The 71,078-nt window shown below is 40.4% G+C and overlaps 5 protein-coding genes across 5 annotated transcripts in view; 3 read left to right on the plus strand and 2 right to left on the minus strand.

The window, feature by feature from the left end:
* LOC137284601 (chitinase-3-like protein 1) overlaps positions 1-571 on the minus strand; it is a 16,756-nt gene extending 16,185 nt beyond the window's left edge. Inside the window, exon 1 of the mRNA XM_067816483.1 lies at positions 501-571. Coding sequence (XP_067672584.1) covers positions 501-509 — 9 coding nt within the window. The 5' untranslated portion in view covers positions 510-571. The remainder of the gene's footprint in view (positions 1-500) is intronic.
* A 22,466-nt stretch (positions 572-23,037) lies between these two features.
* LOC137284093 (NAD-dependent protein deacetylase sirtuin-1-like) lies at positions 23,038-39,182 on the minus strand. Its single transcript, XM_067815771.1, has 10 exons — positions 39,017-39,182; positions 35,145-35,230; positions 34,327-34,417; positions 28,823-29,067; positions 28,426-28,578; positions 27,235-27,382; positions 26,623-26,702; positions 25,758-25,944; positions 24,342-25,238; positions 23,038-23,770 (listed from the first exon to the last, which is right to left on the minus strand). Exons 1-10 carry the CDS (start codon positions 39,180-39,182, stop codon positions 23,499-23,501), a joined length of 2,325 nt encoding a protein of 774 aa, XP_067671872.1. The 3' UTR covers positions 23,038-23,498.
* Positions 39,183-39,415: 233 nt separating this feature from the next.
* Positions 39,416-49,046, plus strand: LOC137283686 (dnaJ homolog subfamily C member 12-like). The gene is made up of 6 exons (XM_067815336.1): positions 39,416-39,553; positions 40,126-40,204; positions 44,582-44,721; positions 45,848-45,971; positions 47,466-48,268; positions 48,474-49,046. The coding sequence occupies exons 1-5, from the start codon at positions 39,476-39,478 to the stop codon at positions 47,573-47,575; spliced, it is 531 nt and encodes a 176-aa protein (XP_067671437.1). The 5' UTR covers positions 39,416-39,475; the 3' UTR covers positions 47,576-48,268; positions 48,474-49,046.
* A 5,025-nt stretch (positions 49,047-54,071) lies between these two features.
* Positions 54,072-58,564, plus strand: LOC137283428 (tubulin alpha chain-like). Its single transcript, XM_067814902.1, has 3 exons — positions 54,072-54,266; positions 55,861-56,083; positions 56,410-58,564. Exons 1-3 carry the CDS (start codon positions 54,264-54,266, stop codon positions 57,540-57,542), a joined length of 1,359 nt encoding a protein of 452 aa, XP_067671003.1. The 5' UTR covers positions 54,072-54,263; the 3' UTR covers positions 57,543-58,564.
* A 4,039-nt stretch (positions 58,565-62,603) lies between these two features.
* Positions 62,604-69,288, plus strand: LOC137283708 (tubulin alpha-1C chain-like). The gene is made up of 3 exons (XM_067815370.1): positions 62,604-62,726; positions 65,988-66,210; positions 66,611-69,288. The coding sequence occupies exons 1-3, from the start codon at positions 62,724-62,726 to the stop codon at positions 67,741-67,743; spliced, it is 1,359 nt and encodes a 452-aa protein (XP_067671471.1). The 5' UTR covers positions 62,604-62,723; the 3' UTR covers positions 67,744-69,288.
* The last annotated feature ends 1,790 nt before the right edge of the window (positions 69,289-71,078 follow it).

The following is a 71,078-nucleotide window of genomic DNA, read 5'->3' on the forward strand; positions in this document are numbered from 1 at the left end:
ATGATTTTTGGTGCACATGGACATTGCTTCCGTTGGGAACTTTCAGGTTTAACATTGATGTTGTTCTTACACGTGGCTGTCACATAAACTGACAAGACAACATAACGATCCCTGCCATGACATGCGCTCTCTGGCCATTAAAGTGTCAAATCCGACCATGCTAAAACAGGTCTTCAGCGCCCTAACAAAGCTTTCACGAAACTTCTAACTTTATAGCATCATGAAAAAGATTTCAAATCTGAATTGTTTACAGAATAATTCATAAAACTCCTTTGTCTTATAATGTATAAACAAAACAATCAACGTAAATTGCCTTATTGATGACAGATGATAAAATGTTTACAAATTTATGTAAGAATGTATTGTAAAACTGTATATTTGTTGTCATCAAAATGAGTTTATATCTGTAAAATGTAACGACAGAAAATTTCACAATTTCATTGTTTTAAACTGTGTACAAAATTCTTATTTAAATAGTATTTAGACAAAATATCGCTCACCATGTTCATACGCCTTCTGTTCCCTGTCTTTTCCTAGGGTATGACGTCAGAACTTGTCGCGTCTTGAGTTCATCTCGAGCAGCCTCGCGAGGTTTTATATACGCTATCTACCCACAATTCAACGCGTGACTCAATGTTTACTGGGCTGAGTGACGGGTTCCTCTCGGAAGTGAGTCTTGAGAGTCGCTTTGTCATTTCCATCTCTTTTCCTGTCATACGTCACATTCTGATATCGATACGTTAATCTCCATATTTGCTGAATCAGCACGTCAAAGGGATAAGTTTATGCCCCTCATTATAATACATGCAGGGGCCTTTTAAAAATCATGTTTAGACGAGCTGGTAACTCCGAGTTCGGTTATTTCTATGTACATGTACAAAAATAAACACATTTGGCCGAAAGGAACTGTTTCTGTTTCTGTCTGCGTTTTGTTTGTTTTCTTTTCTGTCTATTTGTTAAATTATTTGTTTGTCATCTCTCACAAAAAATTCAGTTGTTTGTTCAGGTATTTGTTCTTTCAATACTGACAAAGAAATCACGTTCATGCAATATTTTCTCCAAAGAATTGCTGGATATTTTGATTTTGAAAATGTTTTGAGTTTTAGGGGCTTCGAACTGATTACGCATAAGCAAAATGCCTTTTACTGAATACCTTTGTTATTTACACGTTTTTTTAATAAACCAGTTGTACGAACACGTGGATGCCTTTAATGATTCGTATGATAGGGCTTTTAACTGAATTTGATTTCTCCTTATGCAAACAGCGGTGTGTTTAATCATGCGTTTACTTCAAGACATGCATGTATATGTTTGTGCTTGACCATAACTCGTGGTTAAATATTGCCAGCTGACCTCCCAAGAATATGCACGGATTCAGTTCCTCAGATCGGTGTTCGATTCCTCAGGAGGCATGACGCATTCATCATCAGTATATAGCTGAAATTCTATGTGTTTGTATTTTACTTGAAGATAAGCAAGAACACAAAGACTTCATAAAACAACCATCACTCATTTGTAAGCGTTGTGATGAATCAGGGGAATGTTAACTAAAAAGGTAGACGAGGAAAGTTATCAAGCGTCACATGGAATTCATACATATAATCCATTTAAGTTGTAATCTAAATAATTATTACATATAATGTACAGAAATAAATAACAAATTAATCTACTGCGCATTTTGTATTTTGTATGCCTGGTGTCCCCCGCCGTGGTGTTGCAGGAATACTGCTAAAACGGTGTAAAACTAAACTCACTACCATATCATTTCATAAGCATTTGTGAAATACTAAGAATGTTTTACAGATTTTACAATATCACCGATGAATACTTGAGTTTTCGTAAATCCTAATATTTTTTGTCATGATACATCAATATCACAATTACAGCATTAAACAAAACAGTTGTATATTACATTTAATACAAAGAGGTTTAAGTATCATTATACTTAATATATGATATTTTCTAAATATAAAACAGATTTTAACACAATATCATGGATGTGTACACCTGGACTTTATAAGTATGTGTCCCCAGACGTGTGGGTTACCACAAGGCCAAGGAAAAAATATCAACAGCTAACGATTTTCTTCACTGTGTTTAATTTCAAATTATGGTCACAGGTAGGGCTGGTACGAGAGCCGGTTTAGCCCATGCATAGGTAAACAGCGGCGTGTAAACAGTAAACAAAGATTCTAAAAGGATGCTTTGACGTCTAAATGTATGTCATTGCCAAACATGCAGGTGAGCCGGGGATGTTAGTTTTGACACAATGAGGTATTTGCATGAAAGACAAGCGACGCTGATGACATTGTAAGTGTATATTGTTGCTGGTTAGGGAAGTATGATCACACATGCATAGCAGTCTTTTGTATAGTTTTTACTGGTGTTGTTTGTAAGCGTTCTCAATGAATGGGGTCAACGCCACTGTAAGAATGTTTCTGTCGATCTTGGATTGATATCATTTGCAAAAACCGACGGCCATGGGTATGGTACTCACAAACGTTCTTCAGCATAAGATCATAAGATCCTTGGGATGCTACATATCTGTAATAAATACATTGCAATTACTTTGTCCACCGTGTTCTGGCAGCAGTGTGGCTCCATGCATGATGGAAACAGTCACATTCAGACAGCATCTAAATATATACAGAAATGAATTTCATACAGTGAACACATAATGGGAATTGAACTCATGACTTCGGTGCGCTTTAACCAACTCTTCCACGACTTGGCCACCCTAACTCCTCTGATTAACATTAGATATCATTTGGACGGTGACACGTACTGAAGGTAACCGACAGCCCCACGACATCACACAAAGCAGAGGATCCCCTTTGATAACTAAGTAAACAGCTTTAACGACGAGGTAAACTCCTCGACGGCGAGTGCCCACTCAAGTGAAATCTCACACTGGAAAACAAGACGTCACAAACACATCAGACAACGAGTGTCAGGTATTTGAAAGAAGACTTGCTACATGATTTTTAAGCGAGTGATTGAGTTTAGTTTTACGCCGCAATATTCCAACTATATAGCTGCGGTCTGTAAATAATCGAGTCTGGACCAGACAATCCAGTGATCAACAACATGAGCATCGATCTGCGCAATTGGGAACCGATGACATTTGTCAACCAAGTCAGCGAGCCTGACCACCCGATCCCGTTAGTCGCCTCTTACGACAAGCATAGTCACCTTTTATAGCAATGTTCCAGTTTGTAAGCACCTTAAAGAAAACCGCGATACCGATGTATACATCGTCTTTGCAAAACGGGTCCTCGTTACAGTAGACTGAAAGGAAGAACCTTCATATCAACGATATAGACATGCATATATGAATTATGGACATGCATATATGAATTATGGACATGCATATATGAATTATGGACATGCATATATGAATTCTCTCATCTCCAATCTTAATCAACAAAGGCCGGGCGTGCGAAAAAGATAGCTAAACGCTGAAAAAAAATGTTTTTCATTTATTTTGTAATTCACATGCGCATACATTTCCCAGTTGCTGGAATATTTAAACTGGAAAAGTTTTATTAATTCATGGGGGATAAAATTCATGACCGTTGGGATGTAAGAAACACAGAAGAAAATACGAACAGCCTAAGGGAAATACCATTTCATATGCTTGGTTGGGAATGAAGCAGCGGTCGGTGGAGAAAATGGCCAGAAAGATTACCGTGTGAGACAGATCATGCTTTTTCATTGAGCGCTTCGAGACACAGACGTTTGTTGTGTGTAAGTAGGAAATCATTTTCAACAAACTGAACATATTTTTCAAAACATTCGTCAGTATGTTTTGCTTGATATTTGTATAAAGGCAAATAACACTGTTTTTAAAACTATTTCTCTTTCTCGCCTGACCCACTCACCCACCCACAACACCGTTATGCCAATTCCCTCTAGCTGGGATCATGTTCTACGATGCCTCCGGTTGTGAATGAGCTACACATTCGGGCGGTGTTGCTTATGTCATCTATTGCGTTGTTGACAAGTCAGTGAGAAGATCAAAAGGATCTTGTGAAAAATTTATGTTCACTGACGTATGCCAGGGAGCGCGCCTTTCGCCAGAATTGTTTACCATTGGGGTAATTTCTTGTTTGAAATATACATATCTAAATATGGTAATAAGTCAACTTTTATAGCACAGTCTCGCTGTTACAGGTTACTGGCTCACTCACTCTGCAAGCAGGGTGGGTTCTGGTGTTTATTCGGTTGACAGTTACATAGACAGATTCTTTCCAACAATTGCATAAAATCGGTGATGTACAGTGAGATTAGGTTGTCTGACAAAACATCCACGTGCATAGTTTGAGGTCGGTTGGATTATTGGATGAAAAGATATTTAGGAAAAAAACGGGTCCACATGCATTTCATGCCAAACTATAGCTGTCTGTGAGATGTAAAAGCACTGCTAAAGACATTACAAGTCAGGTGAATGTGAAAACGTTAATAAAAGTATCACATGCTGGATAATGCAAATCATTGACAGAAGCAGTCCGCTAATGTAAAATCAATAAAAATAGAGGTATGCTCTAGTTACACTAAGTGTAAAAAATGGAGGTCAATGTATTTTGAGTGTATCCACCCACATAAACTGACCGAGTTGTAGTGTTAAAATCATGTTGGACCCCCAATGTAACTCGGGGAGTGATTTATTTGCAAGGTGTTAGAGAGGGTGTGTTGTCTTGGTAGTTTTCTACAAGTCACACTGATTATTCATGTTCTGATTCAAGCATTCATTCGGGAAAGAGAAATGTATGAATCATTGTTTAACTGACCACATCCCGCTTCGCTAGACTGGGGCGCTGCATGGAGGTTCATGAATCAGGACGGAAAATGGGGGGATGCTTTTCTTCACCGTTATGTTTAGTTAAAGTTGCATGAATTATATAATTATATATTCGTGTTTCGTTGGACTGTTTAACGCCGCAATATTTCAACTGTATGGCGGCAGTCTGTAAATAACCGAGTATGAACTAGACAATCCTGTGATCAACAACATGAGCATCGATCTGCGCAATTGGGAACCGATGACATGCGTCAACCAAGTCAGCAAGCCTGACCACCCGATCCCGTAAGTCGCCTCTTACGACAAGCAGTGGTTGCTGAGGATTAATTCTATCCCGGACTTTTACGGGTCATATCACCCGAGGTTCATTCCCGACAAACTGACTAGAGGTTGAAACTTCAGGGTGAATATTGTGTGTTGCTAATATTACCGTTATAACCCGCAATAATTCTGCACAGTTCTCTAACAACAAGTATTTAGGAGCGCCTAATGGGATCGGGTAGTCAGGCCTGGTGACATGGTTACTGCAGATCATACTATCCCCATAAATGAGTGAGTGAGTTCAGTTTTACGCCGCAGTCAGCAATATTCCATCTATATGGAGGCGGTCTGTAATGAATCGAGTCTGGATCAGACAATCCAGTGATCAACAGCATGAGCATCGATCTGCGCAATTGAGAACGATCAACCAAGTCAGCGAGACTGTCCACCCGATCAATGTTGGACGCCTCTTACGACGAGCAGAGTCTCCTTTTGATAGCAAGCATGGGTTGCTGAAGGTCTGGTATACCCCGGACCTGCACTGGTCAATATCACCTTATTTCCATCCCCGGACTAACTGACCAGAGGTTGAAACTTCAGGGTGAATATGGTTTGTTAGTAATATTACCGTTATAACCCGAAATAACTCTGCTTAATTCTTTAACAACAAGTATCCAGAAGCGCCCAACGGGATCGGGTGGTCAGGTCTGGTTGATGTACTCGTATGCCACCCTATCCCCATAACGTATATTGACTCTCATGCTGTGACTCAATGGACTGGCTTGTGGGGATTCGATTATCTGGTAATATCTACAAACCGCCATCATATATACTACTCATCAAAATTTTGACAAACTTTGACAGGCATTCACTATATGTTATGTATATATATGCGGTTACATCGAAGATGAATTTCCCCACTAACTGAGCGGAATCAACTGCAAACGTTATGCACATGAATTGCGCGAGGATCATGTATCAAATTATTGAAAAAGAATGTGTAAATTTCGTGCATGTGAACAGCAGCGTTTTGATGTAAAACGTTTTGTTTAGAATTCACCAATTTTCACCGAGTTTCATCATTTATTGAACTCATGAGAATAATCTTTTCAACGTTCCGAATTTGTTTTACAATCACCAGTTCATGTGTAAATAGCGCCTGTAAATAGTATGGAATATTTTGCAATATTTAGTTCAGAAAGGTTTACTGAAGTAGGTGGCTACGTCTCCACTAGCGAGTCTAAACTTTTGATGAGGAGTGGAATCTTGTGTCAGCCAACAAACAGATTAACACATGGCTGTGTCCATGATTCTCCAAATGTTTTTCATGCTTTAGTCAGGGTTAGTCAGGCTGCCGTCGGTGGTGTCATTTCGACTGTCAGTTAACCCAGAGGTTGACAGCATGAACACCAAACATAGGTCATTTAAAACGAAGCGTCGATTCGGAACGTATAGTTAGCGTTTGCAGTTATGATATTTAGGAATTATTTCTTAAATCTGAGTAAATCCGTTTCTATATTCCCTATCACGAGCAAAATCAATCGATAAGATCAAACTAATTGATCGAAGACATGCAATACTCTTTACTAAAAAAAAGTAATCTTCAAATACAGAAAAATTAAATAGCAAGTTTGGTTTTGCCTCCACAAGATTACTTTCAATAAGCAGAACGGATCCGAATTAATATAATCAACTCAACGTGATAACACTCATTTCTAACGAGGAACTGAATAACTCAATACGACAACCTTTGTGGGTAAATAAAGAATGTGTGAAGAAATAACTAAATATGTAAACGTTTGCGTTGATAAATTTAAAAGATTGAATTCAAACTCTGTTAGTGTTCAAAACCCGACGAAAGCTACACTAATCTAACCCAGAAATGTCTAACCTCTAACTTTCATTACTAACTAAACACAACTGATTGCCTAAGTTAACTTATGAATATCTGACAACTGACTGACTTTCTAATCTAACCTAATCTTAAATTAAACGTCTTGTCTCAAAGATGCTGAAAACCGACAACCAATTCTAACACATGAAATCTGGGAGCCTGTGTTTCGCAAGCAAATCTCGTTATACAGTCAGTGGCCACGCGAAGTCGATGCGTTTCGACGAATGTTAAAAATTCCGTTCACTAACTGAACGAGATGCGTTTGAGTGAACACCCTCGAACACATGCAAAAACACGTATAGGCTACATCTTTAAAGTCCATGTAATGCGGGGTATGTAATATTATACAGCTGCTAAATTGATAATGTACCGTGTTATCTGCCGATCAAACAGCGTATAAGCCCACAAGTATCATCAGAGAAGTTAAACTACATTGAATGTAGAGGGTCTCACAAAGGTGCTTTACGCTTGACGCCTTAAGGAAAACGTGAGTGGCAACTTACAGTGTTTAGTGAGTGAGTGAGTGTGTGTAAGTTTAACGTCACCTTTAGCAATATCCCTGCAATATCACGTCGGAGAACACCAGAAAGGGGCTTCATATGATTGTACCAATGTGGGAAATCGAACCCGGGTCTTCGGCGTGACGAACGCACACTTTAACCACTAGACTACCCCCACCGACCCTCTTAATAGCAAACGAAACACGTATTTTCCGGTGTACACTTTTTTTGCAGTTTTATTTTCATAATTATAAGTAACATATTAACACAGCAAGTATAAAATTCTTCAGGCAAGTAACCCTACCACGAGGGAGTGAATGTTGCTTTATGTCGCATCATCTTTTATTTCAAGTCAGCAGTTACGAGTGAAGGTCGAACTGCTATGCAATGTCATCGTCCTGGTCACGAACCGTACAAGAGAGATCTGTGACATTAGAGACATTAGAATGACATTTCCGAACGACTGAAAGGATGACCATGACATTGCATGGTGATAGAGCAGTGTTGACGAAAGTAGGACAACTTCCATGTCCATAAGTGTTCCTGCCGCCATGTTACTGTTCCTAGTGAATGAATACGTCGGTTGTCTGATAGTCGAGCCGCAACGACGTTGGTTCAGCGACAGGATGCACTCCCTTCCTTCCTCGTTACTTCACAGAATACCGGGGACGTTTCCTCTGTAGGTATGTAGTGAGTATGTCATTGAGTTCAGATGAGGGAGAGATTGCGGGGTAGTAGTAGTAGTAGTAGTAGTAGTAGTAGTAGTAGTAGTAGTAGTAGTAGTAGTAGTAGTAGTAGTAGTAGTAGTAGTAGTTTTCACTGATTAAGATAAAAATAAAGCAGGGAGGGTTCGGGTGATCCTGGCATAGTCAGGCTGTTAAGACTCAGGGCCTTCAACCCAGACGGCGAATGGTGCTTCTCCCAGGAAACGCTGCTTAGTCGAACCCACCATGAACTTTCCGGAGAATATGTAGACGCCCCAACACTGGAGCCCTCTACATTACCCAAAGCGTCGGGTGGTCTATACTCCCGTATGAAACTCTCCTAATTTGCGTCAAGAGATCGGGAGGTACCAAAAAGGGGTACCGAGTACAATGGAGAGCCTGACGGTGCTAACGAGACATTTCAAAGGCCAGGACCGCATATTAACATGCTTTTCCTGAATCTTGCCAATCACTTAAATGGAACGGAGAATTCAATGTGATAGATTAAGTCATTAGCTTCATCAAAAAGGACAAGATCAGGTTTTCGCAGGAATTCTGTGGCTGTATATGGGCCTATTCCAAAGGAGTTTGAAAGCAGCCATGGACATGTTCAAGGTCGCACCATAGATGGACCTTGGGATCAAAGCCACAGGCATGGCGGTGACGGTAATAGAAGCAGCGAATCATGCCATCATGTCTTTTAAGATGTGCTGTTTCAACTAAGTAAGGGCATTCACTAACAAGGTGTTGAACAGTCCCTGTAAATTTATTGCAAAGTCGACATTTTGATATTTTGTCTAAGAATCACAGTTTGGCGATTGCGATTAGGAAGTGACTGGTCATGAGCATCCAAGAGAGAGCCCTCGGTTACTCTAATTATTACTTGACTTAAAGTCAGAACATACACAAAAAACAACACATATATAATAGAAAATGGAAATCCAAACAAAATATTTTATCTTGCAGAATTGCCTGTATAACAACTGTACCGCTGAATGAATGCCTACCTTGTTCTACTATTCAGAGCCATATAGCGGCGTTAAACAATAAACAAACAAACAAACAAAATGTACATTCTTATTTCCTCTTGAGATGGTCCCCAGTGCCTCTCCCACGTGACCGTTGCACCCGCCCACGTCCCCGGTGTCTCATTACAGCTATTCGCGTCAGTAAAAATGAAAGGCTCCATTCAATTATAGCAGTTTCGTGTTCTTAATTAACCACAATCAAATATTAACTACATACCATTGTGTCCATGTGAGATTCTGAAACGTTCACGGGGTTAAGCAACTCTGTTGGAATGTGAATGGCGAAACTCACCTGTGATCAGATATCTGTTGTTGAACATTTTCTTTGTACGTGTATATTGAGGTCGATGGTGCACAAAGATACGAGTTTAATTAACCAAATTACATGCTGAATTAAACATTGTCTGTTCGTATAACAACAGTTTGTTTTTACTTCCGCTAAGTTCAAATTCATTTCGAACTGTAGTGAATTTGTTCTTTGTTGTCAACTGTTGTTGCTGTTAGTTTACTGTTAGTATACTTGAAGATGTTTATGTTAATGTTCTACTGTTGATTTGTTGGTGTTGTTGTCAGTGTTCCTGCTCTTGCTTTATAGATATCACGGTAAAATAACAAAATTACATCCACGTGTGCGGCTATTTATTAACAAGCCGCTTTCATGTTTGTAAGTAATTCTTTGGTCATAAGACGCATAAAAAAACAATGTAGATGATATACACGCAACAAATGGAGAGTGGGATGGTTTTTACCACGAACAATGAATGCTTCACTTATATCGCAACATGGAGTGGGTAGGTGTGGTCTCATGTTTTTACGGCACATCCTATAAGCATTAGCAATATGCCTGCAATATCGCGGCGGGGGAGGGGTGGGGGTGGGGGACACCAGAAACGGCTTCACACATTAAAACCATGTGTGGAATCGAAGCCGGATTTCCTCTCGAAGAACCACAATTTTTGTGACATCTCGGATCAGAGACCACGAAATACATGATAAGGCGGTCTGTAAATGCTTCACGGTAAAATATATGATCGAGAACCAGTGAAATTTCTGGTAAGCTATACAGTGCAGTAGTCTGTGAGTATTATTCCATCTGCCCGTGCCAAGATGTGATATTGTGTTCTTGAAGTAATAATTCATCCATCGTTAAGACAGAGATATTCAAAGAAATATATGTAAACAAACACGTCGGTCACCGTCCGTTTCTCAAAGACATTACGCCGATACCATAACCACTTCATATTGGATATGACGTCACAAAATTTAGTCAGTTGATTAGAATTCACCTGAGACTTTCCATGGATGATAAATGCACAGGGGCTATATTTAATACATAGATATGATAATGGTGTTACTATAAATTGTTGAACAACCCTCGTATTTGTAGCATCTTTTCTGTCTTTACCCATACGTTCAGGAAGTTAAACTTTGAAAGAATTCATATTCACTACTTTTCACATGCACAATTGTGTATGAATATTTATTTAACTGAAGGCGCGTACTGTCGGCATTGGCCGAACCGGATTCAGGTGTTGGAACGTTATCACTGCCCGGGAGCAAAAGGACTTCCTATCATTCCAATAAATTCATCTCGATATCCTGTGTACGACATAAAATATCACTTACGTCAAAATTGTTTACTGCGTGCGGTGAAAGCGACCAAGACGGATTGTATGGTTCATAGCATAGGCGGATACAGCTTCATGACAAAGGGGGTGGGGTGCACACTATTGAGGAAAGGGTGATGGTTGGCTGGGGGGTGGGTGGGGTGGGGGGTGCACACTTCATATTTACCGGTGTTTCAAGAGTCATATAACTAGTTTTCTTGACAATAGTGGGGGAGCATTCCCTCTCTGGATCCGCCCATACGTAGTTTGAGTGTGTTTGGCTGTTGGATGGTGTATCATGTGTCAGGCGGGTTACATCCAACATGTATGTCGCTCAGCACTTTAGATCATGTTTATCTGAACTTAATTCATTGAGTGTTCTTATCATATTTCAATTGTAAACGGACTGAAGTATTGTCCGAACTATATTTCGTCTCCGACACATTTGGTTCAGGACTGGTCCACTGCGAGATGGTTCCACTGGCGAAAGATTGGAAATGATTTTGTATGGGTTTTCACTTTATGGTTTATAACTGATTTTCCGTAGTGCATGCTTGTGAGAGGCGACTAACAGGATAGAGAGGTAACATTAACTGACTGGCATGGTGCATGTCACCGTATCTCAGGTGTTTGGGTGGATGTTCATAACATCAGTGCTGATCTGTTTGGCATTACACAAACAAGGAAGAGTTACGCGATTGACTGTAGCTTGAAGGTAACGATTTCATACACTTATTCCCGGCTAATATGTTGTTGTTGGGTATTACCTTCGCATGTATTCTGGAATAAGACAACCATATGTTGTATTCTAACGCCACCATTAGCGATATTCCAGCTATACGACAGCTTTCTGTACACGCCCAAGTCTGGATCTGACAATCAAGTGACAGATGTCCTGAGCATCGTTCAACTCAGTTGGAATACGATAGCACACATCAACCAAGACAGTGAACCGAGACACCCCGTCCCGTTAAACGCCTTCTACACGAACTGCTCCTTTTTGGACTTGAGCATGTAACTACAGAAGCAAGAAGTTTCCAAGCTTTAAGGCATTATATTTAAGTGGTGTTTTTCTGTCCATTTAATTGCCTTGACACCTTCCCTTGCTTCAGTGTGAATGCTGCTTAATATAAATATTTGAATGTTGCCAAAAGTTGGAAGCAGTGTAACAAAGTCTTTCAGACAAGTAAATAATAATATTTCTTCCACAAGGAAACTCACATGGTTTCTTTAAAGAACTGTCCACTGAACAATGATTACAATGTGTTTTCTGGCTGATCATGTATCAGTGTACCATGAATTTTGGTTAGCTTGGTCCTCTGTCACTACATCCATCCAAACATAGGACGAAAAGGACCTAACCCTTTACGGGCTCCTTTCACAAGCAACCTTTGCTAAGGTCAACTTACCACTGCATTAAGGTTGCCTTAGTGACTTACCATCACCTTAGTGCTTTGTGAGAGGAGGCTGAGTGCACGTTCGTGACTGTGGACTGGTGGTTTGATTCTTTAAGAAAGACAAACAACATCAATGCTATTGTTGAAAGTTTTTATTTGAACACAACACTTGCATAACCATTTGTTATCAAACATGTCAATAAAAAATCCCAACAATACTCAGTATGTTGAGTATAACTCACTCATAAAGGTACATAATGTGAAAAACTAGAAAGATTCAGTTTGAAAATATGAATATCTTGATGATGGGATACATGCTCTATGTACAATGAGTCTTTACAGGCAATAGAAATTATGCCCTATGTATACAAATATTTCATAATTTATTGCTATGTACACAAGTCACAAAGGGCATGTTAACTGTCCCGGGAGATGAACAGTTCACACAGAGGAATCATGGGTTTAATCTGCAAGGGTGACCATTCTCGGTTATAATGGAATACATGTGTTTTGGCACCAACTTCTTGTATAAATGAACAAGTACAGTAAATGTGTTCTAAAAATATGCTGACAACTTGGATACCCAAAGCTGAAAGAAGTTTACCAATGCCTGGTGTGAATACTTCATAGCTGCTTTGTAGAATGTACTGACTTTACAAAATCCACATGATCAGGTAAGCAAACAAACAAACAGTGTTTACAAGTGTTAACCTAAAATACAAATACTTTTAAATTCTGGCAATATTCAAGTAGGCTAAGTAAGAACTGGTTTTACCTGAATTGTACATAACGAATTTCAAGGTGGGGAACTACAGACACTGTTTACCTGAACTGTGCATTACTAATGTGAAGGTAGGGGAAGTCCAGACAGTGTTTACCTAAAATGTACATTACTAAGGTGAAGGTAAGGGAAGTACAGACAGTGTTTACCTGAACTGTACATTACTAATGTGAAGGTAGGGGAAGTCCAGACAGTGTTTACCTAAAATGTACAGAACCAATGTGAAGGTAAGGGAAGTACTGACAGTGTATACCTGAACTGTACATTACAAATGTGAAGGTAAGGGAAGTACAGACAGTGTTTACCTGAACTGTACATTACAAATGTGAAGGTAAGGGAAGTACAGACAGTGTTTACCTGAACTGTACATTACTAATGTGAAGGTAGGAGAAGTACAGACAGTGTTTACCTGAACTGTACATTACTAATGTGAAGGCAGGGGAAGTACAGACAGTGTTTACCTGAACTGTACATTACTAATGTGAAGGTAGAAGTACAGACAGTGTTTACCTGAACTGTACATTACCAATGTGAAGGTAGGAGAAGTACAGACAGTGTTTACCTGAACTGTACATTACTAATGTGAAGGTAAGGGAAGTACAGACAGTGTTTACCTGAACTGTGCATTACTAATGTGAAGGTAGGGGAAATACAGACAGTGTTTACCTGAACTGTACATTACTAATGTGAAGGTAGGGGAAGTACAGACAGTGTTTACCTGAACTGTACATTACTAATGTGAAGGTAGGGGAAGTACAGACAGTGTTTACCTGAACTGTGCATTACTAATGTGAAGGTAGGGAAAGTCCAGACAGTGTTTACCTGAACTGTACATTACTAATGTGAAGGTAGGAGAAGTACAGACAGTGTTTACCTGAACTGTACATTACTAATGTGAAGGTAGGGAAAGTACAGACAGTGTTTACCTGAACTGTACATTACTAATGTGAAGGTAGGGAAAGTCCAGACAGTGTTTACCTGAACTGTACATTACTAATGTGAAGGTAGGGAAAGTCCAGACAGTGTTTACCTGAACTGTACATTACTAATGTGAAGGTAGGGAAAGTCCAGACAGTGTTTACCTGAACTGTACATTACTAATGTGAAGGTAGGAGAAGTACAGACAGTGTTTACCTGAACTGTAAATTACTAATGTGAAGGTAGGGGAAGTACAGACAGTGTTTACCTGAACTGTACATTACTAATGTGAAGGTAGACTAAGGCTTACCTTGCTTAGTAAAGGCTTCTCAGCTGCTCAGTAGAATGAAGTATATACACACTTGAACATGCACATTATCTGAGATGGGTTTGGTAATCAAGTGGATCAGGTAATAAAAAACATTTACCTAGCAGCTGAATAACAGTACAGTTAGGACACGTTTCAGATAATGAAACATTTACCTAGCAGCTCAGTAACAGGACGATGAGGAGACATGTCTCAGATAATGAAACAATTACTGACACATACACTATGACACAATTTGTTGGACATACACTCCCTAATATAGTTTACATGCAGAGGAATACTGCAATGATGTGAATCACCCAGGACATAATAATCTATCAGGTCACTTTGTTATATGCATATCAGAGTTACAAACACATAACTATGTACAAAATTACATCTTCCAGCTTAAATATGACACATCCAAACTCAGGAAATGGACAATGAATAGGTTCAATACTTATAAGCAATAAAAGCAGTAAGTAAATCTGAAATCTTGATGCATTTCTAGATATGGCTAAACACAAATAAGAGAGATATGTGAGTGAATGAGTGAATTTGGTTACACTTTGAACAATTTCAGCTACATCATGGCATCAGGTGAACACCCAAAGTTATCCAGGGCCCCATTTCACAAAGCTCTCATAAGCCTAAGAACTTTTCTTGTAGCATTCGTACCTCTATGTTACAATACTGGAGGAAAGAAAGCTATGAGAAAAGTTACAAGAGCTTTGTGAAACAGCATCCAGATCTGAGACAATTACCACTTCAGTGAAACAACCAGGTATGGTGCTGAAATAGCTGCAGTGAGCAAGTGAGTCTGGTTTTACATTTAGCAATATTCCAGCAATACAACAACAGGGGGACACTAGAAATGGTCTTCACACACTGTACCCATGTCGAAAACTGAACCCTAGTATTCAACATATAAAGAAATGTTTTAATAACTAGGGTACCCCATCGCGATTGAAATACCTGGAAAACATCAAGGAAAACCAGATTCATACAACTGACATTAGGTTCCAGACACATCTAAGGGATGCAACTTAGCAAACTGCGGCACCAAGAGAAAATAGCACACTTCCAGTCATTTCGCTTTTCAGTGATAATAGAGAAGACATGGCCAGTGCTAGCACTGGTCCTATATTTACATGAATCAGATACAAAATCAGCACAACTGTATGAAAAAACAGTTCAGTTCATATGTTCAATATTGGCAATTCTTAAGAAAATCTAATGCCACAAGTGTTTTGGCCCTTGATTTGCATTGTTTGGCTTTTTGAATCAATCTGTGAGGGAGTTTTGACTACATTTAAAACAGTATTTTAAACAAAACAGGACTTGACAATGTGTTGGAATCAAAAAATGAACATACACTTATTGAATATAACAATCAAACATGGCTAAAATATACTGGCAAGATTCCAAGACAATTGGATGACGATCTCAGTCACTATACATCAGTCTCTTAGATGCCATTTGATTAGACAAGTATTACAAAAGGTTATCTTAGCATGAGAGAGAGAGAGAATGAGAGACACTGATAGATTAGTTTTGTGTTGCATAAGCAGTTTTGACCTCAGTTTTGTGACGACCTCAACTGATGTGACAAGAAAGTCAGAAAAATAGCTAGACTCTTGTGTCATCCATATCTTGCATGCTTTCTGAAAATGTCAAAAACAGAATACTTCTGCATGTAGGTATTCCTTCAAATCAGACCTTCAAATCAATACAGTAGACATGAAGTAGTCATCAATACAGTAGACATGAATCATAATAATGGTTATGTTTTGTTTTCTTTGTTTATTGAAAATGCCCACTCAGCAATATCATATAATAGCAGTCTATCAAAAATCAAGTATGAATAAGAAAATCCAATGACTGATATTATAAGCATTGATTCACACAATCGAGATGCGATGAAACATCATAAATCAAAACACTAAGCTTGAGCACCAAGGCTTTGATTTTCTAAGCTCTCTTAGCGGTGAGATCATCATAGGTTAACGTGAATGTATGGCAGTTACAACTGTCTTAGCGCTAACAGAGCTTCGAAAATCTAGGCCCTAATTTCTATTACAATAATGATGCCATAATCACAGTTAATGTTGACACTTTCCAGGATGTAACAGAACATGTAAATAAGTAAACACAAAACAACAAATTCAACAGTAACACTGATCCACCCTATGAACAGGAACATGAGATTGCTCATCCAAAATATTTGATTTATGGTGAAATTATTCATACATCGAAAGAACAAGTTGTTACATTAAAGGATTTAAGCAGATATTCTTACATCACCATGGTTACAAACCATATCTGAAGAATCATTAGTCAGCACTTTGAGGATATATCACATAACATCATCTTAACCTATGAGAAAAGGGAGTGAAGACTGGGAGGTTCATCAAAAAAAGGAGATATAAAACTGAAACAAAGTAATATTGTATTTTGTCTTATCAGGGAGAGTCATGGAAAAAATGTAAATGATTCATAGATGGTCATCCTAAAATGTGAAAAGCATTCTCAAGTGCATCAAAAGCCTCATGGCCAAAATAAAGCATACCACAAGTTCAAAATGGGTCTGAAAAAATCAGACATATATCAGGGAGAACTTTCAAACTTTAACATCAAACAAAATATGTTTCATTCATATTATTACAAGTATTCCCTCTGTCTAAATAAATTATGTAAAACAATTATGAACAACACCGAATCTTACAAAGAGAATACCACAACTGGCAAACAAGGATAAGCTGAGCACCGACCTGACATTGTTGACCCATAATGGCATGTATGACTGCCACCCACTGGCGCTTGCAATAGTGAGCGAAGAGGCCCATGGTTGTTCGAATATTACTGACTTGATACACCAACCACATCATAGTCTTACATGGAAGAATTGTGCAACTGCACACAGAATTAGTTTCATTGTCATGCACTGCACATGCACTAGCCTACATCTGCTTTCCCCTTCTCAAACCAAATGGGTTTGCTCACTGAAATGCACAACCTACTTCTCGTAAATGCATTCAGTTCCACTTGTCCTTGTTTGCCAGTAAGTAAAATTCGCTTTACTTCTTACAGACTAATGACCTGATATGCAGGTGGTGTTGATGAAAACCAGTCACCATAACTGCCATAGGAGAGAGACATGGTCAGATTTGCCCTGAGACTTCATCCATTTCAAATCAGGATGATTCTGTAACTACGGGAAATACAAGGGAGATAACCAGGCTGCCAACAGAGACTCGGAATGATTTAGACACAACAAACATCAATAAGACAGAGAGTACACACAGTGTCAATTTGCATAAAACAAATTTCTATTGTCAGAGGTTAACTTCATTGTAACATGTTTAAAGTCAACAATTAACATGATCAGAATCATAACTGATGAATTACTGGAACAATAGCACATCGAACCTGTATGTGAGTGAAGAAATAAACAAGGGTTTTCAGCAAGGCAATCCAACACTTTAACCACTATGTTACCAAACTGCCAATTACTGAATGATGGCCTTCATTTTACCAAATTTAACAACTGTGATGTATAAAATTTCAGATGTCTACGCCTCCAGGTATATGTTTCACCTGAATGTTTGAAATGTTTGCAAAAAAAACAGAATCCAAATGCTGTGACTGAAAATATGCATTTTCTAATGCACTTATGTTTAAACAATGAATACAGTTTCTTGAAGTTGGAATATTTATTTATGAAATATATTGATTAAACAAGAAAATGAACTGGAGGCAAGTATGTACTGACATGAAGGAATGATTACAAACTTGATTATACAACATGAAGACCAGAGAATAACCAGTCACAAATACAAGTCAAATACACTGAGGGAAACAAATAAAGGAACATAGGAAAATTCAAGCCTTCATTTGATCTTTTCCAGTTTTCATCACAAACTTTGAATACGAGTAGTACTGTGGTAAGAAATCTGAGAAAAAGTAAGGGGACAATGCCATGAAGTGGCGCTCCCTTATTTGTTTCCCTCAGCATAGATTCCATTGGGCATTAAAGGCAATACAGTGGTGTAAAGTGTATGATCACTGAAAATGTAACACCAGGTGTTTATTAAAAGTATAAGCATTTCCTGTGCAATTGGTAATACAATTTACAACGGAGACACTTAGCAATGTCAGCCACAAGTGTCTTCATGAGCAGTGATGTGAAAATGTTCAGGAACAGGCTAGCAGCTCTATACAAAGCTATAAAAAGAACATCTGATAATTTAAGGCTTTCCTATTATCACTGAAGAGTACCTGAGAAGTATGTTTCCGTTTTTTGTTAAGCTTTCTGAAATATGATAACATGGTATATGAAGGCATAGGAACTGATATCTTTCGAATAAAACACATTCCCTAAGATAGAAATAGTTATTAAATACCAGTAGAGGGTGGGAAACAAAGTATAATGTACAGAAGCAATTGATGAGTGAATGAGTGATAACCACCATTATTGAGGTCTGAGACATTTATCACTGACAAACCTAGATACAAAATCATGGATCTCGTTTTTGAACCAAAGATCTTCGTTTCAATGACTGGACCTACCATGCCAAAACATGTCAACAACTTTTGTCAAATCCATCATAAAGTGGCCTTAGTGCTTCAACTGCTGTAAGTCTTATGTTATGGGAGCTATGATAGTCATAGTGCTCCTATCTCTTTGGGGAACGAAGCTCTGGACCTGTTTCAGGAAGTGATCTTAGCAATATGACTATCGTAAGTCAATGTTAAAGTATGGGAACTATGATAGTCATAGTGCTCCAATCACTTTCAGGAAGGAGGCAATGGGCCATGTTTCACGAATTGATCTTAGCGATCTTACTATCGTAAGTCAATGTTAAAGTATGGGAACTATGATAGTCATAGTGCTCCAATCACTTTCTGGAAGGAGGCAATGGGCCATGTTTCACGAATTGATCTTAGCGATCTTACTATCGTAAGTCAATGTTAAAGTATGGGAACTATGATAGTCATAGTGCTCCAATCACTTTCAGGAAGGAGGCAATGGGCCATGTTTCACGAATTGATCTTAGCGATCTTACTATCGTAAGTCAATGTTAAAGTATGGGAACTATGACAGTCAAAGTGCTCCAATCACTTTCAGGAAGGAGGCAATGGGCCATGTTTCACGAAGTGATCTTAGCGATATGACTATCGAAGGTCAATGTTAAAGTATGGGAGCTATGATAGTCCCAGTGCTCCAATCACTTTCAGGAAGGAAGCACAGGGCCATGTTTCACAAAGCGATTTTAGTGCTATTACCATCGTAAATATAAGCATGGGAGCTATGATAGTTGCAGTGATATGATTGTCGGAACTCTATGTTAAAGGATGGAGCTATGAGAGTCATAGTTATATGATCACTTTAATAAATGTGGCTCTGACAACTTGGGCACCAATGTCTTGACACACAATAAAGAGAAAGCAAAATGTACAAAATAGGTGATGATGTACCAATGTGGACAAAACTTGGTGACTTCTTTAATATAAAGAAAACCATACTGGCTTAGATATTCCACACAAATATCTTACTGATGAATATTTACATTTCACATGTATCGATATCCCCTCATCATCTTATGTCACTTTATACAATCTTCCACACATATCAGTGACACCAGAGATGGGCTTCAGCTACATATATCCGGGTAATTAAACCCACGCCTTTGCAGGACAAGCAAACATTAACAATTAAACCACAAGACTACCACAAAACCCTTGACCTGCTGCAGGCATAAGGAACCCCCTAATAAGATGTAGTAGATACCAACATTGCATGGTACGACCATTATATGTAAATGCCACTTAAGATGCTTCTAACAGTTTTACACAATCATATGAGAAGCTATACAATACAATCAATTTGAAATTCCTGATGATGCGCATATGATTATTTGCTGATAACTTGATCATTTAATTCATGTTTATAGTGTATGGGGCATTCTGACATGGATATAAGGTCATGATCCTCCATTGTAGTCTATATACAAAACAAAACTTGTACCTGAAACATACATTTGAAAATAATGAAATATTAAACTATGCATCTCGACCCACGACTGGTAATTGATCATGGACTGATGGAGTGATTGTCTAGGGTTGCTGGAGGTCAAGAGAAATAACAGTGAAAGAAAGGAGGGTTGCCAAAATCTGTCACTACCATATGAGGGTTGTCATTATAAAATATCAGATGCAACGGGTGGGGGGTTCAGTGAGTGTGTCAACAAAGTATGATTCAGCCCGAACACCAGCTGACCATCCACTCCTACCCTGTAATGAATGAGCAGAAACTATCGACAGGGATTGTATTGGCCATTAAATAATTCTGTTAAAAAGTGCACAATGAAATTCATTTATACGGGTTGAAATATCACTGAAACAATAATCAGGGTATGTCAGTACAAATATCTTTCATCACTAAATGGATCATACGAGATACACCTCTACTTTTAATCCAATGGAAGTACAAGCTTTAATAGTCAGTCTTCGTTGCATATTTAGTGTGGAAATACAGTGTGGAAATTCTAGAGTTATATGATTTCAATGTGAAACATCAACGCATATGAACACATACAACAAAAACAACATAATCATTTACATGCAATAATGATGAAAACAAACATATAACTTATGAGGTAGCTAATATATTCTATTCTGTAACAAAGCTGTACTAATAGATTTTAAATTTGTCAACTGGATGAAATAATTCATGAAGGCCGTCTATAATGACGCTTCCCAATGGCTTGGTTTGAAGATTCTTGTTTCTTTACTGCTGGTGACTGAAATAGGACTGGAATTAGACTTATGATAAACATGTAATAGTGACCTCATGAGTGACGTGTGAGACTTAACAAAATAAGGAAAGCAATGTACTGCTTAGTTTGGTATCTTTTAAATCTGACCTGTCGAAGAGCTGGAATTATGCGTTGACTTCAGGAACAAGAGAATAAGTGAGTGAGTGAGTGACTTTTTTACGCCGCTTTTGCAATATTCCACTGACATCATGGCGGGGAACAACAGAAGCTGAGATCCCAAGGACACAAGAAGCAGAGGAACCTTGCAATGGTAAATCCTTTGAGTTAAATCTATGAGGAACCTTACAATGGTAAATCCTTGTGAGTTAAATGTACGAGGAACCATACAATGGCAAATCCTTGTGAGTTAAATGTACCAGGAACCTTACAATGGTAAATCCGTGTGAGCTGAAATTTATAATGACACCAGCATTATTCTGGCCCTACTGTCCCAAGGTTATGTATATCTTGTGCTTCTCCCTTCTTTTGTCAATACCAACATGTGCACAGCTTCAGTCTCAAATGTTACATTTTGGAAGATGTGGGCCAGTACAGAGCAATCAAGACAAAATAAGACATAAGAACCTCTGTAGAAGTCTATCTTGACTAGGTATCTGGATTACCATCTCATAGCTGCCCTATCAAATTGAACCATCATGCTGAAACATTTCTATTGTCAGTCTTAAATCAGTACTATTATGGATGGTCCTGTCACATACAACAAGCCTATTTCTAGATGTTGTAATTAATGTACAATAAAATATAATTCACATTTTGTAATCTTGGTTGTTACTGTTAATTAGTAAAATATAATGAAAATATAAACTCACATACACTGGCAGTGATATTTCAGGGACTAGAGTTAAACTTGATGAATGTCAAAACATAAGAACCAGCTACCCTTTACACATTGAATAATATACTAACATGCAAAAGAAATGCATTTCAAGAAATCTAAACAACATGTTCCTTAATCAAATCCAAACACATGCTGTATATATGTAAATTCATCTAGCAGTTAAACTATAACAAGCTGAATATACAAAGATATTGTGTAAAAATTAACTTAACTTTACATCTATAACAGCAAAATGGCCACTTCATGATAGAGCATACTCATTCCTTGAACATACAGGATTTCCTCAAAAGTCTGTGTCATAATACGAAGAGATGCCAAACCAATCCATTTCATCTGGGGAAACATACATGACATAATATAGGAAGATCTGACACAGCCTAAGTGACTGGGCCTGAACAGTCCTGCTTACATGGATAGTCTCAAATCAACATTGTTTAAAATATTCAACAAGCAAAGGGAGATAACTTGACACAAATTTGTTCCTATGTTTGGTTCCTCACAGACACTCTCTATGCATAAATATATATATACTACCAGTGTCAAAGAAGTTTGTTGGTAAGTACTTGTTTCCATATCAACTAGTCTGCCTTCACAAAATATATACAGGGACAAGCAATTTTTCCTACCACTGAATGTAAAATCATACAATGATCTAACAGGCAATGATACTTATCCTCCGTCATTAGTACACACTTTCACAAAAAGGTAACACAGATGTTACTTGTCCCTCCTGTACTTGTACATAAGTAATCATACACCTGACATGCAATGTGACTTATCCCGAAAGAGTATGTACATATATCATCATACAATGACCTGACATGCAATGCGACTTATCCTGCAAGTGTGTGTACATATGTCATCATACAATGACCTGACATGCAATGCGACTTATCCTGCAAGTGTATGTACATATGTCATCATACAATGACCTGACATGCATTGTGACTTATCCTGCAAGTGTATGTACATATGTCATCATACAATGACCTGACATGCAATGTGACTTATCCTGCAAGTGTATGTACATATGTCATCATACAATGACCTGACAAACATTACATATCCCTCTTGAATTTGTACATACATAACAAATTCTATTTATCCTCTTGCTAAATGTACACACATGATTCATACAATAACAATACAATACAATAATCACATAATGACGACACCATTAGGAGCCTCCCTGGTACATTCAGAATCATATAATGACCTGACAAGCCACATTTCTCATCCCGTTAGTTGGGGGTGCTCCTACCTGAAATCCTGACATGCATACCCTACATGATATCATTGACATCCTCTTATTGTGTAGTTTGATTCATCTTGCTGTGCTGTACACTCACATCTACTATCAACCTACTTACTGATATGCAAATAAACTGAAAATCCCTCTCAAGTCCACAGGCAAGTCCTGTGTGACATTTGATTTATAATTACAACTAATACTAACAACAATAGCTGTAGTAACTAAAAATGTCTCTAAATGTAAATATTTTGGCAGTCTTTTGTGATCTTTGGTTCATGACTCCAATACACAGTGATGAAGAAGCATAACATATCTTGACAATGTGGTTTAGAATGAGAGTAGTATGTGGACACATAACAACAGACTGCCTTCTATGTACAAGCCTCCTTGCCAACATCTGTGATACCAGTTGCCTCGAACAGTTTAATGTCTGTTGTGGTCTCGGCATTCCCCGAGTCGGTGTGTGGGTGGGGCTTGGTGTTCTCCCCTTCCACAGTGTCCTCCCCGCACTGACTGGTGTGCAAGTCACGTGACTCTGACACTAAGGAGTCCTGGTCACTCTCCTCTGACTCTTCTTCAATAGACATGACTTCTGCCCCGTGGAACACATACCGACAGGGTGGCAGGAACAGAAACTGGTCATCTGAAAATACACCAGCTGTATAGGGCTCCCTTCTACAGAGAGATCTTAAAGTGAGCTATGACTTTCACAAGCCTTTACAAGGTTATTCAGTTCTCAAGGTACCACACTATATCACCATATCCATCATGTGGACTCAAACCACAAAAAAGGTTATTCGAGGCCTATTTACCTGGTAATCCCTATTGTGTTCGGTGTTTGTTTGTTGTTTAAAGCTACACTCCATAATATTCCAGCCATATGATGGCAGTTTATACATAATTGAGACTGGAGAAAAAAAGTCCAGTGATTATCATCATGAGCATCAATCTACACAGTTGGGATTCAATGACATGTGTCAACCAAGTAAGGAAGTATGACCATTTGATCCCATTAATCGCCTCTTACTGCATGCATGGGTTGCTGATGATCTATTTGGACAGTCAGACTGACCTGTCTTATTGATTCAGAACCCATCATGATCATATATCATGACATGAGCAGGATGCAACAACTACTTCAAGCTAAGTCTCACTGGCATGACTGTTAGTTCAAACATAATCACATATTTATTTAAAAAGACACTTCTAATTACCTTGCAACCTCTTTGCAACACTTTCTCTCTCATGGATATGCCACATTTTCTGCATCTCTTGGAGTGATGTGTCTAAGGCTCCATACAGCTCTTTTTCCTCCTCAGTCACAGGTGCTTCCTCCCCTGTCACAATATCTATGTGAGCCTTGCTAGGGGAGATAACGTTCCTGCCTGATTCCGTTTGTGTTTGTTCTGTTATTTCACTCTTGTTTTCAGTTGGGACAACTTCTGCATTTGACTCCGTACTAATTTCAATAGTGTTACTTTTAAAAGACACTTCCAGCGTATCTCTTGGAATACTTGAAGAGTCAGATTCAGCGACAGATCTTTGAATATCAGTAACCACTGGTGGTTTAACATCAGCATTAACTAATGATTTCTCATCAGCAGCAAACAATGTTTTTGCTTCCATAAGAGACGATGCTTCCTCAGCAGCAGCTATTAATGTCTTAACATCAGTTACAACCGATGCATCAATGTCTGCAACAACAGAATTAACATCTGCAACAACTGATGGTTTAACATCAGTATCTACACACATTTTAACATCAGACTTAACACTATCAACACCAGCATCCCTTGACAAACATGGACTTGATTGTGGTGGGACTGTGTTTTCAGCAGTCACTGCACTATCTGTGTCTTTGTAATTCATGTTCTGAGTGAGATCCACCCCAGACATGACTGCACTGAGAGAAGGGGGCGTGGCCAGCTCTGTCCGTCGGATCTGTACAAGAGGAGGTGTTTTGTCCGCGAGGTGGGACCAGCCTGACCCTAATCGCTTGCAGAGTTCACTGATGATACAGTCACAGTCTCCCAGCAACTCCACATCAAAGTTCATGTGAGACAAAGGTTCTCTGTTGATCAGGATTTGAGGTACACTGGATGGGAGGGAATCTGAAAAATGTTATCAAGTTAACTAAAATTCTTGAAGAATCATTTTTCAAAACATACTGATTAAGGCAGCTGTGTACCTTATACTTCGTTGCATGGCATTTTCATCATGTAAAGAAAGAAAAGAACACACTTACTGATTTTCTTCATCAACTGTGGCCAAGTTTAGGATCAAATTCCAATCATCAATACATTTTAAGAGACACCAAAGCTGTAGTTTCAAAGATGTTGAGAATTAATATGATAGTGATGAATGTATTGATGGCTCAGTGACCACAACATCAACACAGTTAAGCATCAAACAGTACGGCTAACATTGAGGCTTGAAGTAAATGAGTGAGTGAGTGAGTGAGTGAGTGAGTGAGTGAGTGAGTGAGTGAGTGAGGTTTCAAAGTTTGGCAATCAATATCATGGCAAGATACACCCAAAATGAGCTCCACATATTGTACTCATGTGGGGAAGAGCAAGCTAATGCTTAACCACTAGGCTATTCCACAGCCAAGCTTGAAGGAAGCAACTTACTTGGAATGAGGGCAACAGGCCTGACTTTGAGAGAGGAGCCAATGACAATGAGAAGATCACACTCGTCTTTGTCTTCGGCCATCTGACGATGAAACTCATCGGGCAGACTCTCACCAAAAAATACAATGTCTGGTTTCAATATAGACATAGGGGAGTCTGCAGGACACACTGGACAGCGTGGGATTATCTGTGGAGAAGATTGCAAGTGTTAGGTATCCAAGAAATCTATATTATTTTACTGATATCAGGTGTGTTTTGGTGAAACAGACGTAGGAGTTATGTTTGGCCAAAACAAAATGGACAGTCTTATCAGTTTAAGTAGTTTACTATTACCCATTCTACAAGACAACACAGAAGTAGACTAGACTAGGTATTGTGATTTTAATCAAAAGAGAAACCCTACGTGAATCAATGGAAAATGGGTATCCAATAGGATAAGTCATGTGACTATTCACCTTCTAACACCTCACTGGTTGCATGTGTTATCCAGGGAAATATTAATCAGATTGTAGTGTTTTGAACGTGCACTTCCATGGGGCAGAATTCAGTGCATTACAAAGGTCCTTATTACTCTCCAGCATTGACAAACCAATATTCATAATCAGGGTGAATCTTGAATTCAAACTCACAATCACTGGAGCATGTCTAACTCAGTCAATTGTGGATCCAAACACACATTCGACAAAATGCCTATTAAGTATTAACATGGGGAAAATATTTTCCAGTAAACAGCAATGACACAACGTTTCAAATAAGCCTTATGTAATAAAGGAGGATCCTTTGGTGCAATACTACATTAAGCAAAAGACACCCATATCCTTACAGTGGGCTATAATGTATTTTCAAGCATTTGTTCAACATATACCTGGTTAAAGATGTCTTCTTTTACATCCTCAGCAGTGACTTTGTGTCTGCACACCATACATGTAGCACCAGCAAAAGAACCTGCAGATATGCAGTCAGTGAGTACAGTTTTACACTACACTTTGCAATATTTCAGCAACAATCACCATAAAGTACACGTACACCATAAACAGACTTCATACATTGTACCCATTTTACGCACCTGCCATGATATGCAGTTCCCAAAACTTAAAACGAGTGAGTTTAGTTACATGGAAGTGGCCTGTAAATAATCGAGTCTGCAGTCTGGAAAAGACAATCCAGTGATCAGCATCGATGTACACGATTCGGATACAATGACATGTGTCAACCAAGACAGTGAGTCTGACTACACAATCCCATTAGTTGCCTCTTATGACAAACACGGGTTACTTAAGATCAATTCTATCACGTATCTTCACTGAGTCCTGAGACACCAAGAAAGCTACCGCTGCCATAACGCATCATATGAGTCATGGTTATCGTGGTGATGGTGATTGACTTGCATTTTACGCCACATTGCACAAAACATCAGATTTTAATGCGGTTGTGTCTGGGAGAGTAAAATAGGGAGGATGTTGGTGTAGTTGCTTACCATGACACTGTATGACATTCTTGATGCCAGCCACTTGTTCCAGTGTATCAATGTTCTGTGTGTAGTTTCTCAATAACTTGCCATGCTGCTCTATCAACTGGATAAACTTGTGACATCGAGATGGTTCAAACTGGCCTGGGTAGATTTCCTGCAAATTTAACCTCTCAGGTAGATAAGATAGAAAATTGGAAATTTTAACCAAAAATTGCATATTTTCACGCTTATCTCACATATCTAACACGATGGATTTCCACCTGACCGTCCTCACATCACAGACAAGAATGACAGTACTGGGATATCAGGTTACAATCTGGCCGCTCATCAAACTATGTGATGTTTAACAAAAATGGTAAACGATTTTATAATTACCAATGTGAACATGGGGAATGAGGTGGTGAGTATGGCATCATGTTGTGTTAAAACATATTCCAGAACAGGTCTGGAATGGGTAATTTTGTACAGTGTGTAAAATAGTTTCCAAATTTTGCTAGCCATTGGACATGGTATGCCTGAAAGTTAGTTGCCCATAAAATAATTCACTAGTCCAACATTTGTATGTAGAAATTAAACAAAAGATTACAAAAAAAAACAACAGAACAATTAAGGTATTGTCACATGACACAAGTTTCATCATCACGCTGCTAATATAATGAACATTTTTATAAGGCCATAATTTTCTATGGCTTCACAAGTGGGAGAGAGAGATATTATCACACAGTGACTCCATGAAAATTCACTAGCCAGTCGGGCCAGTGGAGATTTACTGGTCCGACTGCATTACTGCTAGGCACTGGCTATCTGGCCAGCAAATCTCCACACTAGCGGGACAGTGGCTATTTCACACACTACTTGAGTACCTGATAACAGGTCTAGCATAGACGTGCCTAACTAGGGGAGGTAAATGATATCTTTCTTTCAATACCTACATTGCTGCAGATATTACAGAGAAACAGCACATTTCTAATTTCGGTGCCAGATTTGATCATAATATTAATGACATTGTTTTCCTTTTTGTTTCTTGAAGAGGTTGTCATCCATACAGTTGTATGCTTCCTTTCTTGACAGCAATCAAATCACATTAATTAAAAATGACATGACCTCAAACTTTTTGTCAGGAAGAGAATATCAATGATTGTCTTCTGTCATATATGCTTCATAGAACTTCATGCAATCACATCGACCATTACTCACTTTTGCAAATTTGAAGAATGGCCGTGGGTCATTTTGGAAATATCGGATATCAAACATGGCCTGTGGATCTGGAAGGTCTGGGAAGTCAACTGCCAAGCGTGCATAGATACCATTCCGTGATCGGAAATCCGGAATACCGCAGGAAACTGAAACCTAGAACAATCCTTCATCAACATACAAGATAAAGTGAGACCATAAGCTGGATACTAGCTGGACCCATTTGCCACCACCTCAGTTTGTTTTGAGCCAATGGGAGACACATAGGACAGCATCTGCTTCCATTCCTAACTATTATCAGTACAAGATACAGTATTTTGTGTATGATCAATGTTTATCTGCATGTCAACATTCTCCTATACCAGAAACAGATGTTATCCGAAACACCCTACAGACTCACCCCAGCACCAGTGAGAACCATAATCTTCTTGCATGTTCTCATAAGGTCCAGCACATCGTCCAGCGTATTTATGTTGTGCAGTTTCTTGCGTTTAGGCGGCTCTGACATGAGGTTAATGATTATCTGCCACAAGGTGAAGTCATCCAGATCAGGGGAGATAACTGCATCAGCTGTCACCAACTCCCTGAGAATGTCCCGTGGATTCTGGCCGTCAGACATCTGCCGCTGTACCCAGGAGAGTGGACCTGCTTAGAATATGTAATGCAGGAATCAGTTCAGCTCATTATAATCAGACAGCCATTGTACAAACCTACCTTCATAATGCAACAAATGTAGTGCTGGATTTATTGATTAAATAATCAGTCAATCAGCTGATCTAGCTTACATCAGCAATTATATCAGTGGGCTGAGATATCTTATAAAAAAAAAGGACATATAAAATTAAACTTGTGGAAGCATGTTTGCTATTATGTTTGTTAAATCAAGACATAAACTGATGCAGTTCAGTTATTCTGGAACTACAAAACATATTTGTGTCCAAAGTCATCAGGAAGTATCTTCTATCGACGTGTTAGTTGGTTAATATTATAATTGACCCCATGAGTTTTAAGGTGTTGTTTTATGATTGCAATTGATCATTGATCGAGTACTGAGCTCTGATTATTGAACTGCGTTTTTAGCAATATCCAGTACTAGTCACAGGTCCAAGTTCAGGTATGGGAGTCATGATTATGTTAGCACTGAGTTGTTTTGTTTGTTCAGTTTTATGCCGCACTCAGCAATATTCCAGCTATATCAAGGTGGTCTGTAAATAATCGAGTCTGGACCAGACAATCCACTGATCAACAGCACAAGCATCAATCTGTGCAAATGGGAACCGATGACGTGTCAACCAAGTCAGCGAGTCTGACCACCCGATCCCGTTAGTCGCCTCTTACAGCAAGCATAGTCGCCTTTATGGCAAGCATGGGTTGCTGAAGGCCTATTCTACCCCAGGACCTTCACGGGTACTTGGCACTAAGTGCTTTGTATAACAGCACCTGGGCAAGATGCTAAGGTTACTGTAGGGGGAAACTTCAGTGTAAAAATGAGGTGGTGAGCGACCCAGAGGGGATTAAATCATGAAATGATAAAACTCAGCATCAAGGCATATGTCACTAATAGGATTTCTTTCCTTACATGCTAAGACCCTGTCAGTATACCTTAGTAGGGTTTTGGGATTACAACCCCAGTGGACAAACCAAGAAGTTCAAATGAACAAATCTCAGGCAGCAGCCAGCCATGTTATATCAGAGAGATAACATATAATTAAGCACCATCCTTATCCTATGTGTTAACAATAATTATTAAAATCTAAATATTTTAGATATTTAAATACTTACCTTACCATAGGTCTTATGCATATTACCTCAAGCTTCGCTAGTAGAGATCAAACAGACGTTGATTCGCCATTCCCTGAATGGCTACCTCGTATAATCTACGGATGTAGTCACGGAAGTGACGTGATCTCCCTACTCGCGGGAAAGCGAGCCATCCCAAAATTCACTTTTACTGGCAGCAGGAAAGAAAGGTCCGATGAGTCCAAAGTGGGGAGGAGCATCCAGCGTTGGGAGGGAGTCACCGCCCTATGGTAAGGTAAGTATTTAAATATCTAAAATATTTAGATTTTAATAAATTTTTAACTTACCTTACCATAGGTCTTATGCATATGGCTTCGACAGAGAGGACGGTGGTGTGGACTCCGGAGGACCTTCACATCTTCAGCAGACCAAGCACATGCACAGGAGACCCGGGAGACCAATGCCAACGTCACAGGGCAAACCTGGAAACAGGACAAAGGATAACCCAAGGGAACTCCAAAGAGAAACCGACGCACCCAGAGGGTGAGGTTAATCTTAAGACCAAAGGTAAGAACAACACAATTACCTAATGGGCGGAAGGCTGGGTGAGTTGCTGTGCAACCACCAACGGGCCAAAAGACTGAAGCCCCTCCATGTCCTCGACAGCCAAGTCCCTCAGGTAGCGTGAGGCAAAAACGGTGGACGACTTCCAAAAACAACCCTCCATAATCTGTGGCACCGTACAGTTCCTGTGGAGGGCCATAGTGGACGCCAGGGCTCTAATTTCATGGGGGTTGTTCGCCGTCGGATGGGGGAGTTTCTTGGCATCGTACGCCGCCAGGATAGTCACACGAAGCCACAGAGCAATAGTGTTTCTATTAACTTCCCCCTTGCACGATGAAGAAAAAGGGATAAACAGTCTCTTTCGGGAATGTCTCTTCAAGGCAGACCTCTGGATGTAATATCTAAGGGCCCTGACTGGACACAGGAACTCCTCCTCCGTATCATGTCGTCCGAGGATGGTCGATAAAGGCGGGATGGAGAACCGTCTATCTGGTTGCCCGGGAAGCTGATTCTTGGCAATGAAGTCCCACAGCAATCCCAAGTGGACTCGACCATGCTTAGCTTGTTCAAAACGCACTTGTGTGACATCCAGGGCATGAATCTCACTAACTCTAGCTGCCGTAGCTAGGGCAAGTAAGAAGACCGTCTTCCTGGACAACAGCTCGAAGGAAGCATCCTCTAGGGGCTCATATGGGGAGCCTCTCAAGTGTTGCAAAACAACATTCAGATCCCAAGCTGGAGGGCGGAACTTGACCTTCTGGTCCTCCAACTTGAACGCCTTCAGCAGGGCAACCAGTTCTGGAACTTTAGAAATCTGACGATCCGTCTTGACCGCCAAGACGGAGTTCAACGCTGACAAGTAGGTACCCAACGTACTCCCTTTGAGATGCTTGGAATTACGTAGAAACATCAAAAAATTCGCCACGAACTGTGGGGAAGCTGTCATGGGATCCTGTGATCTCTGAGCACAAAAGCTTTCAAATGAGCGCCACTTGTCATCATAGAGGGATCTGGTGGATGTCCGATGAGCTCGGGTTATGGCATTCGCCACATGCAAGGAATAGCCTTTCGCCCTTAATGCCTTCTGTAAATGGTCCAGCCGTGCAGATGGAATCTCAGCGGATCTGGATGGAGTTGTTGGCTGTGCGGATGACGAAGGAGGTGTGGCCAATCTGGAAACTGAACCGGATCTCCGCTGACGAGGCGTCGCAGATCGGGGAACCACGGTCTGGCTGGCCACCAGGGCGCGACCAAAAGCAGTCTCAGGTTCTGTGTCTGCTTGATCTTGCCAATCACTTCTGGGAGAAGAACGGGTGGTGGAAAAGCGTACGCGTCTAGACCCTCCCACGACAGAGATAGAGCGTCGACTGCCCAAGCCTGTGGATCCGGTACGGGAGACACGTAAGTTGGTAGCTGATGGTTGAAGCTGGTGGCGAAGAGGTCCACCAGGGGTCTCCCGTGGCGAAGGCAAATCTGACGAAACACGTCTGGATGAAGCATCCATTCCGTCGGTGAAGGTCTGCCTGGGCGCGACAACGCGTCTGCCAGAATGTTCTTGCAGCCGGGTATGTGTCGAACCCTGATTGTGATCCCGTTGCTGTCTAGCAGATCTGCTAACACGAACATCTGGTCTAGAAGTTGCTTGGACCTGGTCGTGCGATGATTCCGGATAACACAGACGACTGTGGAGTTGTCCGACGCCACCAGGAGCTTGGTGTTGGACAAAATCGGTAGCCAGCGGCGAACTGCTAGAATGACGGCTTGCAATTCCAGGTTGTTGATGTGCCACAACCTTTCGGTGTCGGACCACAGCCCTGAGGTCGTTCGGCCCGCCAGATGGGCGCCCCACCCTAGTAGAGACGCATCCACGAACAACTCGTGGTCGTGACTGGAGTCTTCCAAACAGACGCCGACGCAGACATTCGATTCTACCATCCACCACCGGAGATACTGATGTAGATGTGGAGGTAGAAGAACCCGTGACTTGAGGTCGTTCATCTGGATGAATGGTGACAGAAACCTCTGTAAGGGCCGTAGCATAAGGCGCCCTCTGAGAGTAAGATCCTGTCAAAAGACCCAACAGAGACTGCCACTGTCGGTGCTGGCATAGGCGTAGGCGTTGACGTTGAAATTAGTTCGGGAATCAAGGCAGGCGCTGACATGGGCGCTGGCACAGTAGCTGAGGTCGGCGCTGGCTCTCTAGTAGAAGTGCTGGGCGTCAGGAGAGACCGTAATAGCCTCTGAACTTCTGGGTGCGCTAAGGCGTCCGGACGGGATAAGTCAACAAAGGCGTCCGAGCGAAGTGGCTCTGGAGACGATCGAACCGGCGTCGTAGATGAGCGCTCCAAACCAGACGTCGGCGTTGGTGCTGTAAAGGTAGGCAGCTCCGGGTCGTCCTGTAAAGAACCTAAAGAAGAAGCTGGGGAAGACATTCTCCTCTTCCGCTGAGTAAACCTCTTTCTACGGACAGCTAAAAAGGTCTTGAAATCCGCCACTGAAAGACTAGTACAATGCTGACAGCGGCTGTCAAGGGAACAGGTCTGCGATGCACAATCCGGACACCAGGGGTGGGGATCCTTGGCTGACTTCTGCCCCTTGCAGACAGTACAAAACTGCCGAGTCATACACAGTTAACTGCAACAGATAAAAACATACCCGAAGCGTGAAATAAAACAATAACGCTAGAGGTAGAAACAAAAAACACCCCTACATAAAAAATGCAGCAAAAGCGCACCCCCAACCTAAAGTGGGTACGCCTGTAAGCTCGCGACAGCGACGGCTAGCAACCAACATGGCTACCTGTGAAACATGCCACGTGGGACAAAAAACACATGAAAAACGGCAAAAATCGGGAGGAAATACCATACAAAATAGCAGAACAGATGGAGGAAGTATTCCTGACGGAATAAAGAACCTCCAAGGCCGCCATGACACCTCACAAACGACGCAGGAAAACCCACATCGAAGTGAGAAAAAAAAAAAGAAACATTTACAACACGAGGTAGCAAGGTAAGTGAAGTTAAATTCAATTTAACTAACCACACACCTAGGGAAACAAGACATACCTACCTGTTGAACGACAACTTTATTCAACACAATAGAAAACTCCGAGCGAAACAAACACGTCTGATCAGACGAACGCTAGAAGTAAAAGTGAATTTTGGGATGGCTCGCTTTCCCACGAGTAGGGAGATCACGTCACTTCCGTGACTACATCCGTAGATTATACGAGGTAGCCATTCAGGGAATGGCGAATCAACGTCTGTCTGATCTCTACTAGCGAAGCTTGAGGTAATATGCATAAGACCTATGGTAAGGTAAGTTAAAAATTTAGTTCATACTGATTTAAACCATTGTAAAAATTGCAGCAGAATTGCAGAAACCTGAAATTTTGTAAACCCATAAATAAATTATTTTAAACTAACTTTATATATTATTTCAATGATGACATAAATTCTAACCCAGTAAATACAAACATGCTTGTTATTAGGAGTCTCTAATGTACCTCTTCTCTAACAGCACTTGAACATATCTTCCTCCTAGATAGTCACTTGAATTACATCTCTACAAATGTTACTGTTTTATGACAAACAGTTTTACCTGCAATGGGCTTCCATGCATCTTCACTCATACCAGACAGGTCACTCAAGTTGTCAGAATTGTCAGAATTGTCACCTGTTGTTATATCCACCTGAGATAAAATATCATCTTTCAGAATACACTATACAACTTGACTTTGTATGAGTTTGTAGTTGCAAAGAATACAACAGTTCCAACATGTACTTTTGTATAGTATTGTTCTAGATATCAGTTTTCTCGGACAAGTAAAAATGCTCAAAGGAATCATCCCAGAATACACAAAGAAAAGTAGTTTATGCTGTGTCTTATTCCAACTAAGGATAAACAAAAAACTACAAACATGTTCTTCCACAAATAAACAGAATCACTGAGTGTGAGCATATCATTTTCAGACAATTATGACCTTGACACAAATCTTAACAATGCAAAGATACACGTTCTCAGCATGTCTTTACCTTCCTGTGTTACACATCCAGTACCGTTGGCCTCATGGGCTTTTATACATAATAAAGGATGATGATGATGATATATACAACCACAATGCTACAGAAATGTGATAGATGACAGATTTTTTAAAGATACAATTTAGAGTTAGAATGTGCACAGCTGATACTAGGAACATGATCATGGTTAAATGAACATTGGTTAACCATCTTCACAAAGTTAATCACCCATATCAACTTAACATACATAAAATGATGAATCTCTATCCTGGCACAATAACTTTTCACACTATCCCTCAGTTAATGAACTACAATCCAATATACTTCCAACTACAGACATATTGATGCTTGCAATAACAATGATAACGCACGGAGTGACATTGACAGGAAACATACCTCTTCTGATGAAGAACCATCATTCACTTTCATGGAGTCTGTCTCTGTCATCTCTGATGACACCAAGGCTGACGGATATGGACATGCTACAAAAATTAAGAAGAAAATAGTGACTGAGTGAGTTTAGTTCTACGCCGCACTCAGCAATATTCCAGCTAAATGGCGGCAGTCTGTAAATAATCGAGTCTAGACCAGACAATCCTCTGATCAACAGCATGAGCATCAATCCACGCAATTGGGAACTGATGACATGTGTCAACCAAGTCAGTGAGCCTGACCACCCGATCCCGTTAGTCGCCTCTTTCGACAAGTATTGTCGCCTTTTATAGCAAGCATGGGTTGCTGAAAGCCTATTCTACCCCGGACCCCTACGGATCAAACTACAATTCACCCTCATATTCGGTGAATCAAATGGTAGCACTACAAGTATTCAAATCATTATTCGTTGTCACCAGAACCAAATATTAAAGGTCACATGCAACAAAAAAATCAAACATAATTAAAACACAATTATCACTTATTCATGACATATAATATACACTGCTGCTTGTAAAATAACAAATAAACAAAATTATCAGTGTACAATCGCAATTCAAAAGTGCTTCCGATTGGTTGGTTCATTTACTGATACGCTGAAGGCTCACTGTATGTTCAGAAAGATGATCTGTTTGATGGGCATTTTAGAAGTATGGCGAGTCACAAGGAAGTATGATTCTAGTCATAGATCAATTTATTTTGTTTATGGCATATACTAGCCTGATAGGTGTTAAGTTAAAATTGCATGTGGTCAATGATTGAAGCTGTGTATTGCATATTGTCTTTAGCAGACAGGCAGACAGACATATATGAGTCAATAACCCAAACATTGAGCTTTCTCTGTGACAGAGGCTGCTTACAAGTAGATTATTTACTTGTTTGTGTACACAACCAAGATTAGACTACTGTTCATGACCTCATAATCCAGGCATGCATACTGTTTCAAGCTCCGCAAACCTATTCACAGCACATGCGTTATGGGTGCAGCACAGCACAGCTGTTGAAACCACTTTTTCCCCCAGCGCTGATGGAAATTTAGTGAATTGTTGTAACTCCGATTTCGCAAGGCGGTTTTCATCGCGTTCAACTTCATAGGCTAAACTGGCATTTTTGATGATTTGTTTTGGGAAGAGCATACCGAAAGGTATCAGAATCTGCAAAGTTGTGTTCTACGTTGCATGCGACCCTCAATGAATAATTCTTGAGGAAGGGTGTATTTAGTTGAACGTTATGTACTTTCCCAAAGTGAGATACACGAGAATGGCCTTGCGCTAGCGCAAGTGATGTTAGTTTGCCAAGGCCACACATGGTACTGTCAACTATAACTAGCACATACAAATTTTGGGTGGCATGACATAAATGGTTATTGTTGGGACAACCTAACACTTTTATCATGGGCATTCATATTGTGCATCAATAACTTAAAGGTCACATGCAACAAAAAAATCAAACATAATTAAAACACCTTTATCACATTTTCATGACATATAATATACATTGCTGCTTTTAAAAAACAAATAAACAAAATTATAAGCGTACAATCGCGATTCAAAAGTGCAATATTTTGTACTTGGGCTTACTTCCCCCGAAACGAAGCCCTCGGGAGACCGAACCCAGTCATAGCGGATGGATATGCACTCAAGTGTAACGACGGCTTCCGATTGGCTGTTTCATTTGCTGATATGCTGAGGGTTCATTGTGTGTACAGAAAGATGATCTGTTTGATGGGCATTTTAGAAGTATAGCCAGTCACAGGAAAGTAAGATTCTGTATAGAAACAACTTCTTTATGTGTACCTGATGCGTCGTTTCAGTATGGATTCATATACTGTTGTCAAACAAAATCATATACACTAAAAGAAGTCGTTATCCATGAAGAATGTATATAGAGATGTTGGGTTTGGAAAATACATGTTCTCTGAATTTGCGCTCGATCCAATCAAAAATCATGTCAGAAGAGATGGTAAACTACTGCGTGACTGTAATCTGTCATTCGTCCAAGTACAAAGCAGGACTTGAAACTGACAAGAGTTTGCACCAGTTTCCGTCAGATCCAGTCATCCGAAAAACATGAATGTAGTATGTTTGCAGCCCACAGACATAAAAACATGTCATGTGTATCGCACGTGCCTAATTACATAATGTGGCAGACACGGGGCTCGGGTGCACGAGTCATAAATCAACTTGTTTTCTTTATGTCGTATAGTCTGATAGGTGTTAAGTTCAAATTGCACGTGGTCAATGATTGAAGCTGTGTATTGCATGCTGTCTCTAGCAGACAGGCAGGCAGACACATAGGTGTGAATAAACCAGACACTGAGCTTTCTCTGTGACAGAAACTGCTTACCACAAGTTTTTTTACGTAAGGAGTAGATTATTTACTCGTTTGTGTACACAACCAAGATTAGACTACTGCTCACAACCTCAGACGCTGGGCATGCATACTGTTTCAAGCTCCGCGAACCTATTCACTGCGCATGCGTCACGGGCGCAGCGCAGCACAGCTGTTGAAACCAGTTTTCCCCCCAGCGCTGGGGGGAATTTAGTGAAACGTTTGAACTCCGATTTCGCGGGCTTTTTTTCATCGCGTTTTTTTTCAACTTTATAGGTTGAATTGGCATTTTTTATGATTTGTTTCGGTAAATGCATACCGAAAGGTACCAGAATCTGCAAAGTTGTGTTTTACGTTGCATGTGACCTTTAACTATAATAGAGTATTCATGAATAATTATTCCTATTCATTACCCAGTATTTGTGATAAATATCATATTCACCAAATAGTGCAGTCATTGCAGCCTTAGTACAAACATATGCATACACACATATACATATGCATACATCATTGATCACATGCACACTCAGAGCTTGGGTATGGTGCTGACCATACATTCTTTTTCTCACGACACTCAAAAATATTCCATCTATTCAGTCATTATTCTGCAGTCTTTAAATACAGCCAGGATAGTGTTCTACTGGTGATATGATGAAATCAGACAAAATACATATTGCATCAAGTCACTGTGAAATAATTCTCTGCAAACAGTGTCAACAAATAAATTGGTAACAATGCAATTTACCAATATACTGGCTCAGTCTGCAAGGTGCAGCTCTTGCTTCTTGGATCTTTGAGCTTCTGTCTTAAATGTTACCCTTATCTCTACCTTCACCCTTGGATCAGCTTTCTGAGAAATATCCCTTTAATCATTCTTAGGGTTTGGCATTACTTGCCAATTAAACATCCCCATACAACACTTAATGATAATGATGGGGTAGTGTGTGGGCTTAACTATCTGTGCTAACTTATTAATCAAAGGTTTGCAAAGAAACTTGCTTGTGCACATGGCAATAAACAAGATTTTGGTGTTGATAAGTTGGTAAACAACCACTACTCAGCTGTGATAGCACCTGTTGTCTTAAGGTAATGTAATGTGTTGGCTAATTGGATGAACCAATTTGAGTCTAAACCTAGACACTGTGTTAGATTAATATTAAAAACTGATGCACTGTAAATTGTATCTTCCTCATAATATTGAGATAACTATTTTACTTCGGTACTTGAATTGATATAAAATGTGACCTTCTGATCAAGTTCATGTTCATAGAAGTTTACTTTGAAAATCTGCGGTTTCTCATGTCAACAAAAGAGTACAGACGTTCAAATGCAAAGTGTGCGTTCTCATTCTTGAATAAAGATGAAAAACCACAGCATCTTTCCGAGACAACGCGACTGGGTGTCCAAAACCTCATCATGATGTAACACAAACAATCATGTGTGGTACTTTGTTATGACAGAAATGACCATTTTTTTAACAAGAAAAACCTCAACAGTCATTTTACCTGTACCCCCAATCGGTCCTCCGAGGTCGTCGGGTGTAGTTGTGTCTTTACTTTCACAAGTATCTAACAAGGTTCCACCTTCACCCGGAGGACCTTCACAATCAGTCCCATCAAGCCTAGGACGTTTAAGTGGGATTTCAAATGCTGAATCTTCCTGGTTCGCCATATTGAGTTTGACGCGAAAGTGAACTGCGCTTGCGCTACGAAATCCAATCGAGCAGGGAGTGGCTGTGTTTCCCTCATGAGAACCATTTTAACCATAACGCAGCCAACATGATGATAAAAATAGAAACATTTAGTCCACATGATATTACAAACCCTTATTTTTCACCATGTTAGACTTAAATGGTCATTATTTTCTTACAAAGCCTTGTTAAATTTTATTCCAACTACACAATAACGAGATCTCCCTCCACTTGTAAACAGAACAGTAATAACGCACCTGTTGGGGATTCTGGAATGGAAGAAATATTGAACTTTGAAAGGAAATTAGAAGATGATTATTACCAAATTCTTGGATGCGACGAACTTTCAAACGTAAGATATTCTTGCACTGTAATATTAGTCAAAAGAAATTCGTATTCGTTCAAGAAATTGTTGACTCTAAATCAGTGTTCTGACAGTATCCACCTGGAATTGAAACACTCATCTGCAGATTTGTTAAAGCGTATATCAACCACGCTTGTACATGCAGTGACCTTCACCTCTGATAATACTTTGAAATGAAAGAAAACCAATATGCACAAGTGCTTGAGTACCCGAGGCTGTTAAAAAGATCCCAGTTATAATTGGTCTTCAGCAACCATTCTTGTGGTAAGAGGCGACAAACAGGATCGACTTGCTGACTTGGTTGACAATGACATCGTGTCCAAACTGTGAAATCGATGCACATGTTGTTGAGTTTGGTGGTCTTGACGTGATTATTTACAGACCATGCACTTCCCACATATCAAGGTGGAATATTGCCGAGTGCGTGATCAAACAAACAGACACAAATAATTAAGACATAAGATCAAAAGTTTTTGTAATGGAACAATGTAGAAGTCGATTACATCAGAGACCACTTTTGTTAATATGGTCTGTGGTTAAATGTGTGTTTCTTTCCTCAGACTGAACAGATACTCAAGGAATATAAAGCAAGAGTCCTTGACTGTCATCCAGACAAACATCCAGAAGATTCTAAAGCAGGTTGGTCCATGAAAGAATTAGTGCAGCTATAGAATCCGAACCCTACCTAATAAATAGTATTATAATACACACTGTATATTTTTCAACAAAATGTCATTAGTATCACTTCACTGATCCCTCAGGCTTCCTGAATCCACACACCCATGAAGATCCATGCTTGTCGTTATTAGAGGCAACTAATGGAATCAGGTGGTTAGGCTCACTGACTTGGTTGACACATCATCATATTCAATTTGCGTAGAAAGGTGTGATGTTGATCAATTGACTGTCCGGTGCAGACTTAATTATGTACAGACCATATACATGTACCTGGAAGATTGTGCGTCAATAATCACAGCAAGCAAAATATTCATGGTTGGATCAGGTAATCCAGGTGTCTGAGGTTTGGGAGCCTTTGGTAAGTACATTCATAATGCCATCCTAATTCCCGAATTTGGAGCATAAGGTGAGATATTGAAATTTAATGCTATATTTGTTACAGTCATATTGTGAAATCAGTCATTTCGTGAAATGCCAAAACATTTCAGTCATTTCACATCATTTTGTGTAACAACAATGTAACAACATTAAGTACAGTCATTCAACATTTATCTGAACACTTGTGTTTTTCTTGAAATCATCCGGATAAGCAAATTTACGGATATCTGAACCCACGGACCGTACATACATGTACAAAGAAATGTACTAAGAAACGAAAGTGCACAATCGCACATACCTCTTGAACATTTTATCTCTAAGAAAAGGTTCGTACCCGAACGATTCCAAATGCTATTTAGCGTACGCTTGCTTCCGGGTAATACACACGGCATACATACAAATCATGACAACAGCGAGTAAACAGTCACTGAAAATAGTGTTTTTGGCAATATTCAAGGATGTTGTCTTGCGGAAATATTAGGTAATGTTAAAGGTCACATGCAACCAAAAATTCAAACATAATTAAAACACAATTATCACTTATTCATGACATCTAATATACATTGCTGCTTGTTAAAAAACACATAAACAAAATTATTAGCGTACAATCGCGATTCAAAAGTGCAATATTTTGTACTTGGGCTTACTTCCCTCGAAACGAAGCCCTCAGGAGACGGAACCCAGTCATAGCGGGTGGCTGTGCACTCAAGGGTAACGACGGATTCCTATTGGCTGGTTCATTTGCTGATATGCTGAGGGCTCATTGTGTGTACAGAAAGATGATCTGTTTGATGGGCCTTTTATAAGTATGCCTAGTCACAAGAAAGTAAGATTCTTTATGGATAACAACTTCTTTAACTGTACTTGATGAATCGTTTCAGTATGGATTCATCTACCGTTGTCAAACAAAATCATTTACACTAGAATAAGTTGTTATCCCTAGAGAATGTATATAGAGATGTTGGGTTTTGTAAATACACATTCTCTGAATTTGATTTCGATCAAATCAAAAATCATCTCGGTAGATATGGTGAACTACTGCGTGACTGGAAAGTGTCATTCGTCCAAGTACAAAGCAGGACTTGAAAGAGTTTGCACCAGTTTCTGTCAAATCCAGTCATCCGAAAAAATGGATGTAGTTTGTTTGCAACCCACAGACATAAAAACTTGTCATGTGTACAAGTATCACACCTGCCTAATTACATAATGTGGCAGAGACTGGACTCGGGTTCACGAGTCATAAGTCAGTTTATTTTGTTTATGGCGTACAGCCTTATAGGTGTTAAGTTCAAATTGCACGTGGTCAATGATTGAAGCTGTGTATTGCATGTTGTCTTTAGCAGACAGGCAGACAGGCAGACAGACATATAGGTGTGAATAAACCAGACACTGAGCTTTCTCTGTGACAGAAACTGCTTACCACAATCAACAAGTTTTTTTACGTAACGAGAAGATTATTTACTTGTTTGTGTTCACAACCAAGATTAGACTACTGCTCACGACCTCAGACGCTGGGCATGCATACTGTTTCAAGCTCCGCAAACCTATTCACTGCGCATGCGTTATGGACGCAGTGCAGCACAGCTGTTGAAACCAGTTTTCCCCCCAGCGCTGGCGGAAATTTAGTGAATCGTTTGAACTCCAATTTCGCGGGCTTTTTTTTCATTGCGTTTTTTTTTTCAACTTTATATACTGAATTGGCATGATTTGTTTTGGTAAGTGCACACCTAAAGGTATCAGAATCTGCAAAGTTGTGTTTTACGTTGCATGTGACCTTTAACCATGTCAACAGAAACCCCAAAGCATATATACTGCAGGTCAAATAACTGTGTTATATGCGGATTTTGGTTTGTGGAGAGATCTGTGTCAGTGACCTAAATATTTTGAAAATCCCTCCAATCCCTAAATAGTAACCGTTGTCTGATTGGTTAAATCTATTTAACCATCTCGCCGTTGATTGGAAGGTCATTGGTCGCTCAAAGGTTACCTGACACAACCATCTACTGGGTTTTGTTAGACTCAGTGGTGGAGTGTAACGAAACACACTGAGACTAAGTTTACTTAGACTGGATACACTATGTCTGGACATAAACCATGTTAACCAGCAACATGAATAAGCAAATTCTCTGATACCCATGCTATTGCCCAAAGTACATACTTTTTCAATTATCATTTCATCATTCACAGGCAAAGTGACACACCTCAAAATTAACTCAGTGTCACCTTGATTTCACATTTTATTTGACTGCGACATTTACGCCACAAATAGAAACAAACGACATGAAATGCTGCCAGTCAATGGTTTGACCATGTAAACAAAACATGTCAATAAACAACAAACACTACTTTATGATTTCTATATTTAGTACTAGTAATACTCTTCCTTCATTCCCGGTCAGTCGATCTCACATATGGGACAGGAGTTTTCATGTTGACACAAGTATAATCCCACCTCTCGCTGATTGTCTTAGTAAACACAGTTCAGTTATGGCAGCTACTTTTGATGATTGCTTGTCTATGGGTTGTGACAACTTTGTGTTGGATACCATCACTCAGGTGTTTGAAATGAAAAAAACCAACCACTCCAACAGGTCTTTTGTGAACTTTCCACGAAAATTGCACCCCATGAAAATATAGAATAGGTTACTGATTGTGCAGTATACTAAGAATTGGGGTTCAGAAGCTCGACACATTGGGTAGGTTTCGCTGGTTCGCTTTCCGTGTTAGAAATATAAACTCTGCACAGAGTTAGCAAACACTTCACTTCACGAGCGGGATCATCTCATATTTCATTTGTCTATTTAGTATATTACCTTGATTACTTCCAGATTTATACATATTTAACTTAAATTATCACTGCAATCACTTTGTTCCATCAGAAAAGTATATGGTTACAGTCCTATGCTGAAATACACAGCAAAATAGACAAGCATGTAACCAGGAACGAAAATACATTTCGTTTGCTGGAGATGATCCCTACGGCACATGTGACCTATCAACTTGTTTTGGAGTTATACATTTGACAAAGCTTCGTAGAAAAAAACAGCAACACAAGACAAACACATATCTATTGGATGTGTGCTGGTAATGTACTTCATTCTAGGTTGTTTTGGAGTAATACGCTCCACAAAGCTTCATATAAAAACAACAACACATGACAAGACACTTTTTTATTGGTGCTGGTGATGTGCTTCATCCGTAGTCACATTATACACAGGGTGTATGATTTATCCTTGACTTTGAAGGGGTGTAGAGGGGGGTTGCATTATACGCTGGTATACACGGTATACAATTACAGTAGTTTAGTATAAATCCAGTCCTGTATGGATTGTATGTGTATCCAGTAATATGTCTCTGAACTCAAATGGTGTCTGTCAGCCAATCCCGTTACTGTGTTGGTCTTTGAGGGGCTGAGGATGCATTGGTTAAAACTACTAAAAAGTCTTTTGAGAGGTTGTGAACAAATGAACCTGAAAAATGTTGGGCAATTATTTGGCAGGGGCTGCTTATAAAGATAACTTACACTTAAAGATTGGTTTGGAAAATGTGTAAGAAACTACGTGGGTACACTTCTAATCCTAATCGAAGGACTACTCAGAGATGTAGTATCTGTGTTTTACACACATGGCAATAAACCAATAGGCTAGCAAAGGGCAAAAGGCTTGAACATTATGAGAAGAGCCCACATTTATACATGTTCCGTCAGCTACTGTTTTTTCTTATTTAGGCACATTATTATTCTTACGTCCAGTATGAATTTGATTTCACTCGTCAGGCCAAATCATTTTAGTAAGCTGACATCTGATTGGCTCAAGAGCTCTTGCATGCTTTATGCTTATAATGGTGTTGAACTTCACAGACTTGGAACTGTCATGGAAGTTTATCTGAACTTGATGCAGGGAGGACATTTTCTGATTTCACTGACATTGTGTTGATGCTAAATGTTGATCCTTGTTACAGCAGAGCAATTCACTCGTCTACAAAAGGCAAAAGAAACACTGTCTGATCCCGAGAGTAGAGCGAAATACGACCATTGGCGCCAGTCTGGTGTAATGATGACATATGATCAGTGGAAAGGGCTGAGAGATTCTGTACACACCGTAAGTAAATGACAGTGTCGTTATCTCATGGAAATCTATCATATAGCTGTTGACGCTAAGTTCAAAAACATGGTCTGCTCAGATGCTGCTTCAAAGTTCTCAATTTCATCCCACCATTGAAGTGAAATACTTGGAAATGGTACAATAACTTGTTGAAACTAGACCTGTATAGTAGAGCTGCATTGATTTGCTTCGATTCATCGGAAATGGTATCTGACACCTAAGTTTTGATTTTCTTATAACTATTATCTCTATTTCAATTCAATATTTGAATACCTATTTAAATTATTTCCACACAACCAGAACATAATTTCAATTCCAACTCAAGCAGTTTCAAGCACTGAAGTAACGTACATCGTGATAGGTTGGCATCTGGCTAATTATCCAGTGAGAACTGCTGTTAGTAGGCATCGCCAAGTTGACAATGGAATTTATGATAAAAAAACAACTCTTACGATCGTGAATTGAAATCTTATGTTATTACTGGTATGAAGAATCAAGGGTTCAATATCAAAAATCAAATCGAGGTCTGGGTGAATTGTTGCAGCCCTACTGTATAGAACCACGGTGAATAGAAAATAAGGGTAAGCAGCACTTCCAAATGTTTTGGGTTTGAAGATTATTGTCAAAACTGTATCCACCAACCAGCATAGATTGTGTAATGCATTGTACCGTTATCCATCATGTGATTGTAGATCCTCATCTGTCTTGAGTATCTGCCAGAGAGGTTGCCATGGAGACCCTTTGTCTCAGTACTAACATGTCAGTGTGTTGTTTTATCACTGATTAATAAACAACCTTTTGTCAAAATAAGTTAGCCAGCTAATGTCTGAACATCATCAAACATTGTCAATAAATTCTGAAGATTCACCTAGTACAAGATATTTCACTCTCTGTGTTATGTATTAACAGCGTATTAGAGTAGATGGTGAAATTCTTCATTGTACTTATGTTGATGTTTCAGTGTAAATTCTACCATTTTTTATGTAAATGGTGGTGTTAGAATCTACACCACGGCGTCTAGTATTTAAATATAAAGTTCATCATCCATACTTTATAGTCATTAGTTCAATATTCTACTTCAAACTGCTTTTGAGATAATTTATTGTTTATTTCATCTTTCCAGTCAATGCATTGGGCGTCTGTGAAGACTAAACCCATGCTTTCTGACACGTCAGAAGGTTCACACAGTTCACACAGACAAGGGCAGACAACTCCTCATTCCTTACATTCAACATCTGCAGCTTCTGGTATGTTTGCTTGATGGTAGTCATTCCGTCCACACGGCTAGTAGTTGACTTGGGAGATGTAAAATCAAGTGGCCAAAGGAACCGCATTCAACTAATGTCCCTTAGTACTTGTCTGTAGTTTGCCTTAGTTTATTTTGTTGGTTGTTTAATGATGCAATCAGCAAAACTTCCAGCTATATTAGAGTGGTCTATGATTAATCACATCTGATACGATGACATGCATCATCCAAGTCAGCAATAATGACAACCTAATCCAGGATCTTCATGAGCTGCTGCTTCTGAAGACAAGCATCGGTTGCAGAAGTGTAATTCTGATCCCGATCTTTATAGGAAGATTTTTGCTTGTATTGATTATTGGTCTGTAATTTCATACCCATATCTAGTGATTTCATCAAAGCAGTAGATGTTTATGAAATTTGTTCTGTTTGGTTTTCTGTTGACATATAGCAACCATGATCTCATGTGAGTGAGTGAGTGAGTTTAGTTTTATGCCACACTCAGCAGTATTCCAGCCATATGGCGACAGTCTGTAAATAATTGAGTCTGGACCAGACAGTCCTGTGATCAATAACATGAGCATCGATCCATGCCGTTGAGAACCGATGACATGTGCCAACAAAGTCAGCGAGTCTGATCACCTGATCCTGTTAGTCACCTCTTACAACAAGCCGAGTCACCTTTTATGGCAAGCATTGGTTGATGAAGGCCTATTCTAACCCGGACCTTCACATATCTGGTCTTATGTAGTCAATTCCCTTGTAAATCTGGGTAACAAATTTTAAACGAGCCTTCTGTTTGTCATTAGAGGTGAATAATAGGATCAAGTGGACAGGCTTGTAGACATGGTTTATGGATTTCTTTGACTGGCATTATAGAAGTTGGGAAGATGAAAGATGATGACTATTTTATGGATATACAACTTCTTCACTCTGTTTAGGCAAACCGAGTTGTACATCCATAAAATACGCATCATCCTTCATGGTTTATGGATGTGATCATTTTCCAATTGTGTAGACTGGTTCAAATGATGTGAGTGTTGAGCAGCAACGAAATCATAACTAAATTCTACCATCAGTGACCATGTACACTGATGCAGGCGTTTATGCATGTTTCGCGAACAGCTAACCACCATGTTCAGGTGGTGCATTCCTGCGAATGTTTGGGCTCGTTCAGACCTTCTGTCCAGTGAGTCACTGGATTGTTGGGTTGAAACTATAATTAAAAGACTAATTCAAATAAATGGAATATTGCAGTGTGTTGTTGTGAAAAAAACAGGTAAGAAATGGACCTAAGATACTTATCTCCAATGCTAAACCCACTCATTGTTTGCTGTAGTTAACTGAATATTTGTTGGTAGCACAATTGACTAAATAACTAATTGTCTGTTGCAGAATTATTTTGGCATTTTATACTAAATAGTGACTACAAACTAGTAATTATAATGACAGTATGCAGCAATCTTTTACTAAGATATCCTCCTTGTGGACTTTCCAGGAATGCCAGCAGAAAACAAGTCTCCAGGAGCGAGCCCCAGAAAACAGGTGCCCTGGGAAAGAGACCCAGCTTCCAATATGCTGCAAAAGTTCAGAAACTATGAAGTATAACAAGGATCAATGGCACAGAGGATTCATAATAGTTACAGAGGAATGATCACCCAGCACAGTGATTTGTTTGATAGTTGGTTTATCAGGAACCATTGTGATATAACATTCACACTTTTAAGATTAAAAAATGACTGTTAGCTAGCTTTATGGAGATCATTGTATGTATTATGTTTAAGGATATCTTTTTCAGTTGTTATACAGACAATACTTTAATTCTAATCAATGTTTTGGGGTTTTTTTTAATTTCTCTGCATGACAATACTTTTAGAACTTTACTGAGGTGTTATTTTAGTCTTTACCATCGACCCGAGTCTAAAAGGAAATCAAACATAGTGGTAGTGGTAATGGTAGCAGTAACAGTGGTAATAGTAGTTGTAGTGGTGGTAGTTTGATGTGAATCATGCATACTCAGCAAAATACTCTGAAACTTCCATGGGATATGTAGGTATATTCATGTCAGCATTACCCAGAGCAAAGTAGAATTGATCAAAATCTGATTATTAGGTTATTGTTAGCACATTTTTGTTATAGGACATTCATATTACGCACATATCCACCCAACTAGTACATGCCAAGGTGCTGGTATTGTTCACTGGATGTCATTCTCAACAGCTCGCCAAATTATCAATCTCAGCTCCCAGGGGATCATGCAGCTTTACTGTTGTGATGTTAACGAAGTCTTTCTTGAGCAGGGCCCCGTTTCACAAAACTCTTGTAAGCCTAAGGTCTCGTAACATTTCCCGTAGCCTTTGCACCTCCTATGTTACAGTATGCCAGGTACAAATGCTACGAGAAAAGTTACGAGTACGAGAGTTTTGTGAAACGGGGCCCTGTATTCTGTCACATTTCTGTACTGTGAAGATATTTCAGTATTCTTTAAATACTGTAAGGAAGACAGTACTGATGATATGAATACTGTGAAGATATTTCAGTATTCTTTAAATACTGTATGGAAGACAGTACTGATGATATGAATACTGCTTCCGATGATGGTGGTTGTGGCTTCTAGACTAGTACTTGTTTATGAAACTGAATAGTTCACTATATGTGTTATAAGATTATGATATCAAGATCACACAGATATTTACACCCTGGTCATTCCTTTTATATGTAGCATATGTATGGCGGTTTATTTATATGGTCTTGACAGCCCGCCGAGTTCATTTTGGGAGAATGCTGACAAGGTGTAAATAGAAGTACCAGTTTAATCTAGTCTTTGTGTCAAAGTTATCAGGCTATCTGTGATATGCATTGAATGTTATTTGTAAACTAAAGCAATATCTATGTTCTCATACTGTAAGACCTGTGACTTGTGTCTCATTTTAGTCATATATATTTATTGTTGTTGATGCATTCCTGTTGGATGTTAGAATATTTAAATGGTTTATTTACAAACATTGACATTTATTATTCGTATGTTATCAGATGATGTAATTGTGTTTGTTTCTGTAATATATATGATGCCTTTAAATGATGTCATGTCTTTAACTTATGTCCTGATTAGGATGCACATCAACAGCTGCATTTGCAAAAGTATATTCAGGCTGAAATTCAGATTTACCCTTGGATTTCCACTGTCACTATAATCCAACAAAATATGTCTTGTGCAGGTTGTATTCTGTACAAGCTCATGGGTGATTCAGTTGTTATATATGTTCCACAACTCATCTGGAGTTGTCTCCCTTGCCAGGACTTGTGATTGCAGATGTCTTCTTTGCTGATTATTTTCTTGGTTTAGTAATATAATGCATCTGATAATCTTGGTGATGATCTTAGACTTTTAGTCACGATATGGCTGCAATACCGCCGACATGATTTAATAACTCACTCTTACACTCTGCAGGCTTTTCTTCCACATCCCTTCCTATCCCAGTTACATAGATTGATGCTCATGCTGTTGATCACTGGTCCAAAAACAAATATTCAGACATGCCACCATAATGCTGGGATATTGTTGAATGCGGAGTTAACAAACAGTCAAACGATGCTGCTCATGAGACACACCAAACTGGAGGTGCGACTCATCGGCCTGTTTGGTTGCCTGTCACCAGCATTGACAAGGATTGCTGGTTTCAGAGCAATGAGAGGATGCCTGAACTACCCATGTAGAATGGTGTAGTATTGTGAGTCACACTTTGTCGGATTCCTGTGTACCAGTGTATCTGAGCAGCATGGATCAAATCTCAAACTAGTGAACATATGATTATGATGATGTCAGCTGTCGAGTCTCCAATAAAACTGCATTTCATATTCATCTGGAAATTGAAGCATTTGGAGAACAGATTCCCAAGGCAAGTGTGGAAGACAAGGTGAAGCAGGTAGCCTGGAAGCATGAATATGGACAGACAAGTTTGTGCCAGAAATGAAACTGTTCCAAAGAACCACGAATACTTTAATAGTCATGCAATACGTCATAGTCGTGGTCACTGAAAAGAGTGAGGAATATTTATAACAGCAACATGAGTTCATTATTTCCAAGGTTCATGAATGAGTTAAAAATTAAAGGTCACCTGGGCAATATTTCAGCCATTGCCCTGATACTCTGCATTGGCTACATTTTATTTGGCACAAGCTCCCGTGAGTCAGCGGATACTTAAAACAATTAAACTTTGTCTATGCAGACAGTTAGATATAGAGGCAAGATACATACAATGAAGAATTAAAGGCGCTTGGTTTAGCTAGTCACAAGTCACACCAAGAGCACATTGTAACCACTGCCGTAGTTAAAAAACGTCAGCAATATATTTTATGTTTAATGTGCGAGTGAGTGGGTTTAGTTTTTCACCGCTTTTAGCAATGTGACAGAAATATCAGGGTAGGGGGCTTCATTATACCCTACATTAATATACTCATGGAAACGAATAAGGGAACACACGAAAGTACGAGTGTTCCTTTATTCTTATCCAGCTGTACGTACACTGTGTGTGAAATTCTGGAATAAAATAAAGGAACATGTCTTTCATGTGTTCCTTTATTCGTTTCAAGGAGTATATGTCCTCCCAATACCAGGAGTTGAATGGCCAGATAACCACCATCCAAAGGCGCACGTAATATATGTATTAAATTGTTTGAAATACGCAGTTTTCCACAATGAACAGACAAAACAAAAGAAAATCAAAACACAACCATTCGTAGAATCCATGTTCATGGATGCGGATAAAGTGTGAGGTTTGTTTGTTTGTTAGTTTGCAGTTTAAATGGCAGTCTGGACCAGAAAATCCAGTGATCAACATCATGGCCACGATGTACGTAACTGTAGTACAATGCATGTACGGTCAACCAAGTCACGTGTTCCCGTCAGTCGTTACTTGCGACAAGCATGGGTTGCTGAAAATCATTTCTGACCCTGTTCTCAATGGATAGATAGTCACGATAATGCTGAAATACTGCCGATGTGACTTAAAGTCTTAACTCACTCACTCCACGGATGAAAGTGAATGAGTTAAGTTTTACTCCAGTTTTAGGACTATTCCAGGAATATCACGGCGGGGAACACTAGAAATGGGCTTCACACATTGTACCCACGTGGGAAATCGAACCCGGGTCTTCGGCGTGACGAAGGCTATACCACTATCCCCACGGATAAACGCGTGTGAAATAAACGCGTCTTTGCATGATTATGCTTTACATACATATGTAATTTAACATTTGCGGGTCTTTTCGACCATCACTTTGTTAATTTGTCCATTTCAAAATTGATTTCATTTTGAAGTACAAAAATACTAACTTAACGTTATGAAATTGTACGTTTGAACTATACTTGTGATAGGGCCTGGAACACCACTATCTACAAACCGCCATGACCGCTATGACACACAACACCACAAGTGATCTGATACATCTATCACACTGCAAGACCTCCATTGTCAAGTATACATTATCAAGATTCGACATTCCGTAGCATACTGTAATTAGGCAATAAGTTATTCAGGTGATATCAAAGTCTACAAGTATGCTCGTATCTGCTTCATTCCAGGTGTATGAATTGGACACAGCTGGTATCTGATAGCAAGAGTAGCTCTCGCACAATATCCATGAGAAATAGTTTGTGACGTGCACACAGATTCAACGCAATTAACCTGTCAATTAATAAGTATCACATAAATTGTCTTTAAGAATTATAGAAAGAATCGTGTCTTACAGTAATATGGCAGATCTTCAGTTAGTTGGTCACACAGCCCCAGAACCATATTATTGTACAGCCTTGCTCTCCCAGCAATGCCAAGGCCCTAAATGGAGTTAGTGGGTTTGTTTGCTGCAATCAAAATTATACATACATCCAAAGACAAAACGTTAATATAATCTCCCGTTAAAGATGTTTGATTTACGTTAATTTGACAACGCTAATTCCTGCGTTGAGAAGTGTTTTTACTGTTATATTGGTGGATCCAGAGGTATGGGTTCAAGGGGTTGGACCCCCACCCCTTTTTGAAAATCACTTATGATCACTTTGACGATTTATTTTCGCGTTGGCGGAGACAATGGCGGGGGTGGGAGGTCATGGAGTTCGAACCCGCTGAACCCCCTCCTTTAAAAATACCAGGATCCGCCCATGTGTTTACTTTTAATTATGTCCCAATCGGTATTATTGTAATAATTTGAGACAGTGTCATGCAGACATGGATTTTTCTGTACTTTAAGAGTTGGTCATCTTTAATCTATCTGTGATTTTGGCGTCGTTATTCTTCAAACTATGTGGTTTCTTTTCCCTTGAACATAACACTTTAAAAGGCGCATTTCCCAAAGCGTTGTTGGAGCAAGCTGATAAACAAAAATTACTTCAGTCGCTTTGTGATAATTAAGGTTGATTATCTTATAACAGCTAGAGCGACTTTTCTGACACCTTGGTCCCAAACCGCTGGTTGAGAGAGGCCTTTTCATCCTCCACAACAACCCCTAGTCCCTCATCTACTGACACTCAATCAAACACACACCAGGACGAAGTTTCTACACATGGTGGGGTAGCATAACGATGACAGCGTTCGCCCGTCACCGGTTCGATTCCATACATGGGTGCAATGTGCAAAGCCCATTTCTGGTGGAATCCGCCGTGATATTACTGGAATATTGCTAAAACCAACGTCAATCATTAACTCAAGTCTCTTAAAGCATGATATCGAGGGTAACTTATAATTTCATTTAAATTTAAAATGAGCCGCAGTGAGATTGGAGTTTCAGAATCTGAGGAGAGCTAGACTTTCTTTATCAAAGGCGCTTTAGTATTGTAGAAGGGGACAGGGAATAAGGTGGTTCAGAGACTGTGAGACGCACTACCGCATATCTATTGCCTCCCACACCTTCAGCCACAACAATCCTCTGCATCTCTCACAACATTGATCCGCACAGTGCTAAAAATAGCAGTGAGGCACAGTCGTTATTCTGTTCGTCATGCATCATGTCTAGAAATACACTTGTACTAATACAATCACTTTACTTAAACGGGTCGATGAATACACCCTTCACATTACTCTCGGTGGAAAATGCTTAATTCACATCATTTCTCTTAACATATTGAATGGGAAGAATACGAACTGAACAGTTACCGGGTTTATCTATGCTTTTTATATTCCGAATAGTTTCGTGCTTGGTAACAGGCATGCGCCGTTTCAAAAACGCAACACACTGTTGCTGACCTGTCTCGAAGTGACCTTCAGCTTCCCGAGGCATGTGACCTGTTTATGTACAATCCTGATCTGTAGATAACGCGAAGATGCGATGCGACATGTTTGAGAAAACAAAATAAGTGGCAAAAAATTTAGAAGTATGTGATCTACATTTTCGTATATCTATCTCGACTTGAGCTAAGGTTTCAGGTTGTAAATATGTCGCATGCTGATATACCCTCTCTATCTCAAAGTGATCCCAGGCTTCTAAATGTATGGGCCATGTTTATATCATTTTTTTTCTATCTCGAGGTGACGAGGCTTTCAGATGTATGGTGTATGGGCCATGTTTATATCATTTTTATCTATCTCGAGGTGACGAGGCTTTCAGATGTATGGTGTATGTTTCTATTAACCTCTCTATCTCGAGAGTCCCGGGATACATCCCAGTTGCGTACATCGATGCTCATGCTTTTGATCACTTTATTGCCTTGTCCAGACTCGACTAAATACAGACCACCGCCAAACAACAAACCACCCAGCCAACCAACCAATCTATATAAACGCGTATACGCTTAGACGAGTGATCTGAGGCTTCATGAAACACGTTCATGTCTCTCTCTATATCAACTGAATTCGTATCCGATAAAATAATCCATAAATCATCGTGGTCATAATAATCACAATCTCCAACGTTTCGTCATTTTTTCATCCACGTTCGCCTTAAGAAAACCACAACATGATGAATGACGCCGCGTATATACGCTATTCACATCTTGACTAATATTTCTTAATTTGTCCATCACTCATATCTCGTCTCAGCGTCCCGAACTAAACGAGGGCATCAAAATTCAAACACACACAAGGTCCAAGCCACCTGTAATCTAGGATGAGTCAGTACATCTGCTATAGCTTGACGAATACAGGTAATAATATACCTGGCGTGGCCTGGACTGCGGCCTATAAAAAGCAGCGCTTGTTGTCGACAGGCTCAAACACACTCACTTGAGACACCTTATTGTCTGCGTGAGGTACACCTGCTGCCTGACTCAGCTTTCACACGGCATTAACAGGACCTGTAGAAAATGGTAAGTCAATGACGCCTCAAAGACATGAAAGGGAACATGTCAATCATGTCTATCTAGGTTTCCACTTGAAAATTACGACTCTTAAAGATCGGTTTACCATAACAGATGTAATATGTTTATCACATTATCAGTAAAATAATAAATGTGATTTCGTGCCATCTTTAGCACTTCTGCTTCCAATATTGGTGTCACATGTTGACCCAAAGCTGGGATAGAACGTGGACTTTGTGCTAGACGACCGATGAGATTATCCTCTTAACCACTGTACATCACTAACAACACTTGTATAATCTCGAGCAGCATTGGAATCCACTGGTATCCATGATGGAACTATAGTGACGTCATTGTCACATCATCTTTACATTTTTTAGTCTTATAGTAAAAGTCGCTTAATATAAAAAAAAATAATATGTATACAAATATTGTTTTCTGAAAACCGACTGTCATGTTGTCCGAAACTAGAAGTGGACATCGGTCATTGAAATGTGACAGAAATACAGCAATGCCACGACTTCATGTCTGTCCGACGTATTTTGTAACGGGATAGACCCAGTGGACCTGAATGGACTGTAGAGGAGGACATCTGTTTAAACTCACGTTATCATAAGGATGATATGAGTCAGAGGTCAAAGGTTATCATCACTGACTGACGTACCGTACATACATGATTAAACACGCCTGTTATCAGGATTGCACGTCATGTTGCTGAGAGCTTGTGTGATGTTCGTTTGAAGTCTGACCATATGTAACGGACTCTGGACCTCACAATCAAGTGATTGATATGCTGAGCAACGATCCATCACACTGTCAGCCATGCCACACGTCTTGACGAAAGACATATATTTTAGGGAACCGCGTCTATGCATATAGCCTTAAAATCTTTATAGTGATTTACGAGCCCCGTATGAATGTATGAATGGACCTAGTTTGAGTTATACCATGGGCATGAAAGGAAGCTATTTGTTGTGACGCTTCCTGGTGCCTCGTATAGAGTGAACAAGGCAAGTACCGTTGACTGCCGTTAGTGGTCTTGTGAGAACCAATCGCACTTACTTGGTAGACTACGGGTTCATTAAATATGTAAATCGGTGTCCATACTATCAACTAACGTTCTAATATTGTCTACACTTGAAGACTTCTCACTTTAACTCAAAACTGAAGGCAGGGGGATTTAGACAGTCTTTCACTCTCTCACTCACCCACCCATCCACTCACTTCTTTACTCTCTCTTTACGGAAACCCGTGAAGATCCGGGTTAGAACTGATCTTCAGTAACCCATGCTTGTCATAAGAGACGACTATCGGGAGCGGGTGGTCAAGTTCGCTTACCCTACTCGCTTACGTGTCATCGTATTCCAATTTAGTAGATCGATTCTGATGCTGTTGATCACCGGTTTGCCTGGTCCAGATTCGATTATTTACAGGTCGCCACAATAGAGTTGAAATATTGCTGGATGCGGCGTAAAACAACAACCAACAAACGAAACACGCTGACTGACACACTCACTCGTTGGCTCACAGGTCATAACACACGTCCTCCATGTCTATGTAGGTGTGCGTTTCTATGTTGACGTGTTATGTTCTTTGCTAACAGAGAGAGGTCATCAGTATCCACATCGGCCAGGCCGGGGTTCAAATCGGCAACTCATGCTGGGAACTGTACTGTCTAGAGCATGGCATCCAGAAGGACGGCCAGATGCCCTCAGACGTGTCCGTCGAGGGCAGAGATTCTTCCTTCAACACCTTCTTCAGCGAGACAGGAGCTGGTAAACATGTGCCAAGGACCGTCTTTGTTGACCTTGAGCCATCTGTTATTGGTAAGAATACCTTCAAACAGTAGAGCGTTTCCATTTGCGATTATTTTTGAAAAGTCCAGTTTCAAAGCATTGTCTTGTTGCTATCGGATACTGGAAACAGAAACTCCAATAGGGTACACCATATACTGGACAAAATAATTTAGGAATACTGGCATTTTTATGATTGATATTTCATCAGTCAATGAATAAATAGATCATTATTCATAATTTCAAAATGTACATATATCTCTAAGTATTTTTGTCCAGTATATAGTATGTTAATGACAACCGGGAACTCATCGAAACATGGTCTTTAATGTGGTCAACTTTCATATGGTATCTTCCAGACGAAACCCGCACTGGTCCGTATCGTCAGCTTTTCCACCCAGAACAGCTGATCACGGGCAAGGAAGACGCCGCCAACAACTACGCTCGAGGCCACTACACCATCGGCAAGGAGATGATCGACGGTGTGATGGACAGAATTGGGAAGCTGACTGACCAGTGTGATGGACTTCAGGGTTTCCTCATCTTCCACAGCTTCGGTGGTGGAACTGGCTCCGGATTCACCTCTCTCTTGATGGAGAGATTGTCTTTTGACTATGGCAAGAAGTCCAAGCTTGAGTTCTCCGTGTATCCGGCTCCCCAGGTGTCTACGTCTGTGGTCGAACCCTACAACTCCGTACTGACCACACACACCACTCTGGAACACTCGGACTGTTCCTTCTTGGTCGACAACGAGGCCATCTATGACATCTGTAGACGTAACCTCGACATTGATTATCCTACCTACCACAACCTCAATCGTCTGATCAGCCAGATCGTAAGTTCCATCACGGCCTCCCTTCGATTTGACGGCTGTTTGAACGTGGATCTTAACGAGTTCCAGACCAACTTAGTCCCTTATCCGCGCATACACTTCCCACTCAGCACCTACGCTCCGATTCTCTCAGCAGAGAAGGCTTTCAGAGAGTCAATGACCGTTTCTGAAATTACAACTGCCTGTTTCGAACCCGTAAACCAGATGGTGAAGTGCGACCCACGTAAAGGCAAGTACATGGCCTGTTGTATGCTATTCCGTGGTGATGTCGTCCCAAAAGATGTTACGGCAGCCATTGCCAACATCAGGACCAAGAGAAGCATCCAGTTCGTGGATTGGTGTCCCACTGGGTTCAAGGTCGGCATCAACTACCAACCTCCAACAATCGTTCCTGGGGACGACCTTGCCAAGGTCCAGAGAGCTGTGTGCATGTTGAGCAACACCACCGCCATCGCCGACGCCTGGGCTCGTCTCGATCACAAGTTTGATTTGATGTATGCCAAAAGAGCGTTCGTTCATTGGTATGTTGGGGAGGGTATGGAGGAAGGGGAATTCGCTGAAGCTAGGGAGGATCTGACAGCGTTGGAGAAGGACTATGAAGAGGTAGGGGCGGACACCATAGACGCGACAGGGGAGGAATATGACCAATCCGAGTACTGAGACTCCGAGGCGGACATGTGCAATACCGATCATGCAATCAATAAAATTGCTGCGCCTAGAAGTATAAGACACTCACACAGTTTATAATTCATCTTTATAAGTCCTTTTTCTCATGAAATCAGACAAAGTAAAATGTAATTCAGTGCTGAAGGGATGTTGTAGCTGATGGGGTCCTGTGCGAGAAGTACAATATCATTTTCAGAATCCAGGTCAAGGAAATGTAGTATTTGTGACACGGCTGGCCAAGTCATCTAAGGTTCCATAGTTTGAACCGTGGGCTGGATCTTGGTTTGCATCTCATTGTGTCCTGGCAGTGGACAGCCCGATTGTTAAAACGTTCGCTCGTCACGCCGAAGACCCAGGTTCGATTTCCTACATGGGTTCAACGCGTGAAGCCCATTTCTGGTGTCCCCTGTCGTGATATTGCTGGAATATTGTTAAAAGCGGCGTAAAACCATACTCACACACTCACTTTATCCCATGGTGATATCTTTTGGTTTGTCAGCACCAAAACATGGTCATGGGTTTCACCAATGGTGAAATGTCTAATGTCCTGCACCAGTCGGGCCAGTCCTCCCATATCAAGCAGGGGTGATGGGGTGGTCTAGTGGTTAAGGCGTTCGCTCGTCACAGCGAAGACCCATGTTCGATTCCCGATATTAGTAGAATGTGTGAAGCCCATTTCGGGATTCTACCCCCAATATTGATAAAAGCGGAGTAAAAGTAAACTCACTAACGTCAAGCTTGCAGGCAATGCTCTTACTAAAGTACTGCATGGTTCTAAACAACGTAATTCTCATACTCTAAGAGGCGTATCAAACTGAGACATTGTCTCCGTGCAAGTTCGGTAACTCCTGACAGCTAGAAGTACGTGTTTTGGAGAGCAAATACTGTGAGTTTTTAACGACAAACTTTCTACTCCTGACCTAAGCATAGACCCCTTTAAGCACTGTATTTATTTTTTCAAACTGTTCATCTGCCTTCCTGGTAACATACGTTTGCAAATAAAGTATATTTCTGCATTTAAAGAATGTGAGTTCTCTGTAACGTTTTAGACTAAATGATGCCGCGCAAATACAACAGTTTAGTAATTTTTGCCATGAAAGTATATGTATATTGCAAGCAAAAGGGTGCGTTTAAACTCGCGCGTAAAAACTCGCGTGGATACGCACGCACGCACGCACGCACACACGCTCGCACGCACGCACAGACACACGCACACACACAGATATAATTTCTTCGATTCTCTTTCCCTCAAACACAGAGCCAATTTCCTTCCTACATGTTTCATTCAGTTCTCCAAGGTACCAAAACAGATGTGTCTTGATCAAAGACGGATATGTCGACACGGAATTTTGTCTTTGATCTACAATGTACAAATTAAATAGTTTACAAACGCCACTGCTACACATGCAATACACACAATACCGTTGCTGCACATGCAATACACACAATACCGTTGCTGGACATGCAATACACACAATACCGCTGCTGCACATGCAATACACAAAATACCGTTGCTGCACATGCAATACACACAATACCGTTGCTGCACATGCAATACACACAATACCGCTGCTGCACATGCAATACACACAAAACCATTGCTGGACATGCAATACACACAATACCGCTGCTGGACACGCAATACACAAAATACCGTTGCTGGACATCCAATACACACAATACCGTTGCTGGACATGCAATACACACAATACCATTGCTGGACATGCAATACACACAATACCGTTGCTGCACATGCAATACACACAATACCGTTGCTGCACATGCAATGCACACAATACCGTTGCTGGACATGCAATACACACAATACCGTTGCTGCACATGCAATACACACAATACCGTTACTGGACATGCAATACACACAATACCGCTGCTGCACATGCAATACACACAATACCATTGCTGGACATGCAATACACACAATACCGCTGCTGCACATGCAATACACACGATACCGTTGCTGGACACGCAATACACAAAATACCGTTGCTGGACACGCAATACACACAATACTGTTGCTGTACATGCAATACACACAATACCGCTGCTGGACATGCAATACACAAAATACCGTTGCTGCTACACATGCAATACACACAATACTGTTGCTGGACACGCAATACACATAATACCGTTGCTGCACATGCAATGCACACAATACCGCTGCTGGACATGCAATTCACAAAATACCGTTGCTGCACATGCAATGCACACAATACTGTTGCTGGACATGCAATTCACAAAATACCGCTGCTGCACATGCAATACACACAATACCGTTGCTGCACATGCAATACACAAAATACCGTTGCTGCTACACATGCAATACACACAATACTGTTGCTGGACACGCAATACACATAATACCGTTGCTGCACATGCAATGCACACAATACCGCTGCTGGACATGCAATTCACAAAATACCGTTGCTGCACATGCAATGCACACAATACTGTTGCTGGACATGCAATTCACAAAATACCGCTGCTGCACATGCAATACACACAATACCGTTGCTGCACATGCAATACACACAATACCGCTGCTGCACATGCAATACACACAAAACCATTGCTGGACATCCAATACACACAATACCGCTGCTGGACACGCAATACACAAAATACCGTTACTGGACATCCAATACACACAATACCGTTGCTGGACATGCAGTACACACAATACCATTGCTGGACATGCAATACACACAATACCGTTGCTGGACATGCAATACACACAATACCGTTGCTGCACATGCAATACACACAATACCGCTGCTGCACATGCAATGCACACAATACCGTTGCTGGACATGCAATACACACAATACCGTTGCAGCACATGCAATACACACAAAACCATTGCTGGACATGCAATACACACAATACCGCTGCTGGACACGCAATACACAAAATACCGTTACTGGACATCCAATACACAAAATACCGTTGCTGGACATGCAGTACACACAATACCATTGCTGCACATGCAATACACACAATACCGTTGCTGCACATGCAATACACACAATACCGCTGCTGCACATGCAATACACACAATACCGCTGCTGGACATACAATACACAAAATACCGTTGCTGCACATGCAATACACACAATACCGTTGCTGCACATGCAATACACACAATACCGCTGCTGCACATGCAATACACACAAAACCATTGCTGGACATCCAATACACACAATACCGCTGCTGGACACGCAATACACAAAATACCGTTACTGGACATCCAATACACACAATACCGTTGCTGGACATGCAATACACACAATACCGTTGCTGGACATGCAATACACACAATACCGTTGCTGGACATGCAATACACACAATACCGTTGCTGCACATGCAATACACACAATACCGCTGCTGCACATGCAATGCACACAATACCGTTGCTGGACATGCAATACACAAAATACCGTTGCTGGACATGCAATACACACAATACCGCTGCTGGACATGCAATACACACAATACCGTTACTGGACATGCAATACACACAATACCGCTGCTGCACATGCAATACACACAATACCGTTGCTGCACATGCAATACATACAATTTCGATGCTGCACGTGTCATGGTACAACTTATATACACAGACTCCAGTTTAATCTGGACCATACCTCTACCCCGATCTTTCGCATAAACCCCTCAATCTCAACTGCATGTGGGTCGTTTGTCTAAACTCCACTATTCCAACTGCTTGTGGTCTGTTCGTCTAAATGTGGAGGTCAAAAAGTTCCGACTCCAGACAGGATTCAAGCTACGGATCAAAATCGATCACCTTGTCCTTATGACCAAAGGCATTAATTCCGTTAACATGTTGGCAATGTTAGGATCTGTGGGATGATGCCAAGGCCCCGTGAAGATTCGGGTCTTCAGCAACCCTGTCATAAGCAGACACTGACACAATATCATATCAACGTATCCCAATTGCGTACATTGATGATCATGATGTTGATCACTTGATTAAGAGGTCCAGACTCGATTATTTACAGACTGCCGTTTTATATCTGAAATATTGTCATTAAACAACAAACCCCAAATACTCCACGTCCAGCAACATAAAGTAATAGTGAGTGAGTTAAGTTCTACGCCGCGCTCAGCAATATTCCAGCTATATGGCGGCGATCTGTAAATAGTCGAGTCTGGACCAGACAATCCAGAGATAAAAAGCAAGAGCATCGATCTGTGCAACTGGGAACCGATGATACGTGTCATCCAAGTCAGCAAGCCTTAGCACCCAATCCCGTTAATCGCCTCTTACGACAGGCATAGCTGCCTTTTCTGGAAAGCGTGACTTGCTGAAGGCCTATTCTACCCCTGACCTTCACGCGGGTCCATAAATTAATATATTTTAGTCATTTATACCCTCTGTTAAATATCCGTACCGGCGAAGATCCGGATTAGAACTGGTCATGAGCAACCCATTCTTGTACGACTAACGGGATCGGGTGGTCAGACTCGCTGATAGACTAACAGCTAGTCTCTGAAATGAACATATTTACTGAAAAAAAAGTTCATAGTGAAAAAAAATAATCTAGACTTGCCACATTTTCTAGACATTTTTAGACTTTCTATGCATTGGCTCTCTTGGATATATATACTTCAGGGTATGTACGACAGACTAACTCGCTGACTTTGTTGACTATTATCATCGTATCATCGATGCTCATTCTGTTGATCACAAGATTATCTGGTTACAGACCGACATCATATAGCCGGAATAGTGTGGAGTGCGGTGTTAAACAAAAGACAAAACAAAATTCACATTCTCTACGGCTTGGCACAACATTTCCGATTTCACAAATATGTTACATCGTATACATTACTCATATCACGTAAACGCATCTTCACTTGAATTTTATACAGATATCCGAGATTCCAGTTTACATGTTATTTGTTATCATGGATGAGTCAGTACACCTGATGCACCTGACAACCACAGGTAAGAATATACTAACCAATCACACCTGGCGAGTCCTAGATAGCGTCCTATAAGAAGCACAGCACGTGGTCAGCAGGTTCAAAGTCGCTCACATAGGACACCTTATTGTCTCCGTGAGTTACATCTGCCTGCTGACTCGCCGGTACATTCTCCGTGTCTGAGGGTTATTTTCAGGAACACAGAAAATGGTAAGTCAGAGAAATATTTATGACTTGAAATACAAAAACACTATCCCTTGAATCATCTTAAACCTCCGGTGTCTCGTTAGTTTCGACAATCCAATTTTTTTATTTGTTCCTTGATCATAATTTCGAAATATGGATTGATTGATTGATTGAGTGAGTGAGTCAGTTTACTTTTACGCCGCACTCAGCAATATTCCAGCTATATAGCGGCGGTCTGTAAATAATCGAGTATGGACCAGACAATCCACTGATCACCAACATGAGCATCGATCTCCACAACTGGGAACCGATGACATGTGTCAACCAAGTCAGTGAGCCTGACCACCCGATCCCGTTAGTCGCCTTTCAAGACAAGCCTGTCGCCTGTCATGGCAAACATGGGTTGTTAAGGCCTATTCTATCCCGGGACCTTCACGGGTCGCATCAGAATGGAACTTCGTTTACGGTATGCCCTGGTCTGAACCACTAATCACTGCAATATCAACCGCCCTTCTAATGGTCTGGGGGCGGTGGGGTAGCCTAGAGTGATATCGTTCGCTCACCACGCCCCGTGTTCGATTCCCCACATTTGTTAATGTGTGAAGCCAATCACTAGTCTCTCTCCCTCTCTCCCAGACACACACACATACACACACACACACACACACACACACACACACACACACACACACACACACACACACACACACACACACACACACACACACACACACACACACACACACACACACACACACACACACACACACATATCACCTCCCACATCCACATCCCCACTGCGATATTGCTGGAACACTGCTATCAATGCTAAAAACACAATCAATTAGAATGACGGTTTTTCCATGAAAATGCTACAGTAACATTATCATGTTTGTGAATATATATGTTTATCTGTCCATTTACAATTTGTATCACATCTAGATATAACTTTTCGGAAGTAACACATACAAATATTGATTCACAGTGGTCTGTCACATTTGTTTGATCGGTACACCTGTCATATCTCGACATATTATCATTCGGATAATGAGAGTCAAAGGTCAAGGTTTATCATATATAACCCTTCACGTCACTTTGTCCTTCAATACATTTTACAAGAATACTAACATCATATTCATGTATATTGAATCTAGTCGGAAAACACGCCCGGTCTGTATTCAGTTTTCAAAACATTACACACTACAACAAAACACAAAAACAAAAAGGTACCACAGGTACCCCGTCGTCTTAGACGATTCGCTGTGCAGAGTTGTGTCCCTTGGGTACACCAGGAACCAATGGTTCGAATCGAGCTCAAACCTACATTGCCCTTTCATTTTCTCAATACGTTTTCATGTTGTTCATTTAAGTAACGGAAACAGCGGTCTAAAACTCACATGTTTCATGCAACGTTAGCTAGAACAAACATACTAACGTCATAACCTGTGTTTAGTGAATGCAGCATACGATAACACATGTGGAATAATAATAATAATAATAATAATAATCCTTGGCACAAACAGCATATCTTAAAAGACATGATGGCATGGCTCGCTGCTTTTACTATCGTCTCTGCCATGCCTGTGGCTTTGACTCCGAGGTCCATCCATGGTACGACCCTGAACATGTCCAGGGCGTCCTGGAAAATGATGCTTTTAAACTTCTCTGGAATAGGCCAATATACAGCCTGAGACGAATTCCAGCTAACAAACCTGATCTTGTACTTTTTGATAAAGCCAATGAAATTATTTATATCATAGAATTTTCTGTCCCTTTTGACAGCAACGTGATTGGCAAGATTCAGGAAAAGCATGATAAATATGCGGACCTCGCCTTTGAAATGTCTCGATTGCATCCCAAGTACACTGTCGTCAGGCTCCCCATTGTTCTCGGTGCCCTTGGTTTGGTACCTCCTGATCTCTTGGCGCAGATGAGGAGAGTGCCCGGGTTCTCCACCGGGAGCACAGCCCTTCTGACAATCTGGGTAATGCAGAAGGCTGCAGTGTTGGGGAGCCTCCATATTCTCCGAAAAGTTCTTGGTGGGCTCGACTAGGCAGAGTTTCCTGGGAGAAGTCCCATTGGCTGTTTGGGCTGCGTGTAGAGGGGGCGAGGGCCCTGAGCTGATGATGAGCTTGACCAGCCTGACTGTGCCAGGATCACCCGAACCCTCTCTGCTGCATTTTCATTTTAATCTGTAAAACATAATAATAATAGTGTCACGCTCAATAAAAAACATATAATAAACTTAAGAAAAAAATACATAAGGTCTGTTTTGTGCTGAGCTCTATGACTATATGACTATGACAAACTGACTCTTACTGCCATTTTTGCCAAATCTTACGATAAACGTAATACAACAGCACGTCCTGGGACTGTGAGTTCAATTATTTTCAAAAATGTTTACTGTATAGGGTTTAAAGAGATTAACTACATGAGCAAGGTTTAATATGAGTGAGTTTAATTTTACGCCACACTCAACAATGTTCAAGCTATATACATGTATATGGTAGCGATCTGTAAATAATCGAGTCTGGACCTGACAGTCCAGTGATTAGCATGGAATACGATGACACGTGTCAACCAAGTCAGCGAGTTTGACTCAACAGTCCCTTTAGTCACCTTTCACAACAAGCATGAGTTTCTGAAGATCAGCTCTAACCTGGATCTTCAAGGGTCCGTTTCTTAAGGGATGTACGGTACATGAAAGTAGTTAGAAAGTAAATAGAATATCATCCGTATTGTTTGAATATGTCGGCTAAATAAAAACAAACTGTATACATCAGCTCTGACGTGTACATGTAACACAAGATCGCAGTATGTACATACCCCAAATCTGAAACATATAACCCAGCGCCTTGAGAATTATACATACTTCGTAATGCTGAACATATGTACACACAGAGCATTACCGATATTGGGGACATGGCCTTGCACGGTGCCTTAAGAGTCCGCTCGTCACGCTAAAGACCCGAGTTCGACTACCTATATGGGCACAATAATTATGTGAAGCCCATTTTTGGTGTCCCATGCGGTACGCAGTGATATTGCGGGAACATTGCTGAAAGAAAAATCATAAAATCATATTTACCACACACTAACGATACTGGTACGTCCTTAAATAGAACCAGACAGACCCCCGCCCTTAAAATCATCGTCACCACCACGTAATACTGAGACCTTTGATGTGGTGCCCATTCATCTCTCACACTCAGCTAATAACACGTATTGTCTATGTCCATTCAGTTTGTAGTGTTTACCTTTACATCTTACGTTCCTCATTCACAGAGGGAAGTGATCAGCATCCACATCGGTCAGGCCGGAGCCCAGATTGGCAACTCCTGTTGGGAACTGTACTGTCTGGAACATGACATTCAGAAGGACGGTCAGATGCCCTCGGACAAGTCCATTGGGGGCGGGGATGACTCCTTCAACACCTTCTTCAGCGAGACAGGGTCCGGGAAGCACGTCCCCAGGGCCGTCTTTATTGACCTTGAGCCATCTGTTATTGGTAAGAAAGAACAATACAGCGAACTCCATTACTTTGTCGTATGGTTCAGCTAGTTGCAGTTTGGTCCCGTAAATTATCGGCAATACGGTTTACATTGTGACATGTAGCCAATGGCGAACAGCGCTTCGAGTGTCCGAAATTGAACATCCTGAGATAGCTTACACTGCAGCAGGGACTAATCTCTCATTGTATTAAAGCAATATCCCCTTTTCGGTGTTATCTTTAAAATGCATACACTAGAATGGACGTATCGGTTCCCAAAGATAAACAAAGACAAAGGAAACATCACTGAGAGAAAAAGAAGTGACACATCAATACTTGAGGACTGGAATGCTTAAAGAAAACCAGAGGTCTCTTTGCAACAACCCCAGTATTACGATGCTCATTTCATACTTTCCAGACGAAATCCGAACAGGCCCGTATCGTCAGCTTTTCCACCCAGAACAGCTGATCACGGGCAAGGAAGACGCCGCCAACAACTACGCTCGAGGCCACTACACGATTGGCAAAGAGATTGTCGACGGTGTTATCGACAGAATTGGGAAGCTGGCAGACCAATGTAGTGGACTTCAGGGTTTCCTCGTCTTCCACAGCTTCGGTGGTGGAACTGGCTCCGGATTCACCTCTCTCTTGATGGAGAGACTCTCCGTTGACTACGGCAAGAAGTCCAAGCTTGAGTTCTCCGTGTATCCGGCTCCCCAGGTGTCTACGTCTGTGGTCGAACCCTACAACTCCGTACTGACCACACACAACACACTTGAGCACTCGGACTGCTCCTTCTTGGTCGACAACGAGGCCATCTATGACATCTGTAGACGTAACCTCGACATTGATTATCCTACCTACCACAACCTCAATCGTCTGATCAGCCAGATTGTAAGTTCCATCACGGCCTCCCTTCGATTTGACGGCTGTTTGAACGTGGATCTTAACGAGTTCCAGACCAACTTAGTCCCTTATCCGCGAATTCACTTTCCACTTAGCACCTACGCTCCGATTCTCTCGGCAGAGAAGGCTTTCAGGGAATCAATGACCGTTTCTGAAATTACAACTGCCTGTTTCGAACCCGTAAACCAGATGGTGAAGTGCGACCCACGTCAAGGCAAGTACATGGCCTGTTGTATGCTGTACCGAGGTGATGTCGTCCCAAAAGATGTTACGGCAGCCATTGCTAATATCAAGACCAAGAGAAGCATCCAGTTCGTGGATTGGTGTCCCACTGGGTTCAAGGTCGGCATCAACTACCAACCTCCAACAATAGTTCCTGGGGACGACCTAGCCAAGGTCCAGAGAGCTGTCTGCATGTTGAGCAACACCACCGCCATCGCCGACGCCTGGGCTCGTCTCGATCACAAGTTTGATTTGATGTACTCCAGAAGAGCGTTCGTTCATTGGTATGTTGGGGAGGGTATGGAGGAAGGGGAATTCGCTGAAGCTAGGGAGGATCTGGCAGCGCTGGAGAAGGACTATGAGGAAGTAGGGGCGGACAACGCCGATACGATGGGAGACGACTACGACCAATCCGAGTATTGAGAGGGGCATGTGCAATATCAATCACACGTATCAAAAATACACGACAGTGTATCATATACCACAGTAAGTCTAAAGCCAGAGACTGTCGGGGGCCGATTTATACAATTCGCAGCGACAAAATCCAGCTGTCAGCTATGACTGCTAATCTATTCATATGTTAGTACTGGGTGCTCAGTTACACCATCTACAGTGCTCCCATAGATCATGCTCGTAGTGTCATGCATATCATGTCATATAGAGTGACCATTTACCGATTACTGAACTTTGAATTGGGCAAGTAGTGTTTTATATGTTTCAGGAAATTGGGTTAACTTTACAATGTATTTGGACCCTAGTGGTCAATTACAGCTTTAATCGATCCCCAGACATGACTGGAACCTTTTTTGGTGTACCCTGACGTGATATTAGAACCCTGACATGGGTTAGCAGTGGTTTTCGAACAAACTGTGTGAACCAGAGACCATGTAATAGATATGGTCTCTGTTTAAATCCATTAAACACTGGGCTTAGACTTAATTGGGTCTACGTTTGTCGACGTTTTAAAAGTTAACCAACAGACGAGTCTTGTGAAAGGACAAGAAATATAAATGACTGCTCAAGGCGTAATTGTAACATTTAGCTCACGAAGAATGTCATTGAATACAGTTGACGTATCTTTATGGCAAACGAAGATCTTTATTCGATAAGACAATTTTTTATCTGTGCCTCGGTTATTTAGAAAATCACGAGTTTGACATAACATGAAGCTTGTGTTACACGGATATTATCCGTCTCCTTCCGCTAATGCGAAATAGACGTGGTCGCCGTGGTCGCCGTGCCCTCGTGAAACAAGAAAGTTGTTGAAGAATATTTGTGCGATCATGCAAAATGCATTTGGGACACAAGTGGACCCGACGTCAACGGCGCCACATTTCCTGTGCAGAGGTTTTGTGTGATGCAAGATGAATGTCCAAATTAATGTTCTAACTAATTTCGACCTTTTTGAAAAGAAAATCAAAATCAAGAATGAGACCCCAGGCACGTGTATAGGGCTACTGCGTTGTGCACCTGCGTAACATGCGTTGTGTTTAAGGGTGGTAATTGAGGGAAACGGTGGTGCGTTCATAAGATGTCTGTCCTTGAAACGTTCAACGTTTACACTTCCTATCCAAATTGAAAGTTCATTATCCCTTACTTGTTTAAGGAATTTATGTCAAAGTAAGAATCATATACCTGGTTTTGAGTGACCGGATGTTCAACATATTTAAACTATGTATATTTAAGAATGATTGAGATTTTGTATAAATCAGAGATAGCTTATACGAATTCTGATTAGATGAGACAAAATCAGAGCATTGATTATTTCGGTGACCTCTTCCGAGATATTAACACTGATTACATTTACGTTTTCGTGTGAATCTGATTAAATTTGAGAAGATCGAACATCATTTTCATCAAACGTGACATGCATTCTTTTCAAAACCGGATATATGTCTACGAGCACATCTGTATTGAAATGATGGTTTTGAAGACTAAATTGCTCAATAAATCAAGCTGCTATATAAACAGGTTTGTGTTGAATGTTCCAATCTCCACATGATCTCCCACGGTCTAAAACGCCGCCTCAACCCCAGATTGCCGGTGGCCTTGTCTTCTCATATTCCTCACTACCCGAGATAATGGGTGGTCTTTTATCGACCAACCTGGTGGTCAGTTGGTGAGAAAAGATCATTGTGGTCTCAACTATGATCCTAATCTTTGTATGTGGGGTATTCGTAGACTCGTAACCGTTTGCTGACGTCCATTTTCAAATGGGAGTTAACTCTTCATTGTTCATAACAAGGGCAGGTAATTCTAAATCAGTCTATTTTCCATGCGTTGAAGACACTCATGTTCTTTTACCTACAATACCATTCAAAAAGGTAAATATTGTGTCTGAGTTTTAGAAAGGACGTCGATGTGAGAATATCAGTTTTTATCCGGATATTCATTAGTTCCCGTAACTTGGGTGGGACTGTTCCACGTGAGGTAACTATAACCCCAGTTTCTGCTTAAAGGGGCACTGATGCGGAGCAATTTCCGTGGACTGGTGTAAACTTTTGTTATTGTTTTTCTCCCGTGAGTACCCGGATGATATCCCAGAATTCGTGACTGGTTCGTGACCTCTGCTGCGAAGTCCGTAAGCGCAACTGATAGTTTAATTATAGACAGATCAACTGAGGTGAAGTCATTTGTACTTCATTACAAACGTATTATGAAAACAAATGAAACACTTTGAAGGTTAATCATCTGCCAGTGGTAGAAATGGTAAAAAACTATTAAGACGGAAAAATAACGAAGCCAATGTGCGTCTCTATAGTTTGTCTCATAACCCTAATTAGTTTGTCATATTTGTATGTTTCTGAAAATTAATAAAAGAACACACGATTTGCTTATACTCGTAGTAAATTTCTAACATAACAGCAACATTTATACATTGTATAGATTGCCAATGTGGATCCTATTTCACACACATACGCGATCTAGTGTGTGTTTTCTGTCATGCAGATTCTGCTGGATGCTACAACAAATAAATTAAAACAAAATGCAAATAATGAATGTAAAACAGACTAATTTTATAGCAACAATGTCAGGCTACTACCTTGTTCAGGAATGTATCCATCAATATCCACGTAAAAGAAATCGTATTCCATTCATCTGCAGCTGGTAAATAATCCTGCTCTGTGTCGCGTGTCTTACAACTGTCTCATTTGCGAAAAAGTAACACATCGTTTCACGTCTTTCGTTGGTGAAAACTAGATAAACCTCTCATTGGTCTCCCAAGATAGCACACCTGGCAACTAATTGTATGATGTCCACTATTCTAAGTAATTTAGTTAACCAATGTTGAGCAATCAATCAATCAACGCAAGGGTGGTTAATTCTTTGAAGGGAGGATGTTGTTTTTGCACTCACACTTTACGACAGGGTGTAGTCATCTACACACACTGCCTTTTGACAAATCCGCTAGAAGATAAAAGTAATTAATCAATCAATGTGTTATCGGTTAATCCTTTGATCGATGTTTGTTTTTGTAACTCAGCTGATAAACCCTCTTGCATCACTTACATGTACATATTACATAACATACAATACATTTGCCATTACAGACAGGAGAAATGCCAAATGGGAACCTTTGTTGAGTAACCGAAGTGGTGTTGCTACTAATTATACCTGTTATAAATTCATGAATTGACCATCAAGAGAATGATGACAAATAACACGTGTAGGTTTACACCATCAAATGCGAGTTACAGCAAGGAAAATGTAATCTCTGTGTCGCATGCAGCCTGAAAACACTAATGGGCCGAAACTGT

The sequence above is a fragment of the Haliotis asinina genome, chromosome 5 (genome assembly GCF_037392515.1).
Source record: "Haliotis asinina isolate JCU_RB_2024 chromosome 5, JCU_Hal_asi_v2, whole genome shotgun sequence".
In the NCBI taxonomy this organism is placed as follows: Eukaryota; Metazoa; Mollusca; class Gastropoda; order Lepetellida; family Haliotidae; genus Haliotis; species Haliotis asinina.

Coding starts and splice junctions, on each gene's coding strand:
- LOC137284093 (XM_067815771.1), bottom strand. CDS start 39,182: ATGGCGAACCAGGAAGATTCAGCATTTGAAATCCCACTTAAACGTCCT. Junction 25,239..25,757: donor GCCTGTTGCCCTCATTCCAA/GTAAGTTGCTTC, acceptor AACATTTTTCAG/ATTCCCTCCCATCCAGTGTA. Junction 23,771..24,341: donor TGTTGCAAAGAGGTTGCAAG/GTAATTAGAAGT, acceptor GTGTATTTTCAG/ATGACCAGTTTCTGTTCCTG.
- LOC137283686 (XM_067815336.1), top strand. CDS start 39,476: ATGGAAGAAATATTGAACTTTGAAAGGAAATTAGAAGATGATTATTAC. Junction 40,205..44,581: donor TCCAGAAGATTCTAAAGCAG/GTTGGTCCATGA, acceptor TCCTTGTTACAG/CAGAGCAATTCACTCGTCTA. Junction 44,722..45,847: donor TGAGAGATTCTGTACACACC/GTAAGTAAATGA, acceptor TCATCTTTCCAG/TCAATGCATTGGGCGTCTGT.
- LOC137283428 (XM_067814902.1), top strand. Junction 56,084..56,409: donor CCTTGAGCCATCTGTTATTG/GTAAGAATACCT, acceptor GGTATCTTCCAG/ACGAAACCCGCACTGGTCCG.
- LOC137283708 (XM_067815370.1), top strand. Junction 66,211..66,610: donor CCTTGAGCCATCTGTTATTG/GTAAGAAAGAAC, acceptor CATACTTTCCAG/ACGAAATCCGAACAGGCCCG.